This window comes from Podarcis pityusensis (assembly GCF_964106645.2).
Source record: "Podarcis pityusensis genome assembly, chromosome: 2".
NCBI classification, from domain to species: domain Eukaryota; kingdom Metazoa; phylum Chordata; class Lepidosauria; order Squamata; family Lacertidae; genus Podarcis; species Podarcis pityusensis.
The window spans coordinates 90,958,048-91,030,136 of record NC_138029.1 but is presented as its reverse complement, the minus strand read 5'-3'; the positions used below and the strand labels follow the sequence as shown (position 1 = coordinate 91,030,136).

Here is a 72,089-nt window from a genome sequence, read left to right as displayed (position 1 = left end):
GGTACCGTTGTGGAGGGAAGGTAAACAGCATTTCTGTGCGCTCTGGTTTCTGTCACGGTGTTCTGTTGCGCCAGAAGTGGTTTAGTCATGCTGGCCACATGACCCGGTAAGCTGTCTGCAGACAAACGCCGGCTCCCTCGGCCTGAAAGCGAGATGAGCGCCGCAACCCCATAGTCGCCTTTGACTGGACTTAACCATTCAGGGGTCCTTTACCTTTTACCTTTACCTTTTATTTAAGAGCGTAGTCATTTGTAATTGAAATCTCATCATGTGGCAGAGACAGAAATCTTTTCAAGTCACAGCTGGTGTGGCTGATTAGATAGGCATCCTGAATCCGATCAGATATGCAACCCACAGAAAAAAGTGCCACTGAGTTCGGCAGAGCTTCCTCCAGATTTTAAATGTGTGTCAGTTTGCAGCATTGGTAAAGGAAACTATGGGTTGGAGAATTCAGTGCAAGCAAAATTGGTTGTTCTAAAGCAAGACAAAAAAATTGATACTGATAATAGAGAAAATACAAATTCTCTGTGTTTAAGGTTATTGTTTAAATTTGAGTCTAACAAGGCAAGAGCTGAATTGGGTGGAAGGGATTGCTGCGTAATTTTGGAAATAAAGTGGAACACCTTTTTCCGAAAGGAGAATACAATCGTGCAACTCCACCACACATGGGAAAATCATATTTGGAATGTGGTTCTATCAGAACGCCTTATTCAACATAGAAGGGCAATTAAAGGCACTTCAAAGATAGACACTTTTAGCGAGACTTGGCTTCCATTCTTTTTCTTTATAAATGAGATAGAAGATACCTTTTTCCACCCACAACACAAGAACCTCTGTGGAGGGGATACCTGAATTGACAATGCATAAATAAACTTGTACTGCATATGAAGCTTAACGTGTACTGCATATGAAGCTTAATAAGAATGTACCACTAGACAAGTTACTGTAGTTATATGTTGTTCTTGCATTTACAAGAAAACAAAAATATTTGGATTAAATATATGTATATACACTGATGCTGTTTCAGCATAGATATAACAGAATAAGCATTCTCTTGCTGGGGTTTCCACAGGAGGGAAAGAAGGAGAGAAACTATCAGAATCTTTGACAATGAATAATAAAATAACAACAACAACAACAACAATAATAATAATAATAATTTTTTATTTATACCCCGCCCTCCCCAGCCAAGGCCGGGCTCAGAGCGGCTTACAAGCAATAATAAAAACAAGATGAATGATTACAACTTAAAAACAAAAATAAAATACAACATTAAAATAATGGAACATTAAAATATTAAAATGTAGCCTCATTGCAGGAGGAGAAGGAAAAGAAAAAAGAAAGAGAGGGAGGAAGGGAATCAAATTGGCTCCAAGCCAAAGGCCAGGCGGAACAACTCTGTCTTACAGGCCCTGCAGAAAGAAATCAGATCCTGCAGGGCCCTGGTCTCATGAGGCAGAGCATTCCACCAGGCAGGAGCCAGTGTTGAAAAGGCCCTGGCTCTGGTTGAAGCCAATCTACTTCCTTAGGGCCCGGGACCACTAGGGTGTTGCTGTTTATGGACCTTGAGGCTCTCCGTGGGGCATACCGGGAGAAGCAGTCCCATAGGTACGAGGGTCCTAGGCCGTGAAGGGCTTTAAAGGTCAAAAGCAGCACCTTAAATCTGACCCTGTACTCTACCGGGAGCCAGTGCAGTTTGAAAAGCACTGGGTGAATGGCAGAGACCCCGTGAGGAGCCTCGCTGTAGCATTCTGCACCCGCTGGAGTTTCTGGGACAGCTTCAAGGGCAGCCCCGCATAGAGCGAATTACAGTAGTCAAGCCTGGAGATGACCGTTGCATGGATCACCGTTGCATGGGGCAGGAAAGGTAAGGGACCAACTGCTTGATGCGGCGAAGGTGGAAAAATGTCGCCTTGGCTGTTGCTGTAACTTGCGCCTCCATGGAAAGGGAGGCGTCAAGGATTACACCCAAACTCTTAACGGAGTTAATGTAGGAGGTATCTAACTAATTCATGCATTTTACAAGCCAGCAATTGTACAAAGACACAGAAATGGTTATAAAGCACATTGAATCTCGACCGTGAATGAAACACAGAGAAAATCAGCACAACTATTTTTTAAAAAAGAATATAGAAACTCAATTATAGGTTTTGGATAGGCATGCTGATTTTTGAATTTTTTATAAAGTTTCAAGCAGGTGTCTAAAACAATATACTGTAGCGAGGATACTTGTCAATAGGCAGGGAGTTCAGGAGCATAGGTTCTGCCACAATAAAATATTGACTCTTTGCAAATACAGGAAAAAACCAACACTATCCAATTCACAACATTGGGGGGGGGTACCTCTATTTTTTATTGTATGGTAAATTTATAAGTTGAAACCACACATATTTAGAAGATGTCCCAAAGGGCCCTACTGCCTCCACAGTAGTCCATTTCTTGCTATTTAAGTTCTGATGCCAACATTTTGCAATTGTTCTGCAGGGTTTTGTAGTGGAAATCACATGCTTGGCAATCATTTCTGAACACCCCTTGTACTGTGAAATACTCAGAATATGGCCTTTCTGGTTTTTTCAATGTTTCCCAATTGCTTCCAAAGTCTGATCTGATTACAGAAGCATAATATATGATGAGTGAATGAAAACAGAACAGTCTGGACAATGTGTGAGCTTTATGTGCACAGATTCCAATTTTTTAAAGCTTTAAGATTAAAACACCATTTATAAATTGCCATGTGTGGTTAAATCGAGTCTTCAGGAAGACACCAACTTAGTAGTTCTATGGTTTCCTTAACAGAGTTACCTCCTCAATTCTTCCCACTCCCATACTGCAAATCTGGGGTTGTAAGAACATGGTCTTATTGAATGATGGCTGAAAAACTGGCCAACCTTTGTCTGTCAAATGTGTCAAACAAATCGCTCCATGGCATCCATTCAGGAGTTTTTCAGGTTTTAAAGGTAGCCTGATTTAGATAGGCTCATCTTTACAGAGGTAAGAGAAACTCAATGTATTTCCTGAGAGCCAGGGAATAAGAAAGCTCTTCATGCAAGATCACCTGTAGGTTTTGAATTACGTCAAGAACAGGGCTGGATTTAGGTTTGATGAGGCCCTAAGAAATGGGGCCCTTTATATGTCCAGCTGTCCTATATATGTCCAAATTATATGTCCAAATATGTCCAAATATGTCCTATATATGTCCTTATATGTCCAAATTGTCACTGTTTTTTGTGTTGAATATATGGTACACAACACAAAACACTTAGTTTTATTTTATTTGTTTTTTATCTTATATTTTGAAAATGTACATCCAGGTGTGTTTTTTCTTTTCTTTTTTGGGGGGCCCCCAAGTGAGTGGGGCCCTGAGCTATAGCTTGCTTAGCTTATATGTAAATCTGGCACTGGTCAAGAAAAATGGAGAGGGGGGTATTACCAATAATGTGAATTTACCAGATACATTTTTGCCTTGCTGTTTAGTGGTCATGCACGAGTCTGATACATGCCAGGAACTAGCAGGGGTCTGATGAGTGTGTGACAGAGGCAAGGGGGAGTGGAGACTGATTCAGGAGAGCAGGCCAGCCAGAGATTTATGGGGTTTGGTGCCACCCACAAGGCAAGAGCCAGGGCAGGGTGGAGAGGAAGGGTTTGAGCAGTCAAGAGATGGAAGTGGGGATACAGGATGTGTCGGACGTGGCAGAAGAGACTGTTCAGGTGAGGGGCGGACCAGTCAAATCCCTGCTATCCTCTGACCCTCTGTCTCCTAGAACCAGGAGGGGCTTGAAGAGGGGAGCACAGCAACAAGTACATAGACACTAGGAGCATGAGTATCTGGTGCACCTTAGGAGCTGTTATAAGTGTGCTTTTGTCAATAAAGAATTAACTATCCACTATTTGCCTTCCTGGGCTGTGTGTGCACTGGACACCACATTATCTCTCCCTTAGCGTGGTCTAGTGCAAATATTAACAGGAAGCACACGTGTATTTGCCATGCTTTTTATTGCAGAAAGTGTTATAAAGAAAACAATAAAATTCAGGAAGTGCGTTATATACAGGGTCGTTGCGGCAGAATATCTCCGCTGAAACTCTGCAAATAAAATGTTGCATTACCTGGATGGGCCCACGTTTTGAAAATGTGTTGCTAACAAACAAATCGCCTGCGTCTTTTGCTAGTTGTCCTCAAGGCTAAGTAATTAATTAATGAGTTGCATACAGATAGCAGTTGTATGCTATGTGCTCCAAAGCAATTTCCACAGGTGAGGAGATGCCAAACCAGGGGTTGGTAACTTGGTTCAGCACCAAACATCACTGGGGAAGCAGCAGGTGGTTACATGTCCACATCGATAGCCTTGCTTGTTTGATTGAAATAGACTTTGAGCTACGTAGCAGTCACGTTTCATGAACCCATTGCACTCCTTTTGTGACACTGTTGTTCCATAGAATTGTAGAATTGTAGAGTTGGAAGGAACCACAGGAGTCATCTAGTCCAATACAGGAATCTCAGCTAAAGCATCCATGACAGATGGCCATCCTACCTCTGCTTAAAAACCTCCAACAATAAAGAGTTCACCAGCTTCCGAGGGAGACAGTTCCACTGCTTAACAGCTCCGTGAGATTGCTTGGAGCAGTTGTGGGGAAACTTTGGCCATTCAGGTTTTTTTTGAACTATGGCTCACATCAACCCTTGCTATTGGCCATGGTGGTTAGAACTGATAAAAGTTGTAGTTCAGCGACATCTGGAGGCCCAAAGGTTCTCCACTCCTGACTTACAGCATCAAACAAACTGCTTCATAACACAACTTCAGCTGTATTCAAATAAATTTTTTAGAGTCGTTGCTCACTCAATTAATGACCTCTCTGGTCAGATGAGAGAAAGTAGGTGTTGCTCTTTCCTAGGTTCCTAGTTTTTCTCAGGAAGCACAACACACTGTATCTATTCTAGTGGATTTTTCAGTGTTAGCTACTGTTTATACATTGTTACTAAACTAAAACTAATGATGTTCCTGTTTTCTGGGAGTAAGCCAATTTGAATTCAATGGGGCTTATATCTATCATCTATCTATCTATCTATCATCTATCTATCTATCTATCTATCTATCTATCTATCTATCTATCTATCTATCATCTATCTTTGAACTTAGCCTGATTTTTATTCCCTTCCCTTCCCTTCCCCTCCCCATTTTATGAAGATTACTCGCTCTGGGATCCCACAGCTAATTCTCCTGTTCTCCTCACTGGTCCAAATAGGACTAATTTAGCCAGCTAGCCCTGGTGTTCATCTAATGTTTATTGGATGGTTCCCCCCCCCAAAAAAATTGATTTTTGAATTCTGAATTTATTGTTATTGATGTTTTATACTGTATTTTATGCTGTTTTTGTTGCATGAATTAAGTGTTTTAAATTTGTTGTTAGCCGCCCTGAGCCCAGTTTTCTGAACTGGGAAGGGCAGGGTATAAATATAAATTTATTATTTATTTATTATTATCTATTTATCTATCTATCTATCTACCAACTATCAATCTAGGATTGCACTGTCAGCCTTCTAAATCAAATTCCAAGTTACAAATATAGCTGACTGAATGATTCCCAGCAAAACCCTATGTGGGTCTACTCAGAATTAAGACCCATTAAGTTAAATAAGAGTGCAGCCTCAGGAAGTCTTCTCCCATGGGCATAGCCGGGATTTATGTTGGGAGGGGCAGGACACCCACCTGTCACCACCCTTGCTTGCTAAAATGTGTTTCGGAAAAATTGTATGTAAAATATGCGCATTAAGAGAGATGATTCCTAAATGCTAACAAATTTTCAAGACTTACCACTAATTTTATTTTGGGAAATCAAATTTTATTTTTCATTTTCCATTTTACAAAAAATAACAAAAACAAGAATAAAATTTTACAGTCCATCAAAATTCAAGTCGACCTCCCCCTGTTCTGTAGTTATTTATTCCCTTTATCACTGCACACCCACTTCTAATATATTTATTTAGTTCCCGTTTATACTCCCTTAAAAATTTGGTCACTGCTTCATTTTATGTCAGTCCTGCTAACATCATAAGATTCTTACAATGGCTCTTTAAATAGTTCACAAAATCCCCCCATTCTGTATTAAAGAGTCCCTCTTCTTGATTTCTTATTCATCTGGTAAGTTTTGCTATTTCTGTGTATTCCATTCATTTTAATTGCCAGTCTTCTTTAGTTGGAACTCCTTCTTCTTTCCATCTCTGGGCATACATCATTTTGGCCGCTGTAGTAGCATACAAAAACAGTTTTATTTGTTCTCTTGATACCTCTGAACCCAATGTTCCTAAAAGAAAAATTTCTGGTTTCTTAACAAATTATTTTCAATTTTTCCCCCCCAATTCATTATAAATCATTTCCCAAAATGCTTTTATTATCTTACATGACCACCACATATGGAAAAAGGTACCTTCCTTCTCTTTACACTTCCAACAAGTACCTGCTTCTGATTTATACATTTTTGCTAATTTACTAGGAGTCAGATACCATCTGTAAAGCATTTTCATATCGTTTTCTTTAATTGTATAACACACTGTAAATTTTAAGTCTACGTTCCACAGTTTTCCCCACGCTGACATCTCTATATTATGTCCTATATCTACTGCCCAGCCAACTTGATTTTCTTTGCAAGATAAAGAGATAATCTTTAGCCTATCAACTGAGAAATAGTTCACGCAGTCCACCAGACCATAATTTGACTCACAGGAGCTTGTCCATTTATTCCAAACAATCTAATGAATGTGTCACTAACTCAAAAAAGTTGTTGGCTGGGAAAACTTCACAGTGCAAGCTATGTATTAGCCCTGGACATCTCAGGGATTCTCCAAACCAGTCTGTGAGCTACAGCCTTACACATTAAGCTGTTCACATCAGCACATGGTTCCCTTGAGTCAAAAAAATACACAGCCAAAGACACCCCAAAACAGCATGTGAAGACAGCAGCTCCAATCAACAGCTTTTCCTCTCATTTTTCTCTCTTCCTTACCCCCCTCCAACTGGCCATTATATCAAAATTTATTTATGTGCTGGTCCCGGGGGTAAGGTACCGTGAGTGTAGCAGAGTCCACACGAAGAGGGGTGAGGTCCGATGCAGAGAGCCGGGCGGGGAACAGGAACGCTGGAACAGAAGGCCGAGCAGGGAACAGGAGTACCGGATAGTCAGGAACAGGAAGCCGAGCAGGGATCAGGAACACAGGAAGGTCCGAAGCCAACAACGACGTTGCTCCCGCAACCTGGGGCCGGGCTGACTGGGCTTTTATCCTCTTCTAAGGCCAGGGGCGGTCCCGGTCCCCAGGAGCCCCGCCTCCTCTGGCCTTAAGGCGAGCACTCCTCCTGGGGGCAACCAGTTCCCTTCGCCTCTCTGCCCTAAGCCTCTGCAGATCAGGAGAGGCCGAAGGGTTACTGGGCCCTGGAGGAGGCTCACCTGTGGCCACTGAGTCATCAAGCCCCTCTGGGGCCAGAAGGGCTTCACCTGGGGCCAGCTCCTGATGCACTGCCACAGGTGCAGGCTCTTCAGCATCTAGGCCTTGCCCCAGTTCAGCCGGCCCTGGAGGCGGGGACTCCTGTGCAGGCTGGGATTCCTCTGTTTCATCCTCCGAATCAGAATCCCAGGCCATCACACCATCCCCCCTCCCAGGCCCCCCCCCTCAACCGAGGGTCCGGACCCGGCTTGCCGGGGTACGTCGCATGGAACTCTCGGAGGCAGGCAGGTGCGTGGACATTGGCCGCTGGTTCCCAGGAACGGTCCTCCGGTCCGTACCCCTTCCAGTCAATGAGATACTGCAGCTTTCCCCTGCGGTATCGGGAGTCCAGGATGCGTTCCACCTCGTACTCAGGCTCTCCCCGAACCAACACTGGCTGCGGTCGGGGACGGTTCGGGTGGAACTCGTCGGGTGGGGCCACCGGACTCAAAAGGGACCTGTGGAAGACCGGGTGAACCTTCAGGGTTGCGGGTAACCGGAGACGGAATGCCACAGGAGAGATTTGGTCTACGATAGGGAACGGGCCGGTGAAGCGGGCGTCCAACTTCCGCGAAGGTCGAGAGGGGTGGAGGTGGCGAGTGGAGAGCCAAACCAGGTCACCGACGCGAAGTTCCGGCCCCACCTGGCGGTGGCGGTCGGCCTGGGCTTTGTACGCTTCCTTGGCCTGGTGCAGTTGCTCCACCAAAAGCTGTTGCTGGGACTGGAGCTCTTGAAGCCACTCCGTCACCGCCGGGACCGCGGATGCCGGCAGCACCTCTGGAAACAGCCGTGGATGATAACCATAACTGGCCTGGAACGGGGTCTGCTGGGTGGACGCATTCACCGCGTTGTTATAGGCGAACTCCGCCAATGCCAGGTGGTCGACCCAGTCATCCTGCTGGTAGCTGCAGTAACACCGGAGGTACTGCTCCAGCACCGCGTTCGCCCGTTCCGTCTGGCCATCGGTCTGTGGGTGGTAGGCTGACGAGAGGCAGACCTCTGTCCCGAGGGTCTGGTGTAATGCTCGCCAGAACCGGGATGTGAACTGAACGCCCCGGTCGGACACCACGCGCTCAGGTAGTCCATGCAGGCGGAAGACATGCTGAAGGTACAGCTGAGCAGTTTCCTTGGCTGTGGGTACAGATGGACAGGGAGCGCAGTGCACCATCTTGGTGAAATGGTCGGAGAAAACCAGAAGGCAGGTACAGCCACGAGACGAGGGTAAGTCCACTACAAAGTCCAACGAAACTGTGTGCCAAGGGCGCGGTGGAACTGGCAATGGCTGAAGTAGGCCGGGGGGTCGCCCGGTAGGTCCCTTGGCGCGCCGGCAGACATCACAACCAGCAACGTAGCGAGCCACGTCAGCCTTCAGGCGGGGCCACCAAAACTCACGACTGACCAGATGGGTGGTCCGATACCGTCCAAAGTGCCCCGCTGCTGGGGCATCATGGGCCATCCGGAGAACCTCCAGCCGCAGTGGCCCTGGCGGGATGTACAGACGACCGTGGTGCAGCAGGAGGCCCTGATGCAGGACCAGCCCCGGATACTGTGGGCTGGACCCTTCAGCCAGCTCCCGGAGTCGTTCCTGGGCCCAAGCGTCGACCCGCTGCTGTTCCCGCACCCGAACCTGCAGTGGCTGCGCCTCCTGGGTGGCCAGGAATGCGGCCGGAGGTAGGATCGTGGTGGGTTCTGCTTGCTGTACCGTGTCTGCGTTGTCTTCAGGTTTCCGGGACAGGGCATCCGCCTTCAGATTCTGAGAGCTAGGGATGTAGCGGATCCGAAACTGGAACCGGGAAAAGAACAACGCCCACCGGATCTGTCTTTGGTTCAGCTTGCGGGTGGTCTGGAGGTACTCCAGGTTCCGGTGGTCGGTTCTCACCTCCACCGGATGTCGTGCCCCCTCAAGATGGTGGCGCCAGACCTCAAAGGCTACCTTGATGGCCAGTAGTTCCCGCTCCCACACAGTATAGTTACGCTCCGCTGGTAGGAGCTGGCGGGAATAGAAGGCACAGGGTAAGAGTGGCGCTTCAGGACCAATCTGTTGAGACAAGACGGCACCGAGAGCCGTACTGGAGGCGTCGGTCTCCACCACAAAGGGTCGAGAGGGGTCAGGATGTTGTAAGATTGGTGCCCTCTGGAAACAGGCCTTCAACCCCTGAAACGCCTCCTCTGCCTCCTTGTCCCAGGAAAACGGCGTCTTTGGGCGCAGTAGCCGGGTCAACGGGGTGGTGCGATGAGCATAATCAGCGATGAAGGTCCGGTAGTAATTGGCGAACCCCAGGAAACGTTGTAGGTCCTTGCGGTTCCGGGGTGCCGCCCATTCTTGAACCGCTGTCACCTTCCCCGGGTCCATTTGCACCCCATCCAGAGAGAGCCGGTGACCAAGGAAGTCCACAGTCCGCTGATGGAACTCGCACTTGCTGAGCTTTGCGTACAAACGGTGCTCACGCAAGCGCTGCAGCACGGTCCGGACATGTCCCTCATGGCGAGCCGGGTCACGGGAGTAAATCAGTATGTCATCCAAATACACCACCACGTACTTGTCTAACAAGTCCTGAAACACGTGGTTGATGTAGCGTTGGAACACAGCAGGCGCGTTGCACAACCCGAAAGGCATAACCAAATATTCGAACTGCCCGTACCGGGTCCCAAACGCTGTCTTCCATTCATCCCCGGCTCGGATCCGAATCAAGTTGTAGGCCCCCCGGAGGTCCAGCTTGGTGAACACCTGTGCCCCTTGCACCCGCTCCAGCAGCTCCGAGATAAGGGGCAAGGGGTATCGGTCTGGAACGGTAATTTTGTTCAGGGCTCGGTAATCATGGCAAGGGCGGAGTTCCCCACATTTCTTCTTAACGAAAAGCACTGGTGCCGCGGTAGGCGAGGTGGAAGGCCTAATGAACCCACGCTCCAGGTTCTTGCGCAAGAAGTCCTGCAAAGCCTCGCGCTCTGGCTCTGTTAGAGAATATAAGCGACTCACTGGTAAAGGCGCTCCGGGTTGGAGGTCTATGCCGCAGTCAAAAGGCCGATGCGGCGGCAGCTGGTCTGCCCCCCGTTCCTCGAACACGTCCTGGTAGTCCTGATACACGGCTGGGAGCGTGGGTGCTGCCTCCTCTGAGGGCGCGGCCGCCAGCGTCCCGGATTGAGCATGGGAACATGGGTCTGGGAAGTGCACGGTCCGTTTGACCCAGTGAATCTGAACGTTGTGGGCTTCCAGCCAGTCCATCCCGAGCACCAGGGGGAAGCGGGGCATAGAGGCAATGTCCAAAGTTCGCAACTCCCGGTGCTGCTGGAAACACAGGACCAGGGGCTGGGTCTCCTGAGTAACGGCACCTGAACACAGAAGTCGTCCGTCAATCGCTTCCACCTGGACCGGTACTGGCTTGTTCCGAAGTGGCACCTGATGATGGGCGGCAAAAGCAGCGTCCATATAAGAGCGGGTTGCCCCTGAATCTACCAAAGCATGGGTGAGGATCCAGGGCCCACCTGGAGGGTATAAACGTACCGAAACCATAAGATGTTGCAAGTCCATTGATGCAGGCCCATTCTGCGCGGTTTGGGACCCCCGGTAGCTAGGGCCATCAGCTACTGGGGTTGGCGGTTTCCCTGCGGCTGGCGTTTCTCAGGGCAAGACCGAGCGAAGTGTCCACTTCCGCCACAGTAAAGACAGAGATTTCCCTCCCGACGCCGCGCCTTCTCTGCGGGGGAAAGGCGTGGCCGCACTGCCCCGAGCTGCATAGGCTCCTCCGTTAAATCAGTTGTGACCGTGGGGCTGCCGGAAAAAGCTGGTGCCGTGAACTGGAAGTGTCGGCGACCCCGGGCCTGACGACGATCCTCCAACCGGTCGTCTATTTGTAGACTCCGTTGAATGAGAGTGTCTAGCGTGGTGGGGCGTTCCATTGTGGCCAACTGGTCCAGTACCTCGTCCGAAAGCCCTTCGAGATACTGGTCCCGCAGTGCCGAATCATTCCAGGTCAAGTCCTGTGCCAACAGCCGAAACTCCGTGGTATATGCGGCCACCGTGGACTTGCCCTGTTTCAAACGCCGAATCGCCCGGTTGGCTTGACTCCCTTTCTGGGGGTTGCCGAACGCGGCCTCCAAACGATTGCAAAACCCCGTATAGTCTGCCAGCAAGGGGGAGTCTTGCCTGAGTAGCGGCAACGCCCACTTGGCCGCCTGGTCCTTTAACAAACTAATCAAAAAGTGCACCTTGGTGCGGTCGTCAGGAAAGTTCCGGGCTCGCCCCTGAATATACAGCTTGGCCTGGGCCAGGAACATGGGAAAGCTGGCCGGGGCTCCATCAAATTTCTCAGGCAAAGCCACTGGGTACTTGCCAGGAGCCGGGGCGTCGGCCCCAGGAGCCGGTAGGGCTTCCAAGCGTTGCTGAAGTGCCACAACCGCGTCACTGAGCTGCTGCACGGTGTGAGTCAAGGCCTGGTTCTCCTGGGCCAAAGCCACCAGTGTAGCCGCCTGGTCAGCCATGGCCTCTGGCTCTTCCCGAACGCACCCCTACGAAGGGGGAGTGCGGGTGTGGCGGGAGCAAACTGTGCTGGTCCCGGGGGTAAGGTACCGTGAGTGTAGCAGAGTCCACACGAAGAGGGGTGAGGTCCGATGCAGAGAGCCGGGCGGGGAACAGGAACGCTGGAACAGAAGGCCGAGCAGGGAACAGGAGTACCGGATAGTCAGGAACAGGAAGCCGAGCAGGGATCAGGAACACAGGAAGGTCCGAAGCCAACAACGACGTTGCTCCCGCAACCTGGGGCCGGGCTGACTGGGCTTTTATCCTCTTCTAAGGCCAGGGGCGGTCCCGGTCCCCAGGAGCCCCGCCTCCTCTGGCCTTAAGGCGAGCACTCCTCCTGGGGGCAACCAGTTCCCTTCGCCTCTCTGCCCTAAGCCTCTGCAGATCAGGAGAGGCCGAAGGGTTACTGGGCCCTGGAGGAGGCTCACCTGTGGCCACTGAGTCATCAAGCCCCTCTGGGGCCAGAAGGGCTTCACCTGGGGCCAGCTCCTGATGCACTGCCACAGGTGCAGGCTCTTCAGCATCTAGGCCTTGCCCCAGTTCAGCCGGCCCTGGAGGCGGGGACTCCTGTGCAGGCTGGGATTCCTCTGTTTCATCCTCCGAATCGGAATCCCAGGCCATCACAATTTAGCTCACCTTTGTACTTTCAGAACCATGGTAACCAAATGAACCATTGTGTTCCTCCACCCAAAGAAATCATAACCATAAATCCACTTGATTAAATTCCCATGGGGCAAGCTGAAGGCTTGTTGGAAACTATAGCTCAGCATATAAATTGTCTTCTCTCAAAAGGGTGCCAATGATTCCATTTGAAGTTGTTGCTCCCCACCTCCTCAGTGTTCAAAAACCTACTATGGTCAAGCAGGAGGGAGAACAATTGGGACAAAATAATCTTTATTTGGTGTTTAATTAGGTAGAATGCCGCTGTTGCCTGATTTCTAAAGACTGCTGTGAAATAAGTGCAGGCCTACTGATTTGGGACTTCCTTCAATTATGTTTTTCCTTTGCCTAAGTTTTCCTTTACAGGAAAGGGCTAGTGAAAACAATCAAGAAGCTTAGCTCTCCGAGTGCCTACCAGCCCTTTAGAAATCTGCTCTGATGTTTTCTGGACCTATTTATGGATTCTGCCCTTGCCTTCAAATAACCTACTTTTCCTTCAGCCTCACATTGTTTTATTTACTTCTGTCATTTCCCCACCACCCTTCATCACATAAATCTGATCCTAGGCATCTTTCCGAAGTATAAAAGGAACAACAATTACTATAGATAATGAACACTAAAAACTAATCAGAAAGCACAGCAGCCTGAGAATACTTTAAACAATGACTGGTCTCGCTAGTTTACCCACAAATGCCTGGGTTTTACTTGGCAGTGGAAACTCATCAGAGTCTCTGCTTTCTGTATTCCTTGGTGGGGGCCGGTATCCTGGAGGCTGGATGGCAGCTAACAGATTGAGGTTGAATCCTGACAAGACAGAAGTACTGTTTTTGGAAGACAGGAGGCAGGCAGGTGTGGAGGATTCCCTGGTCCTGAATGGGGTAACTGTGCCCCTGAAGGACCCGGTGCGCAGCCTGGGAGTCATTTTGGACTCATAGCTGTCCATGGAGGCACAGGTCAAATCCGTGCCCAGGGCAGCTGTTTACCAGCTCCACCTGGTACACAGGCTGAGACCCTATCTGCCTGCGGACTGCCTTTCCAGAGTGGTGCATGCTCTGGTTATCTCCCGCTTGGACTACTGCAATGCGCTCTATGTGGGGCTACCTTTGAAGGTGACCCGGAAACTACAACTAATCCAGAACGCGGCAGCCAGACTGGACACAACACCGGTTCTGAGAGATCTGCATTGGCTCCCAGTACGTTTCTGAGCACAATTCAATTCTTTGGCCCATTTCAGTTTCTCTAGGGGCAGCAGGAAAGTCTTGGTGTGGCCCAAAGCAGTGAGGTTTCCCCTCCTCTCTGCACTGAGGCTCTGCCCTTTACCAGCCACCATTGACAGGGATCAACTCTTATACAGAACCAATGAAGAGCATTGACTGTCCTCACCAAGAGGCTGGCAAGTTTCCTTTCCTTTGCCTGTGCTGGATGCACAAGGGTGCCATTGCTAATGGCACGAAGCATGGATTTCTCCTAAGACATGCATTTTTTGTATATCATTTTCCTCTGATAGACACATTTTCTTGCAAGCAATTTCCCTAAAATAATGCATTTTTGTATGTTGTTTTCACTAATACAGCAGTACCTCGGGTTAAGTACTTAATTTGTTCCGGAGGTCCGTTCTTAACCTGAGGTACCACTTTAGGTAATGGGGCCTCCTGCTGCCACCACACCGCCGGAGCACGATTTCTGTTCTCATCCTGAGGTGAAGTTCTTAACCCGAGGTAATATTTCTGGGTTAGCGGAGTCTGTAACCTGAAGCGTATGTAACCCGAGGTACCACTGTATATGCATTTCACGCACACTGCCCAGGATTAGCTGAAATCTAAAATGGCCCACTCTCATTACATGACAGCTTCAGGGCCAATCTGGGCCTGATCACTATGTGACACTGTGATTTTATTGCTCTCCACCTCCCAAGTAAGGTGATATGCACAGTATGGTTTTGGATTGCACCCTTTTAGTTAGTTGCAGACTTGCTATACAGGCTAATATGACAGATGATATTGATGAAGTTATGGTATGAAGTAGCTATCCCAAGCAAGGTTTTGCTCTGAAAAGCTCTAGAATCCCCTAAGCTATGAAATACCAGAGATTTTTAAAGCTTCATCAGTACAAAAAGCTACATCAGAGGAACAAACAAGATTTGTAAAGAGGACAATGGAGGATTTTCACCTAAAAGAAACAGACTTTGCAACTAGAGAGAGACCCCAGGAACGTAACCAAAGAAGTTATAAAGATACGTTTTCTGTGCAATCTCTGCTGCGCTGTGTGTTAATAGAACATGGCTTTTGTAGCTGTCATAGTTGATAGAAATAAATTCCACTGGAATTCAGCAAAACTCATAGTATATACCTCTAGCATAGCCTCTTTTGTCGAGATAGCTAGAAGGAGGGCTTCGAGATAGCTAGAAGGAGGGCTTCAGAATTTCTCTAAGGGCTCAGCTAGTAAAGAAAAAGCGATTTATATACGTTGTATATGTGATATAACATTGTGCCACCAGATGGCGATGTGGAGTCCCATTTTTCTCTATCTGTTTTCCCTGTTTAAATTTACGCTTTAAACTGAAGCGCTTCTTTGATGATCCAGCCTACCTCTATGTACAATTGTAAGGAGATACAAAACATATAATAAGAGAGTGGTTTGACTTCGGTATGGGAGGAGGTACAGTGAAAGGAGGCAGTATGTCACATTGATATTCTGATTGCATTGTCATCTGTTGAGTTTATTGTAATTATGCCAATAGAGTGTGAAAATTGGATCCTGAGCAAAGACCCTGGGGACAGTGATGTGCGAGAACTAAAATGTCACAGTGCTGAAGGAGCACAAAGCAAAGCATGCAAGGCAACTGATGTGGTTTTGCCATTTCAGATTTCCCCCATCTGTTCCTTGAAAGCCAGCCCTAATGGCTGCAACTTGCAAGCTCGGTCTAGACTTGAAGAATCAAATGCCCTGGGGGAAAAAAATCTATACCTGTTCTTTCCACAAACTGGAAATGACAGATAAAGTAATCGTGGAAGACAGAGGAGGGGGAAATGGATTTTGTTGCATCAACTTTCGAAGCCAATTTAGGATTGCACTCTCAGACAGCGAAAGGGAAAAAAAGAGTCCCATTGAAAGAAGCTCCTTGCAAGGACATCAGCCTGCACAATGGGGCTTTCCCCCCACTTCCCCCAAAACTGGCTTGTGGTGGGTGTCAGGGAACCCCCATAGGAGTACATGGGGGGGAGGGGATGTTCTGTCTAGCAACCTCAAATGCTTGTCCTGATGGAATGATCACCTTAGCACAATGGTGCGTTCCTCCCACTATATTTTTAAAATTTATTCTGGTTGCAAAACCTGGGAAGCTGTGAGGGGCTGGTGAGTGGGTGGGCAAGGTGTAGAGGGGAGCAGCTTGGATGCCACAGTGGAAAAAGTCAGTGAAAAATAATGGGGGGGGGGGAATGAAAAATAAGGATGATGGGGCTTGGGCAAAGGTCTACAGGCTAGGGGAAGAGAGAGGCAAAATTGTTTGCAGAACACAAAGAGTATGTCCTTGTAACAGTAAGTCACAAAAACTCCCAAACAAATACAAATACTAGTACAATAAAACACAATGTGGGAAATTAAAAAAGCAATAAAAATACCATTTAAAAATCATCTAGCCCATCACAGGACAAACAGGCAGAAAATCATGAAGACTATCAGCAATTTTCAAGTGGTCTCTGTGGGAAAACAAGAATCTATACTTTGCAATATTTAGTATCCCTTTACTGACTTCTGTGTTTGATTTATTACACCAGGAAAGGCTTCCATTCGCCCATGAGGTTCTTTATTTTCCCAGTGTTTTTCGTAAGAAACGTATCTTCGTCGTCACCAAGATTTGTGACGCACTTCAAACCCTGTTGTCCACAGTTAATTTGCTTTTCTGTTTTGTAATTGGGATATGAACTGTAATTAACACATTGTTGGCTGAGCACTAGTGTTCTTCTTTCTTCTCTTTGAAATAGGCTGTTTAACAGGGTCCCCATTACGTAAGGCCGTTCTACACCAGCTCATTGTGGAAAGCAGGAGAAGGTAATATCCTGGAAGCCTGGAGAGAATCAGCACTCAGAGATAAAAAAGGAAGTGGGTAGAGAAGTTCATGATTTGGCCGGAATGAAATCAATGGAGAGCCCCTTACCCAAATTTAAAGACTTCTAGTCCTGACAAAACTAAAACTGGAAATCCAACTCACAACAGTGTTGAACCAGACCCTTCATATTAAAGCCAAACCGAGTCCTTTTTATTAAAGAGATGGCAATCCATTTTAATTGAAATACTTTCACTTACCTGGGCTGCAATTAAGCTGTAAGTCAGTGCTCAGACCACTGACACCACAGTATTCTCCATCAAGTACCAATAAAAATCAACAGAGCTTCTCGAGTCCAGGACCATTTCCAGGTTAAGTGATTCATTTGATGGCTGTAGCCTGTGAAAAGAGCATTGATTTAATGTAGCTCATGAGAATGCTTGAAAATGGTTAACCTTGAGAAATCAAACAGCAATTATTTAAGTGGAGCAACTTTCTTGTCTTCCACAAAGTTATACCAAAAAGAGTTCGGATCCAATATATGCACATGAAGCCCTGCAATTATGAACCAACTTGCAAATAAAGGTCTGCCTACAAACTTCAAAATGCAGGTGGGGTGGGGGCAGGGATGTGGTACAGTCCTCCAAGACTGTACCTATTCAGAATACAAATAGTAGATTACGATTGTGATTATTGCTACACATTTATTTATGCCAGCCTTTTTCCCTGACAGGGACTCAAGGCAGCTTACAGATAAAATGACGGATCGCGTGATTGAATAACCTCCTGAATCTTTCGCGTGTGAAAATCTAGCATATGTGAGGAAAGCGTGCTAGGATTACCACCTTCCCAACATCTTATTTTCTGATAGTGGGGATTTCTTTTCCACGAGTGACTATTTAAACATTCAGCCCTTGCACTTCATTCTGAAGCAGCACAATCCTAGAAGGGTAGATCGGCTCTAAGGCAAATTGAACTGGGATACATCTAGGAAGCAATTAAGCCCTGCTAGAGGGAGGATAGCATGACGAATATTATCGAGGCTATTTGCCACGGCCCTTTTGCCCTCCATGTGGGTTTACTCCTGAGTTTGTGTGAACAATGAAGTGGTCACGTCATTCCTTGCTTCACAGCATCACCACTTGCCCGTTTTTCAGCATTTCACCACATGGCCATGTACTAACTTGTTACAGCCACAGGACAATGTGACTTAGATTTTAGCCTTCCAATAATCCCTGAGCAAGTCTCAGCCTATGGTTCTGACAGTGTGATTCATGTGCAACTTTTAGCAGAGTGGGTTAAGTATGCAGAATGTAGCATGTGATGCTTCTGCATGCACAAAGGGCCAAACTATCCTTGACAGTGAGGAATGATATCCCAACATCAGTGCTGAAGGGGTAACTGCCAGGCCAGCTGACTTCTGTATGTGGATCAATGTGCGTGTCTCTCTCTGTGTGTGTGCCATCTTGTCCTTTGTCTCAGGCTGGCCCTGGGCGAAACTCACCACCCCAGTTCCAATCAAATAGCTGTTATTAAACTAAAAACCAGCAGGAGAACCAGCTGAGAGATCTCTCACTATTACTTATGGTTGTGGCAAACCCACAACTGGCCTCAACCTTCCACCCTGTATACACCCAGTGCATGAGCACTTCATGTTATAGTCTATGCTCAGGTTTCTCACAAGTCCCTACACAGAATACATGATTTTGATGAGGAGATGTGAAGTGGTCCTTGGATGAAGCTAAGCTGCTTTCCTCAGTTGTGATGGAAGATGTTGTCCCACTTGTCAAGATCTCTCTGCCAATCCAGTTACATTCTGTGCATGGAACTGGGGATGATGGCTCCATCTTGTCTTTCACCTCAGGCCAAGAAAGAAGTCGTCTTGGGCTGCTCCTGAGTAGATCAGTTCTCCCAAAACTTTGCGATCTCTCTTCACCCTGTCTTTACTTCATCTTAGGTCCTCAAGGACGACTTCTCTCCGAAACCAAATGGAGTATGTCACAAGTTCCGTCTCCCTGCCTTTCATGTATAATCTCCAAATGTATCAGACCTTGCAGAAGCAGGTCTCTCTTATGATTACATTTCACCCTAATTATTTAGCTTTGAAGCTGCCTCCTAAATGCATTTGCTTCATAAAAGAAACAAAATTAATTCAGCTTCCAATGGCTTTTGTCCACAGAGATTTTGTGTTTGATCTCCTCCACCATTCCCTCCATTTTTTCTTGATGCTTTCCACCCACCTCAGTCTCACTGCACCAGGAACATCCCCCCCCAAAACTTGATGCCTTTGTGTGTCAGGTAAAGAAGTAATTGGAAGCTCTTGACTTTGCTAATGCTTTTTATTTGGCTGTAAAATATTCTACTTCATAAACTTTGCATAGGACTTCAGCGGCGGCAGATTTGCATTCATTAGGCACAGAAATGCAATGTTCTTTTTTTTTTTTTTTAAAGCAATTTATTGGGTTTTACAATAGAAATAAACATAATAAACAATATAACATTTGTCTTAACATAGTTTCACATTTTCTTTGGACTTCCTCACATCTCCCGCTCCCACTTTCATCGTTATAACATTTTGTCAGCAATTTATCATCTTATTTAGATTCTTATATCCCTTCTATGTTTCATAATCTTATAGTTCTCGAAAGGAGTTAAATTTTCACAGTCTTACTTATTTTCTTTAAAAAAAAAACTTCTAAGTTTAGTGGTGCTCAGTTATTTTGGTCTAGCATCTTATTTAGCATTCGCTCAAATTACAATATTTTTGTAAATAGTTCTTAAATTTCTTCCAATCCTCCTCAGTCCTCTCTTCTCCCAGGTCACGAATTCTGCCGGTCATCTCGGCCAGTTCCATGTAGTCTATCAGTTGCATCTGCCATTCTTCCAGTGTGGGTAGATCTTGAGTTTTCCAGTATTTTGCGAGAAGTATCCTTGCTGCTGTTGTTGCATACATAAAAAATGTCTGGTCCTTCTTTACCACCCCTTGGCCGACAATACCCAAAAGGAAAGCCTCTGGTTTCTTAGTGAAGGTATATTTAAATACCTTTTTCAATTCATTATAAATCATTTCCCAGAACGCCTTCACTTTAGGGCAAGTCCACCAGAGGTGGAAGAACGTTCCCTCACACTCTTTACATTTCCAACACTTATTATCAGGCAGGTGGTAAATTTTTGCAAGTTTGACTGGGGTCATATACCATCTATAAATCATTTTCATTACATTTTCTTTCAGAGCGTTACATGCAGTAAATTTCAATCCATTACTCCACAACCTTTCCCAGTCCTCAAACATGATATTATACCCAATGTCCTGTGCCCACCTTATCATAGCCGATTTAACCGTTTCATCTTGTGTATTCCATTTCAACAGCAAGTTATACATCCTTGAAAGTACCTTAATCTTTGGTTCTAACAATTCTGTTTCTAGTTTCGATTTCTCCACCTGGAACCCTAGTTTCTAGAAATGCAATGTTCTTTTCCCGTTCCCCATTTTCATATACAGGCACAATTTTTTTTTTAAAAAAAAATGTAAAATTACAAAAAAAAAAAAAGGAGAACAACATTAAGAAGATTAGAACAGAATATTCATGGATCACGATAAACATAAATAAAATGATTTTAATTATGTTTCTCCAACCTGAATGTGATAAAGGGGTTCAATAGTAAAGAAAATGCATTAGCCCTCATTATATTCTGCCTCATTTGTATGAATATGGTGATTCTGATAATTTGGGTGGCATACTACAGCTTATTGAGCCATTTGCTCAGAAGGAATTTCTTTCAGTTATTTTCCCCATTTACTGTGCCTCAATAATTGGAGGGTGGTAAACATATCTCCAAATAGATTAATGCTCTGTACTGAATGTATTTTAAAGCCTATTCCCAGGTTTCCATCACACCACAGTTTCACAATAAGCAATGGAATCCAGGATAGCATATGGAGATACATAAACAGGGCTAAAATATCGTTTCATGCAAGGTCCAGGGAGACCAGAATTCAAATCCCCCCTCGTCTGTGAAGGTCACTGAATGAGTTTGAGCCAGTTCCTCTCTCTCAGCCCAGCCTACCTCATGGAGTGGTGGTAATGACACATCCTCCAATATTTATCCGATGAAAATAGGGACATCCCATTATTCCATAATGATAATTTTACTATTTATAACCTACACATCTTACTGAGTTGCCCCAGCCACTCTGGGCAGCTTCCAATATATATAAAAACATAATAAAACATTAAACATTTAAAAAAAAACCCTCCCTATATACAGGATTGTCTTCAAACATCTCAGGGATCAGATCACTCCATACCCTCCAACATTTCTCCAATGAAAATACAGACATCCTAAGAAAAAGTGGGACATTCTGGAATCAAATCAGAAACCAGGACGGCTTATCTAAAATAGGGATACTTGGAGGGTCTGGGAGGATAAAGCTGGAAGTGTGTAGAGAACTTTGTATGCTACTTTGAGGTCCTTGGGGAGAAGAAGGGTTAATAAATGCAATAATAAACAAATAAATGGGCATACCAGGGGCATGAAAGTGTTCAGTGTTGTCCATAAACTCTATGGAGCAAAGTGACAAGGCCACAATATAGGAAACAGATGAGAACCTATCCTTCATCTCAGACACTGCTACCCCTAATTATGTTCCTGGCAATGATATTTCAGTGGCAGTAACTCAGTCCTTAGAAGCGCTTGCTGGGGGAGGCTTGTCTAGTCCCCTCATTGATCCTTGTCTGCCACCCCACTGGGCTGATTTGTTCTGTTCTGTTCTGGTGCTCTGGCTTTTAATCTCATTTCTGCCATTTTTATCTTCTGTTATCTGATTTTAGTGTCGTGTTTTTGACTTATTGTGGATAACAGAGCAATTCAACTCCCCCTTGTGGTGGGCATATGTCTTCCTCCACACAAGTGATGCCCAAAGCAAAATGCCTTACCTGTCAAAGGCCAGGGTACAGAGATGCATCTTCAACATAGAGCAAAAGCTGTTCAATGAACATGCAGGTAGGAGTCCTCTGTTACTGGGATGCTTACAAACACCAGCCAATGGATGGCTTTGAAATGGAGTGTTCTGGAGGTGGTGAAGGGATGGGGCTGAGTCAGTCCAGGATCCAATGTCTCGCTGCCATCTTGGCACAGCATCAGACCCAATCCAGGCCCTATCTTGCACTCCAGTAGTTGTGCATGGCAAGGCTGAGGATACTGGAGTCTCCTCACCACTCTGTAAAGACCCACCTGCAGGTGATGAATGTTTAGTTTGTGCCCTGAGAACAATTTAAATCTGGGGCGCCACCAAGAAAAAGGCCCTGTTGCTGGCAACCACCCACCACACCTCAGGTGGCACAGGAACCCAGAGAATGCCCTCTTATGCGGATCTTAGTTTCTAGGCAGGCACATGTGGAGTCAGACAATCCTTTCGGTACCCTATCTTGGGCTGTGAAGGGTTTTAAAGGCAAGGCCAGTGTTTACCTCAGGATGGGGGGGGGGATGTATTAGACAGCACCTGTAATCCAAGCATAGCAGGAGATCTTTGTACTTGAATCTGCTTTGTAGGAGCTTGATTCCAAGGTAAATAATTGGCATGCAAGGCTCCTGCTCCTTTTCTCATTCTCATCATATGAGGTGTTTGTGGAAGCAATAGATACCTGTGTGCTGCATTTTGAATAATCCAGGGTAGAAAGGTTTGGCAGTGTCCTTTTTTTAAAAAAAGAAGATTATGCTTTTCAGGTTTATACATTGCACTAATTTTACAATCATTGTAAAATTTCAAAACTTGGCTTCCTTCCCCCTGTTCCTGCAGTTCCTTAAATTTATTTTTAATATCTTCTGCATATCCAAATTAACTTAATTTGCTTATTTATTCATCTTGTTCTTCTGGTAAGTTTCACCATTTCTGCTTATTCCATATGTTTTTGTATCCATTCTTCTTTTGCTGGGACTTCTGCTTCTTTCCATTTGGGGGCGAATAACATTCTTGCCGCTGTAGTAGCATACATAAATAAGTTTCTATACAGTTTAGGTAGTTCTGTCCCTATAATTCCCAAAGGAAAAGCTTCTATGTGTTTTTTTAACAAAGGTTATTTTAAACATCCTTTTCAATTCACCATATATCATTTCCCAGTAAGCTTTAACCTTACTACAAGACCACCACATATGGTAAAAAGAACCTTCTTTCTCTATACATTTCCAACACTTATTTGATTTAGATTTATACATTTTTGCCAATTGACTCCGTGTTAGACACTATCGATATATCATTTTCATATAATTTTCTCTTAGACCATAACATGCTGTAAATTTCATATCCATATTCCACAATCGTTCCCATGCTTCCATGGGAAGGTTCAGCAGTGTTCAGAGCAGCTTAGTAACACCTCGTCCAGGCGTTGTCCACCTTTTGGGGAATTTTGAGAAAGAGTTGTGGGTGCCAATTACAAAATGGCCGAGGTTGTGACATAACACAAAATGGCGGTGGTAGGGATGTGGCATGAGGAAATGAGCGGGGAAAGTTTCTCATACATTGTGGATTTTTCAAGGAATATTGAATGAGATATTTAGTAGATGCTGTCGGAGGTACTGGCAGACACAGTGGCGCCTTCAACCCCTGCCTTAGACCATTTAGGAAGTGCATAAGTTAAGATAATGATATTTAAATTCAACATCATTCAGGCTTCTTTGAAGCTGGAGAAGGAGAAGCTTCCCAGAACCACAGATCCCCTTTTCAAGTGTCACTTCACATGTTATATTTTCCAGATGCCCCATAGACCAAAGATGTCTTAAGCAGAAATTAGAGGGGTTGCCATTCCCTACTCTTAAAGTGTGTAATCACAATGCAGGGGATAATGAAAGGAATTAGAAGACTCCTTTCATTTTCCATTGGCAGGTGTTGCGGTCTTGTGAGAGAGAAGCAGGAGGATCTGTCTCTCCATTTTTCCTCATCCAGTTTTTCAGCTCCTCTTAATTCTCCCATTCCCCCAGCTCATTATAGAAGGGTTCCATAAATGGTATGAGTATCCAGAATCCATGGGCAGCTGGTAAGGCCCCAGTACTGACACTGAACCCGGGCTCCTTACATTGGGAGGCTAGATCTGGAAGCTGTCCACTGCTAGAATTACCCGCAATGTCCTGCAGTGATGCTGTGTCAGGGGCAATGTGGGTCTGGGCTGCCTAGTGTAGACTGCAGAGCTGCCACCATCAGGTCTGGACTGTCCAGCAATTTAAGAGGGGCACTTTGCTGGCTGCCCTCCATATCCTGATGTGCTCCCTGGCCATAAAATACAGAGATGCTCTTGAAGTGAAAGCATTTGTTGGAAAGTTGCTCTTTCCTGAAAAAAGATGTCCATGGACTACATGCTGAAAATGTCTTTCTTCTCAATAGTTTTTATTATCACAAGTGCTTTATTTGGTTTCTTTTCATTTAATACAAAAATGTAACGGAAGATAATATGAGGAGTTGGATGCAAATGAAAATGCTAGCTAAGCACTACTCAAAGCTGAAGTATTTGTGGCCCATTTCCATGCAGGAGAATGCAATTTCAATTGCTCACTGTACCTTATCTCAGTATGTGCTGCTTTGTAAAAAATATGTTATGGAAAGTGGTTTTGCTCGTTTTCTGCTATGTATTTTTCTTCCCCATTATTTCCATTCAGCTTCCTAATGTTAACTGTTTAAGAACAGAGAAGCTGGCAATGCACAGGTTACAAGTAGCCAAGTGGCAGGTCCATAGGACAGGAGCTCAATGCATCTTAGGAGGATATATTTTTATGCCATTACTTGTCAATGGTAAAGTTACAACATTGGGGAAATGTTAGTATGGAATATTGCACATCTGTGGAGGCTCTGTGTGCAGTTTGAGAAGTCTGGGTTCTCAGTAAACAGCACATGGAGCTTCCACTGATACACAAGGCTCACCACAAGGCTCAAGAGGTTGGAGAATTTGTGCAAACCTGGTGGCAATTACGCTCTTCTTTTAGGGCAATAATACCTGGAAAAGGGCTTATACCTATCACAAATCAGCTCATTCTATCCCTCCATTGCTACCCTATGGGAAGCAACTTACTGTTCCGGATACCTGACCAATAATGCAGAACCCAAACTCTTTCTCAACTGACGTAGGAAGTATGCTTACCTGGTCTCTGCAGGTTTGTTAAAAACCACTCCACTCACCTTCCCCTCACCTAGGAGGAAGGCAGCACAACTGCCTTGGGAGTGAAGGTATTGAGAATGTAACTAAACACTGAATAAACCATGGTTGCGGCATGCTAAATGCTAATTAGTCAGTGATCATTCTGCTCCGACCAACTGGCAAGGAAATGCATATAACTATCTTCTTGCTAATTAACATGAATCCTGAAAAATGAGCATAAACAACATCTGGGACTCCATCCTCAGATAAGCAGGGGGTGGAGAGAACGCGCTTTGAATTTCAGAGGCCCTGTTTACTATTTGTGGGTATGCTTGATGCCGACACACATTTTTCGGGAGACACCTGGTGCTGTGGGATAAAAGTGCTGAGAGGCAACAGGGTAAGTAGATGAAAATTAAATGCAAAGTAACTTCATTGCACACACTCGGCTGTGCCCCGTAGTACTTGACCCATTTGCAAAAAGAAAGAAAGAAAGAAAATTTTCCAGTGTTAGACTATGCTTAGTCTTTCCAGAGGTGATAAACGTGGACAACACACTGGAGTTGAGGGCTCACATGACTAAATGTTTCTCTGGATACGCCCCTCTCACACACCATACACCACCAACCTCAACACACACATAAAGCTTCTTCACAGGTCCAGTCGCGGCCGACTCTGGGGTTGTGGCGCTCATCTCACTTTATTGGCCGAGGGAGCTGGCGTTTGTCCGCAGACAGCTTCCAGGTCATGTGGCCAGCATGACTAAGCCGCTTCTGGCGAACCAGAGCAGCACATGGAAACACCGTTTACCTTCCCGCTGGAGCAGTCCCTATTTATCTACTTGCCCTTTGACGTGCTTTCAAACTGCTAGGTTGGCAGGAGCTGGGACTGAGCAACGGGAGCTCACCCCATCGCGGGGATTCGAACCGCCGACCTTCTGATCGGCAAATCCTAGGCTCTGTGGTTTAACCCACAGCGCCACCTGCGTCCCTTCTTCACATCTTACATGGGCCTAAATTATGCCTGTCCATATTTTTTGTTCAGTGTGTTTCCAGTTGTGGAGTTTCCTTGATAAAGGACCTTCTTGTTTAGTTTGAAGAATTGTGTTTGTGGCATGGAAGGAGGAACAATGGGGGGTAGGGGTGGGAATCCTGTCTTCCCCTTAAGTGGTAGTAGCCATTTGGTGAGGAGACTGGTTGCTTGGAGGAAGCAAAATAGGCCGTTGGCCTGAAAATGGAGCTCATAAACCACTGTGTTTCCAGGAGAACATGTTATGAAGAACAGTTATGGTTGTGATAGCAACCTGGCATCTAAACCAAGTACCTGTTAAAACTGATGACAGTCGTAGTAGCGGTAACAGTATATATGACAGCAAGTAAAAGGTCCAGGTGTTCTGGTAGTTTACGGAGGCAAATGGACTATTCCTCTGGCTGTCAGAACTTCCCTATGTTATCTTTCCTATTCATCTCCATCTCCTTTCCTTCTCTGGCAGTGCTGGACTACACTGTCATTACTTTTCAAGCTGCCCATCTGTATCCTAACCCTCTGAGCTCTGTCCAGTAAGTAGCTTTATTGTTTTAACCTCTCTGGTGTCCATTGACTGTTATGAGGAACCATGACAGAGGATTGCACAGCAACAGCAGCATTTGTAATACTATGCCAAGAATGGGGGCCTTTAATCCTACAACCAACCCTTAGGCCACAGAGTTAGGAGTTACTACTGTCACTTGGTTCTTCTTATTTGGTCCAGCCTCAATCTCAAGTCAAACAAGCAACATTTTTCAATGTTGGTTGTAACTTGGCTTCCACGTTGATTTCCAGGCTCTGTAAAACAGAACTAAATACTTTGAGATCCTATAGTTTTAAAAACTCTAAGACAACTGAGCCAATAACTCCTGCCCCATTTGCCCGCTGCCCCATTTCTTCACTGCTTTCCCCTGCCCATACTCTCCCCCTGCCATCACCATAGTCAAAGGACTACCATTTTACCTTCTCTGCATGCAGAGGACCTGGAAATCTTAATGGGAAAATAAAAAGACCATAAGCATATGACTGTTTCAATAAATACAAAAATGAGTGCTTGTTTAATAAGGCATGGCATAATGTATGCTTGGTGCATTACGGTTTTATATTTACAGATGCTTTGCCGTTTGTTTTTTCTTGGGTTTCCATCCATTTCTTTTATTTGCCATGTTTTCAAATTAAAGAACACAACCAAATCTTCACATAAAATCATTTTTTCTTTAAAGTACTTGCATGAGTTACACAGCAATGAAGTTATAGCCACGTAATATTTATCAAATTTATCTACAATGAAATAAGTCTCGACCTTAAGTAAAGCTTTTTAGAACAATGTGTTGGATGGATCCCGAGATGGATCCCGAGAACTGCTGTCAGGAAGGAAGTCCACAGACTGTCCCTTTCCTTCCTCCCCCCCTATAGAGAGCAGTAGGAGGACCTTCCTGAACAGCATGGAATGGGGCGGAGCTCCACCCAAGGTGTCTGTGCCTGATTTTGGCCAATCCTCTTTCCTACTCCATCCCATGCCATTCAGAAAGGTTCCCCAGTTGTCAGGAGACACTTTACAGGCCAGCAGCAGAAGAGAGGAATGAATGAATGAATGAATGAATGAATGAATGAACGAACGAACGAACGAACGAACGAATGAATAGAAAAGGCCCCTTCTGCTAGCTTCTTTCTGTGGCTTGCTGCTCATGGTTCTCAGTATCCAACCCATAGCTTTAATTTTGCAAACATTTAAGCTCTTGAATTGCTTTAAGATCTCCCACTGAAATTGATGGACCAACTTCCACATTTAATAAGGATTCTCAGGATACTTTTTTTAAAAACAACAACAACAACATCAGAATGTAAGACTAGGCCTGAAAATTGTTACTGCTATTAATGGTATTCAGTGGAATTACTCCTGAATGACACCGCTGATTTTCCTGACTCGTAGTGGTATTCTCACATTGATGAAGCTCTGAAAAAGACAGGGAATTTCTTGCCAATCTATCCAATGCATTTTGTCAAGCAAATGAGCACTTATAGGCTCAGACCTTATGCAATATTCATACAGATTTCCATTCACTAAGAGAAAGGTTGAAAGGTTAAAAGAAAAATGTCTGAATCAAATCCTACTGATTTGATAACCCAAAGCTGCAGTACTTTGGAGCCAGCCAGCCAGTCAGCCAGCCAGCCAGCCAGCCAGCGTTCACATCTGTTTTGAAGCATTGCTGGGGTTCTCCTTTCAGACAAGATAATTAGGCTCGTTGCTATTAACATGATTTAATTTTAAAATGTCTATCCTACTCCCATCCTTTTGGCTCATTTACAATGCAAAAATGAAAAGCTGCTCAAATGCAGATTAAAAACAACAATTAAGATATCCTCAGATTTATCCCCAGCCACTAAAGATGCAATCCTAAAACTAGGGAGCAAGCCCCATTAAACACCGTGGGATTAAATCCGAGTAGATGGCATAGAATTGTAATGTAAAAGGCTCTTTGCCTTAAAGTGGCAGAACTAAATGGATGCAAGCAGTGGAAACATGTGATATGGATACTGCAGGACTGCAGGTGGAGAATCTCTAGAAGTGAATCCAGTTTGGATGGAAAATCCTCCTTTGCAGTTTTGAAGGATGCTCAGATATTCTTTGAATATTCTCTGAATGTTGTTTTTGGCATCCAGTTATATTTTACCTTCTCTGGGGGGAGGGACAGAGGAAGTGCAACCATGTTTGTGGCTTCTGTTGGATCTCTCAGTGGCTTTTGATACCACACTGACCATGGTATCCTCATGGACTTTCTCTGCAAGTTTGTGGTTGGAGGCACTGTTCTGTAGTGGTTTTGCTTCTACTTACAGGGCCTGTCCCAAAGAATTGCATTGGGGCACTAAGTGCCTACACCCTGGCAGTTCAGTTGTGGGGTGCTGCAAGGCACTATGTTATCCCAAAAGGCTATTTAACATTTGTAGGAAGCTGCTTGGAACAGTCATAAGGAGAACTGGGCTCAGTGCCATCAGTGTGCCAGCCAACTCTATTGTTCAATTAAATCTGAGTCGGGAGAGGCAGTGGAGCAGCTGAACCAGTGCCTGTATGCAGTGGTGGGCTGGATGAGGATGAATAAACCAAAGCTCTGTTAAGAGAGAGAGACTGCAGGTGAATAGCCCCCAGCTCCTAGAATTGAGGACTTTGACTGTTCTAGATGAGGCTGTAAAGGTAAAGGGACCCCTGACCATTAGGTCCAGTTGCGGACAACTCTGGGGTTGCGGCGCTCATCTCGCTTTATTGGCCGAGGGAGCCGGCTGTACTCAATCTGAAAGAACTGGTAAACAGTTCTTGGAGCCATAGTTGTCCATGGAATCCCAGGGGGCAAAAACCACCTACCAATCAGTGTTGGCTATCTTTTCTTGGGTTGGCAAAGATACGTTGGCTACTGTGATTCATGCATTGGTAACCTCATGTTTAGACTATTGCAATGTACACAGTGTAGGGCTTCTCTTATGGCTGGTATGGAGTCTGTGGCTACTGCAGAAGGCCACAATCCACGCAGTGAGTGGTGGCCCTTACCAGATACATATCATACCTGTACTATAGAACCTGCACTGGCTGCCTATTAGCCACCAAGCCAGGGCTATTTACTTATAAAGCCCCCAACAACTCTGGAACAGATTTACCCAGATTTTCCTTCCACTGCCTGGCAAGGGCATTAAGATATATATATATATTTTTTTTTTAAAGGGAACCTGGTTAGCCTGGTCACAGTCTGATGACCGTCAGTTTGTTGGGACTGCAGTGGTGAGCTTTTTCACTAGTAGCACTGATGTTGAAGAATTAATTTTCTGCTGAAATATAAGAGGCCCCATCTGCATTGGCATTCTAACAGCTTTTGAAGATGCATCAGTTTATGTTGATTTCTTAACCTGAGTGTCCTGTTCTTAACTGTGTATTTTAATTATGAATATTTATATCTTAACAGTTTGTATAACTTGCTTTTAAACTTTGTGAACTGCTTAGAAGCTTCCCCCCCTCCCTTTTTGGCATTAAGTGGTATATATATAAATACAAAATAAATAATATTCAATATCTTGGTAGTCGATATCTTGCAGTCTGTGATTGTCGGCATGCAATGGCGTTTAGTGATGAGACAATGCTGGCAACTGGTGAGATGCGTCTCCACTACAAATCCTGGGGCAGCCATTTTGCTTTTATTTTGCTGCAGTTATTTCTTTTTGGAAGTCTGTGAGCAATGGGGTGTTATCATGCCCCTATCACTTCCAGGAATCATTTGGTTTCAAGCTTCTCCAAGTGGCAATTACTTGTCTTTATTTTTTAAAAATAATAATAATAATAATAATAATAATAATAATAATAAAGGTAGCTCCCTTGCTCAGACCACCAAATCAAAAAAGGTCTTAATTCTGCATTGATTTTTTATTTTTTTAAAAAGATACACATTAACATTGAAATGCAATGGGGCAAACTGCTCTTTGGGGGCATGAATAAATGGCATGGAGCATTTTTAGGCCGATCAACCCATCTCTGTCTGAAAGTTCATTTTGTGGTGGGCATTTCCACATTTGATCTCACCCCCTGGCCTGAAAAGTTAATATGGGGCAGGGAGATAGTTATTCTATTGCAAGTGTAGTTTGTCTCCTAAAACGCCTCCACTTCTATCTGATCCATGCTGTAATAGTGTTCAAAGAGGAGCTGTCCTCCACTTTGTACCTGTGGGCAGATGTTGCCTTATGGCTTCAATGACTTGTGGAGTCCATTGTGTCTTTTAAAAATACAGCACTAAAACCTTGAGCTATCCGTTCTGTGAACTACTATTATGCTATAGCTGTCTTTCTGCTATCCTGCTCCTTAAATAGTGAGTACCCTGCACATCATACACACATTTTAATATATTTTATGTAATATATTATATATATGTATATATGTATTTACATCCAAACACTCCTGTATACCTCTATTTCATATTTTTAAGTATGTACACGCTAAGGCCAGTCTGCCCATCTCGTTGTGGCACAGTTCTTGGAGGACTTGGGTTTCTTCTCCTCACGCTGTGGACGGCTGAGTGAAGCTCCTCTGACTGGAGCTTTTGAGGCTCAAGACGAAGGTGGAGGAGTTGCTTTTCCTGCTAACGCTCAGGTCACATCCTTGCCGAGATTTTAAGTACCGAGAGGAGCAGCAGAGGAAGCGACGCAAGAGGTCATGGAAAAGGTGGCCTGTGAAAAGCATGTAGATCCAGGGGTTACAGCAGCTGTTCAGACTTGCCAGGAGGGTGGTGATGATGAACGCCACTTCTGTAGGGGAGAAAGGCATGACAGGTAAACAAACAGTGTGCAGTTCTATGAAGTTTTAGCTACAGCATGATTTGCTGGGGGGAAAGGGCCCATATTCTCACTATCATGCCAGGAGGGTCAGAAACAAATTGGAAGGTGTTATAAATGCCCGGCTTTGGCCCTCCTTCAGCCCAGCACGTCCTATGGTACTTCAGTGACATTACAGAATTGGAAAGCAAGAAAATATGATATGATCCTGGGTGAGTGACTAGAACATGGTAACTGTGTAGAAGAGGTAAACCATTTGGCAGCACCAGGAGATCCACCTCAGATGGCAACTTTTGACATACATACATTGAAAGAGCAATAAACTATCATTCACTAAAATCCTGCCCAAGTGCTCCGTGTTAAATCAACACACAAAGGGGAAGTGAGGCTGCACACCAACCCCTACATTATGTGCACTGAGTCACCCCCCCCCACTGCATCTCCACGTACAGGGCAAAGGTATTCAAGGAGAAGGCATCTATGCCCAAAGCTGTGAATGCAAAAGCTTTCATGAGACCTGATTGCAGGTGGTTCCAGGTCGCGTGGAAGCCTAAGTCCCCATCACTACAGATGCTGCATGATTCTAAAAATTAGAAAGTAGAAAAATCCATTGCTACTACTGAGAGAAAAATCAGCCAGTTACCATGTCATTTTTAGGCATAGATTTCTCCAACGTTTCACTCAGCAGAAAGCTCAAATCTTTTTCAGATTCTGACAGTTGGACTATAAAAGCAACTCCAAAATCTGATTTACTTTGAACTAGGGATGAAATTCGATTCAGTTTGCATTTAAGGCAAGTCAATCCAATTTGCACTTCCTGAAATGATATGTGAGCCAAAGCACAACTTTCTTTCAAAATTCGCACTTACCTGAATTTTGTGATACGGTTCTCCAACCAAATAATGTTTACAAAAATGCATATACTAGGGTAAAATGTGATTAATAAAATGTGAGTGAAAATAACCCACTGAGAGAGCATTCTGTGTAAAGTAAAATGAAGCCTCCCCATCATCGCCCTACTCTTTGCTTTCAGGAAATTGGAGGTCAGGTTTTGGCACTGCACTAATCATACTAAACTTTTACAACTGTGTTTGTACTGTCTCATAGGATTTATGGCCTATTCTTTTGTTTGTGCTGCTGTAAAAGTGTTACTGAAAAGTAGTTACAATATGATTGCTTTCAACTGTTTAATGTTCAAGGAAATAATGCCTGTAAGAATCACTCCCTTTGCATGCTAGATGGAAAAAATGGAAAAGGCTGGAGGAACTTTCCCATTCGTTAACTATGCTTCAAAATTACCAGACATTTTGGCAACTCATGAATTAGTTGCACTTTCTGTGAGGTCTGATTTGGCAGGGTCCAGTCTTACTCAAAAAGCATAACTGGGGACATTGAGATCAATGTCAACTTTCAGACTGCTGAGAGTCTGAGGGCCCTGCACCTACCTCTCTCCACCAGGCCCAGGGCAGGGCCTAGGGCTGCTGCTGCCCAACAGAGAGTACTATTTACGTTCTTTTAAACTGCTTTTTAATTGTGCTTTTAATCTTTTTTACAAAATTAAAATTCTTTTTACCTGTTTTTATGTGTTTTGGGGAGGTTGTTTGGCTGTTTCTGTTTATATTTTGATTATGTATTTTGTGTTTTTATAATGTAATTTTATCTTGTGAACCACCCTGAGACCTGTGGGTATAGGGCGGCATATAAATGTAATGAAGTAATATAATAATAATAATTAATAATTAATAATAATAATTCTATCAGTCTCAGTTTTCTTTTAGGTGTCAATATTACACAAGGCCCGTCGTGCACCACAGCCACCTGTGACAACATAACAAAGTATTTAAAAATAACAGGAAAGGTTGTTTATATAACACACTCACTGCCCCCCCCCAAAAAGACAGTATAATTTGCAACACTGAACAGCTGGATCAGTCCAATGGCCAATCTAGTCCATCATCCTGTTCTCACAGTGTCAACCAGATGCCCAGGACCAGCCAACCCGTGAGGCAAGGTGAGACAAGTCAACCCAATTTGCACTTTCTGAAACAATATGCAAACCAAGGCACAGCTTTCTTTCAAAATTTGCACTTATTTGGGAAAGAGGTGGATTTGCCCTGCCAGACCTTAAACTGTACTATGAATCAGCAGCTTTTTGCTGGTTGAAAGAATGGCTACTTCTTGAAAACACTGACATTTTGGACCTAGAAGGTTTTAATAATGTATTTGGATGGCATGCATATTTATGGTATGATAAGGTCAAAGCACATAAAGCATTTAAAAACCACATTGTCAGAAAGCGCTGTTTAATGTTTGGATAAGATATAAGGATTTGCTAGAAAATTAAACCCCAAGGTGGCTGTCACCAATGGAAGCGAAAGCCTTGAAAAAGGTCAATATGGAGGTCAAATGGCCGAAATATTGGGAAATTTTGGAACAAGACGGAGATAGACTGAAATTGCAGAGTTTTGAAAAACTAAAAAACAAAGTGCGAGACTGGCTTCATTATTATCAGATAATGGAGGTATTTAAATTGGACAGGAAAATTGGCTTCCAGGTGGAAAGATCCAAATTAGAAACAGAATTGTTAGAACCCAAGACTAAGAATTTGTCAAGAATGTATAACTTGCTGCTGAAATGGAATACTCAAGATGAAACGGTAAAATCGGCTATGATTAAATGGGCACAGGACGTTGGCCATAACATTATGTTTGCTGACTGGGAACAGTTATGGACCACAGGTATGAAATTTACAGCATGTAATGCCTTAAGAGAGAATATTATGAAAATGATATACAGGTGGTACATAACCCCAGTCAAGCTTGCAAAAATCTATCACTTGCCCGATAACAAATGTTGGAAATGTAAAGAAACTGAAGGTACATTTTTTCACCTTTGGTGGACGTGCCCAAAGATTAAGGCTTTCTGGGAAATGATATATAATGAATTTAAAAAGGTATTTAAGTATACCTTCCCTAAGAAACCAGAGGCCTTTCTCCTGGGCATAGTCGGCCAAATGGTGTTAAAAAAGGATAGAACTTTCTTTATGTATGCAACAACAGCAGCAAGAATACTCATCGCAAAGTATTGGAAGACACAAGAACTTCCCACGCTGGAGGAATGGCAGATGAAACTTATGGACTATATGGAATTGGCGGAAATGACTGGTAGAATCCGTGACCAGGGAGAAGAGTCGATGGAGGAAGACTGGAAGAAATTCAAAGACTATCTTCAGAAACATTGTAAAATTAAAGAATGTTAAAGTGATGTTGGATTGAAAATAAGTGGTTTCCAGCTGCACAGGTTAAAGTTAATGATAAAGATTAAAGATCAAGATTAAAGATGTTTAAAGAAATGGAAATTTGATATTAAAAGGGAAAATTTTAAGGTTATATGATATTAAGATCAAGGATTAGGTTTAAAAAAAAAAGTTGAAGTTATATATTTTAACATTTTATTAAATTAAAGATTGGGATTAAAAAAGTGGAAAAGAAACTGCTGGACAAATAATGTGGATTGGAATACAAAAGAGGGAGGTATGAGGAAGTCCAGAAAATAAGTAATTTAAAAATGGAAATGGAAAAGAGAGTTTGTTTTTAATTGTTATATTTTTTGTCTTATATTGTTGAGTTTTGTATTGTTTTTTCTGTGTGTTGTTTTTTTTGTTTAAAACTTTAATAAAAATTATTAAAAAAACAAAACAAAACAAAATTTGCACTTATCTGAATTTTGTGATACAGTTCTCCAACCAAATGATGTTCACTAAAATGCATATACTTGGTTAAAGTGTGGATAATAATAACTATACAGTATTTGGCAGCAGGATCCGGCCTCCAAGGACAGCGTCAGCTGCTGCCGCTGCTACTGCCATGGTGACAGCAATGGCTGCAGCGTGATCCCTGGAGGCCAGACCTGCCAATGCTGCCTCTTGGTGAATAAGAGGCACTGCTGTTCTTCTCCCACCCCCAGGGAGGAAATAGTGAGGGCTGCCTCTGGGGTCTCCTGGGGTCTGCACATGCCTGGCTGGATTCAGAGTGGGTCCCTCCCCCCCCCCCCGTGATGGCCTTTGAGTCCCACTTCAACTGTCGGGTAAGGTTGATTTGATTCCCTCCTTTTCTACCAGTGTAGATTTTCAGTCACTCACTCCTCCCGGGTTGCAGGCGACACCATTTTGCAGTTCACCTCAGGTGCCAAAATGTCTTGGGCCAGCTCTGCAGATGCCTGCGGGAAGCCTGCAAGCATTCTGCTCGCTTGTGAATCCCAGCAACTGGGTTTCCAGAGGCACAATGCCCCTGGAGTGGAGGTTGCCCATTCATTTGCCTCAACTGAATCTTTGTCAGTAGCAACACTGTGCTTTGGATTCTACAGGCTGATCTGTGAGAGGCTGCCAAGCAAATGGCCATCCTGTTTGGACAGGAGGCTAAGCCAGATGGGTTGTGTTTGCTTACCCTTCTAGTGCTGCCGTTTAATATCCTAACTGATTGCCTCAGGCATACCCTTACAACAGCTAGACATGCCAGGGCCATGGTCCTGCTTGCTTGAAAATGTTTTCGTTTTGTTTTTAAAGGTGACCCATATTCATTGTTGAATAAATCCCTTCAGATGCCCTATATCTGCCAAGAAAGAGGTATGTTGAGCTCATGTGGGGTCTTGCCTTTGAAGTGTAATAAATCACAAAGCAAACAATGGTTTTAGCTATTGCTAGCAAAATGCCTTGAGTGGTATGTGTTCGTGTGAACAGAGGGCTTGCATATTACAGGGATCTTTGGGTATCTGGGCCTGTGCAATGCATTGCACATGCATGCATGTACAGTGGTACCTCGGGTTACATACGCTTCAGGTTACAGACTCTGCTAACCCAGAAATAGTGCTTCAGGTTAAGAACTTTGCTTCAGGATGATAACAGAAATCGCGCGGCGGCAGCAGCAGGAGTTCCCATTAGCTAAAGTGGTGCTTCAGGTTAAGAACAGTTTCAGGTTAAGAACAGACCTCGGGAATGAATTAAGTACTTAACGCGAGGTACCACTGTACTTCTCTCTCTCTCTCTCTCTCTCTCTCTCTCTCTCTCTCACACACACACACACACACACACACACACAAAAACCCCTTTAAGTGAAGATTGAGTCACCTAGCAGCATGCATGAAAGGCAGGTTTTTCTTTAGGTCCTTTATCTTTGCCAATGAGTGTGAATGCAATCTTTCCTTTCACATGGGAGAAAAGAAACAGGCTTATTTCTTCTGTCCATGGCAACTCCATTCACTAAAAGTCATATATATAGTCCTGCCTCTTCTTAGTCACATGAGTCTGACATTAGAGTGCCTGGAATTAACTTAGATAGATGTATATTAATATAACAGTGACCCATAAGAGGAAAGGTTTTCATTCCCATTGTTGCTTGGTCCACTACAAATGGTCAGAGACTGCTCATGCATTTTCATTAGACTTGCAATAATATCTAATTTATTCAATATGAGTTGTGTAACTAAGAAAAATAGCACAATGTCCTGACAAACACAATGTTATGGGTCCAAGGCAAGATTCATATCCGGCAAGCTCCTTTTACAAAGGTTTACATAGGTTTTATAGTAAATGTAGTAGGTTAGGTTTCTTCATATATAAATAAAATGTAAGACTGTCATTATGCAGCCCCAATTAAAACATTTGTTGTGCTGCATCACAATCCTGGATTTGCATGAAGTCAGGGGAGGGGAGCAAAAGAGGAGGCAGCTTGCGCAACAGCAGTGGCCATGGTATTAGAGCAAAAAGGGATGAGCATTGAGAGGGGGAAAGTGGTGGTTTAAAACAACAGCTGAAGTTTGAATAAAGCAGGGGATGAAATGAACTGAGAGGGGAAATGGTGGTTTAAACAATGGCAGAGGTTTGAGTATAGTACTATGTAATATTTGAGGGTTCCACATTCTTAATCTCTCTCACATGAGGTAGCTGACAAATGGAAAACAGAAAAGTTTCAGTACAGTGAGAAGGGCAATACACTGAAAGGGAAAAAAGTGGCTGTTTTAAACAGCAGCAGAAGTTTGAGTAAAGCGGGGGTGGAGGAATACAGAGGAAAACTCTGGTTCAAGCAACAACAAAGGTTTGAATAAAGCAGGCCACACACAGTTGCGCTGTCTCTTCTATTTAGTAACTGATAAACTGTGTGTGCAATTTTTTTCTGTGTTACTGTACATTAAGTTTTCATATAGGCTAAGATACCCACAAGCTTTTTTTTTTTCATTTAAAGGTATTTCATGTGCAAATAGACTTATTGAAAGATACATGTTTTAAGTTAAATTGTTAGCTTTTAATTACATCCTTGCATGTGAACCAGTACATATGTAAATATAAATGTTTATTATGTTATAGAATCATAGAATTGTAGATTTGGAAGGGACCCGGAGGGTTCTAGTTTCATTGCTCTTTCTGTTGGGATACTACATTTTTTAATTTATTTTTTGGTAAGCTGGGGACTTCTAAAATTTGACATAGCTTGGGGTCTAACCATGTCCTAATCGTTCTCTGGATAGCAGGATGAGCTTGGCTATCCACATTGTGTCTGTGATGTATAGAGACACCCACATGTATGTGTGAGGTTGGGTCAAAGGTTATTGCAGGCTACAGCGTGGTGGTGGTGGGGAAAGCAATCTGAAATGTTTAGACAAAAAGCTATTATGTTTGAAAGAGTCCAGGGGGGAAAGGTATCAAGACTTCTGACGCACATTTGTTAATATAGGGGCACAACAACTCTGCCCAGAAAAGCTCTTTACAGCTCTACATCTGGAGGCTGGAAGATAAACATTTTGCTCATTAGGAAACTTTTCATCGTGCTGCTTTCTCAAATGGGTTTTTGTATTCCAAACGCCTGACCCAGCCATGCCTCTGTTAATCAGAGTGCTTCGCTTGGTGGATTGTTAGCTTTTGCACTTTACATACACCTTTCCAACTGAATGCATATCAGCCTCTGACAAGCGCTGTAATGAAAGTTATTGCGTGATCCTAATCTTGTTGTCTCTGTTGAAAATGTCACCGCGTGCCATGTGACTTACTGGTAAATCTGTGGGATTTAGTCCACAGTTCAGACGGCAGTCTTAGGGATCTTTCTTCTTGACCGTTTCGCCTCTCTGTGTTAATTCCTTGAATGATTCATATTCTTGTAATATGGATTTAAGTACTGGTAATTATAACGGATCAGATTGCAAACTTGCAACAGAAAGCAAAACAATAGCTATCGACTGTGTTGGGTTTCCATATGGCAGGGGTACATCAAAGGGCACTGCGTCCATGCCCCCAACCCCTTTCTTCCGGAGTACAATAGCCATAACCACTGGATTGTTCCCAGTACAATTTTTCTAGAAAAAGAGGTGCCAGAACTTCCAATGAACACCTCCCTTATTCTCGTATAATGGCAATGGTGCCCACCTGAGAGGTGCCAGAATTGATCACCTTCTCTCTACTGGGTTTTGTATTCGCTGGAATGAGTCAGGCTCATTGATGTTCCTCTCCCCTGCCCTCTCTTCAGTTATAAGGAACTCTAAAGCATCACTGTCAATAGTTGTATCTCTCCCCCAGCTGTTATTTATCTGTTCTATCAGGGAGGAGAAAGAGGCATGTCTTCTCTGGCTATAGATTTACCTCTCAGCCATTTTCCAACAGCAAGCCCTGCTAACCAGGGCCCTGGTCCAGCATCCACACTGGAGAGGAACACAGTGGGCAGTGGGGTGGTCCATGCCATCCATTCACAAAGCACATAATAAACACATTCTTATAACCATTGCCTGTTGAAATATCCTCCCCTCTTGCAAAAAAAATTAGAAACACAGCCTTTGGAATTCCAGTTAATGGCTTTGCAAGTACAGGCAAAATACAGGATCAACAACAACCTCAGCTTACTCTGCACACAATGTGGGTTATTTTGATGCACTGAAGGAACAACTCACCACCACCACATAATACATCACGTCTCTAGACAAACAGCCATAGTAGAGTAATACCTTTATTAGGACCAAGTCAAATGTCACAAAGTAGTGCGCAAGCTTTCAAGTTTTCTGGAACTCTTTTTAAGGATGGAAGACTGACAGTTAAGAAAACTGCAAGCAAGCAGAGATGGGGAGGGTGGGGAGCATGGGGAAGAAAACTGGGCATGATGTAAAAGCCGCAGACTCCGTATATAAATAAATTAACTCTGTGTATCTTAATTATATTATGTCTCGCTAGGCGCAAAACAGATTTCAAGATGCAACTACGACTACCAGGACAAAGAAACAATAGTGGTTGTTTCCCTACTTTAAATCATTTCCCATTGAAAATGCAAATGCCAGCAGTCACTTGGATCAACACTAAACAAAGCACACATGTCTTTAGTGAAGTAAAGAGCAGATAGTCCCCGAAAGCTAATTTTAGGTAGTTTCACTAGCTAAATTGTCAATAGAATTTGGTAGTATTATCTAGTGTTTGGTCCAGGGCATGGAGCCCCTGAAAGCTAAGTTCATTCTTTAGGTGATCATCTTCTTAGATACTTTTCCTGAATGAGTAAATTCTATATCCTCTAAAACACACAAAAGTTGTAGGTAGTATCAGTTGATCCTAAAAATTGTATGTAACTATTTTATATATGTTTTTGTTACATTGCTTTAGTTTTTTGGGGTTTTTTCCCCAGTGCACCAACCAAGCCATCTATGATTTTTGTGGTCCAGAAAGCACCTAAAAAATAAGCCACAAATGTGGCTTTTACTCACCATCAGTTTTCAACAGAATAGGAACTGCTAAAGAGCACTTGTCAGGAAAGTCTAATGAGCAATTAAGTTTCATGAAAGTTCCAAAGGCTCCCGAGTGCAGTATTGTTAATGTCTCTCCTTTTAGGTTATAGCTGAAATGACAGATCATAAAATGTCTGTCAACATCTGGATTCTAGTTTGCCAGGAGGTTCTCCCTGCTTCTAAGCTTCTCTAAGCAGCAAAATTCTCCATGGGTGTCTTGGCTCTCACTAAACTGTGTAATGTAGACAAGTATGGTTACCAGATTAGGAAAGATCAGGATTGAACACTAGTATCCTTCATAAAACTGTCACGGGAGCAAACTCTTGCCTTGACCTACAGCTGTGAGTCATCAGATGGTGAGTAAACAAGTTAACGCATGTGTGAACCAGCCCCAGATTTATGAACTTATCCCCTGTTTCAGTTCTAGAGGGAACTAGCTAGAACAACAGGCTGCCACTCAGGACCAAACGAAGTCTCTAGGTTGCCACTCACTCATTCCAATATATTTTGCGCAAGCACACAGTGATGCCTCGGTCCATTGTTTTGAAATAACTCTTCTGAAAGTGGCATTGGTCCTTCATGTGCCTTAAGGATGACAAAAGCAAGGAGTTCCTTGCCCTTGATTTGTTCCCTGTATAAGGCCAACCACAAGATGAAGAGACCCCATTTTCCTTGCCCTGCACCCTTGTTAACTTCTGGAATAATTGGTAAAACATTTCAAGGAAACATTTAGCTTAGGACTCTGTTAGAATTTTTGGCTAACAAAACACCTTATCAGAGATAAGGAAACTTCATGGGGGTGGGGGAAGCAACATTGCTCAAAAGGTGACATATAATACCAGGAAGTGTTTAATTCCTTTTATCACTCCTATTCCCAATTGAATTTGTTCCACACTTTTCATTTTACTGTTATCTCTGGTGAGAGATAAGTGGTTTCTCTGCACTCCTCAATTCTCACTCCTCTTTGCCACCTACTGTTTCCTCTCTAGTCCATGCTTTCTATGCTCTGTCACCTTTTGCAGATAAAGTTGTGGTTGTCAATTTCTGTTTTTGCTAGCGGAGGTGCAAAAAGTTTTCAAACAATGCTCTTGGTAAAGAATAAGACAAAGGTCCCTCTGGTTCACTTAGCAGTGTATGCACACAATGATAATCGTTTCAGACATCCTGACAAAAACCTTTCAGTCCTCCTGTGATGCTTGAAAGAAACAGACCAGATATTGGAAACATTTGTTGCTATTTACAAGAAGCATTTGGTTCCCTGAAAGTATTAACAGGTATTAGCAGGTTGTAGCAATCTGGTTCTCGTTTCCTCAGGCATACAGCTAAGGACTGGGATCTCCCCAATCATGACAAGGCATGCTGTGGGGATAGAGCTTGCTGATCTGAAGGAGCTAAGGCTATAATTGTCACAGAAGCCCCACCCAACAAACATAGTCTGTGTTATGCAAGTACTTGGGTTGAACAACTGCTCCAGGACGGCCTGTGCTTTGGCTGGCCAATGGCTTATACCAGTTGGAGAAAAGAAGTGTCTTTTGGTAGTGACTCAAGACCCTGTGAAAATATTTTACAGATTATGTTTCCACATTTTTCTTCACTGCATGTTTTGCAATGTTAAAGCCCTGCTGGGGTTCTTTCACCGAAGAGTACTTGCCCCAAAATTGGGTTTTGGCTTCCAGGATAACAACAAGCAGAAGGTGCTTGATTCCTGGATATAGTTTTAGAAGTATGTAGCAGGAAAGAAAGGCTAGAGAATATCTTGCTTCAATACCTGGTACTCAGACATAGGCACTGATATTTATTTCATTGCATTCATATCACGCTCTTCCCCTGAGTAGGCTTTGGGCAAAGAGAAAGTCTCTTGGCAAAAGTGTCCCTTTCTCAGCTTCATGGGCTAAGGGATGAATCTGGGTTTTTCACACCCAAACCTATCATTCTAGTCACCCGCAGCGCATCGGCTCTCAGTTCAAATAAGCAAGTAGCGCATGTATCGTCTCCCCCACAAGGGGGGGGGGAATCAACTGGGGAAAAGATTTGAATGGGGAAATGGTTAGAGGAGAAAGTGTTAAGCAAGACTCTACTCTGCTACTGCTCCATTTACTTGCAGTATCCTGGTGATACTTGTTGTTGAAAAGAAAAAGAAGAAAAGGGGGGGAGTTGGACTAGACACGCAAGGGATTCCTGGCTTAAGAAACCAAGTTTAGACCACAGGAGCTAGGTGTATATGATATTATGGCTGTCAACGTGACATCAATTATGAAAACTTAAAATAACAGAACTGGAAGATACCTTACAGGTCTCTTAGTACAGATAGGGACAGCTAACTAGCATCCAGTCTTACCTAGCTCTCATCATCCCCAGCAAATCTTAGTGTTAAATCATTTGTCTATATTCACTTGCAAGGAAATTATTCCCCACCCCCTGAGTTTTAACAGGTGGATATTTTTTTTAGGGGGTGTGTGTGTGCATATAATGCCTTGGAAATGTCCGACTGTGTGCTCTAGGTACGTAACTCCAAATCCCTCATTCCTAACTGACACTGATTTTGGAGCAGTTCTTGATGTCCCATTAAGGGGTTCAGGTTGGGAAGCAGAATATGCTTTTGACCCCCTGTATGATCACTCTTGAACCCAAAGGAGCCCCCCCCCCATGCCTTTACATGGGAGCATCAGGGTTTGAAGTGATGTGAGGCAAGATGTGAGTTCTGTCTGTGGGGTTTAATCATTCACACACATAAGTTGCCGCTTGATCAAACGACAAGCACACATGTGTGGTAGTTGATAGCCTTGAGTAGCTTTTCTACAGAGTGTTGTTGTTGTTTTTCTTCTTCTGTGTGCTGCTGGTGGATAAATGCTACATGGCTAAGAATTCTGAAAGGTAGCCTTAACCCATTTAGAGAGAGGTGAGTGTTTCCTATTGCAATGAGTGTCTTCCCTCATAGCTCTAATCCTGAACCAAGCCCCCGGGGTGAGGTCCACTGACCCCCTCACTAATGTGCTCATTAGCTTTTGGCAGTGGTTTTCAGAGGAACAACCTGGAACCTCCAGGCTTTGTGTACATAAAGTTCCTCCCTGACACAGAGGGAAAAATTAAGATTTGGAGAGGGAGGATCAAAGACACTCAGTAACTGACACCCTATCTATATGCTAAGAGATCACTTATGCCAACCTTTGTGGGCAGATGAGAGGCAGCTTTTACAAGCAAAAGGAAACTGGAGCAACCACTAGTTTCAGTAAAGGAACCCAATCGCTGTCATTTTGTCATTGCTCAAGAAGACGCACCTGGTCATCTCAGTTCACAGCACGGGAGACACCTCCTTGTCAGCCCTCCATTCAGCTTTTAAACTCGTCAGTCACTGACAAGCTGGCCACCCATTCACAAAATTCTTTTTATCATTTGGTCTCACTTCAGCGTGAACTCAGTCTCTTTGTGAATCCACCAGTATTTTCTTATGAATACCAGTGTTTTCTTATGATCATTTTATATTGCTTTATGGAAACCATTTACCCTTGTTTAAAAAAACACAAACTAATAAAGAAGCCCATAATATATTAGAGATCTATAAATGCATTCTTCCCCTTCCTGCTGCTCATTCTTTCTTCACATGCCTTACTATCCTGCTCCCCATTTTCAAAACATCCAAGTCCCTCATTTGGGCAGGCAAGGCAGTGAGGGAGAGAGGTACCATGTAACATACCCAAGGTCACATAAAGAATGGCCAAGGTCTCCCAGGGTTACATCTCAACCTTCTCCACCCCATCATCACCCTGCAAGTAAGCAAGCTGGTCTTCTTGCCATGCCGTCTTAACATGTCTCGATTTATTTTATTGATTTATTGTTGCTGAAATACCTCTTGCATATCTTATTTCACATTGCACTGCAGATCAGCTGGTTTGATAATGAGCTCAACTGAGATACCTCTATTTTTAAAAAAGAAATTATTGGGTGGCAATTCTCTATACTCATTGCACACAGCTTGTATAGGCAAGGAAAGGAGGAGAGAAGACTGTACCTTCTTTTGGAGCATTTTCGTCCCACGCAATCCACATCTGCACAATGAAAAAAGGAGTCCAGCACATAATGAAAGCTAAGACTATGATGAAGGTCATTTTGACAGTCCGGATCTTGGCTTTGGAAATGAGTTTGACACTGCTGACCCTGGAGAGGGTGCCTCTATGGGGATTCCTAGAGGTCAAGTTCACATTGGTCTCATGAAGGGTCTTTAGCTTCACATTCTGCCAAATCTTGAAGCTGATCAAGCCATAGCAGATGGTCAGCATGACCACAGGGATAATGTACACAGTCAAGGTTATCCAGGTGATGTAAGCTTTAGGTCCCCAGGGCTGGATGAAATTTGCCCAGCAATCGAACACCCCATTATCCACATCCTGCATGGAAAATATTTGGAGTTGTGGGATGCTAAACAGAAGGCACACCATCCAAGTGAGGAGGACAGACAACCGGTCAGACCTCCTACGTAAGGACCTCAAAGGCTGGCAGATGGCCAAGCACCGATCCAGGGACATCAGCAAGAGCATGTAAGTGGAAGCAAACATCCCCACCACCTGCAGGTATTTGATCAACTTGCAGAGGTAATCTGGCCCAATGAACCTGAAGGTGATGTCCCAGATGAGCTGAGGCAAAACCTGGAAGATGGCCACCACCAGGTCAGCGATGCTCAGGTGCTTCATGAAGAAGTACATGCGGGAGTGCTTGTGGCGGGTCGTGTGGATAGCCGCCAGCACACACAGGTTTCCAGTCAGGGCAAGGAAGAAGATGAGGCAGAGCACGGCCACCTCCACCTTGGCAACGTTCTCATTCCGCTTCACGTGAGTTCTGTTGCTTTGGGACGTCTGGTTCTCCACACTGGAATTGCTCAAGGAGCAGTTGTAGATCCACGGGTCACTTGCAAACAAGCAGAGAGTATCCATGGCTGACTGCTTCCCATCCAGTGCCTTTTGCTAGATTGATCTGAGGCTGGGAGCCTTTCTCTGTGAGCTGCAGTCCCCTTCACAGCTCTCCCTTCCTTGGGACCAGGCCTTTCAGTTCTGCTTTCCTTTTTCTGCAACGCCCCTTTGCTCCCATTTGGTCTTTTCTTTCCTAGATGTATCTCCACTTCGCTCCCTTTGGGTCATTCACTAGTGTTTGCACATGGAGAAGAGTTGTGAGTGGCTTTTCCCTCTCTGCAGGCTTAGCTGCCCTGGGGAAAGTCTGGGGCTGAAAAGGTCCAAGCAGCCAGCTCTGTCTTTCTGTTACCTTCAAAATTACTCGACCCTCTTCCTCCTGGGCTCCTAAAGCAGTCACAGAAAAAGCAAGGAAATGTGTTTTTACCAGAAATCAGAATCACCATCCCTGCTGTCCTCTCAGTGCTGGACCCTTCCCAGAATGCTGCTGTATTACTAGGGCACTCATTCAATCTCAGGACCGTTTCAGTTTGTTTCAATGGATTGCTCCAGTTTACTTTAATGCAACAATGAGCCATTGGCTCATTGGTTCACAGAGTCCCTTTGGAGCTGCGGTGTTTATTCCAACATATCACTACATGCAGATCAAGGGAGAGAATAAATAAATAAAAACTACACACTTGCACATATTATCTGTTGTTGCTAAACACGACTTTCCTATTTGCAAAGAAATCCTGTTTCTTACCTTTAACTCATTCCTTTCTTTTAGAAACTCATTGGCTGTAGAGTTCTTTTCTCCATTTAAAATGTAGTATTTCCAGCTACCCTTCTCCAGATGAGATGATCCAAGGATTTCAGGTGAGTGTTTAATCCCTGTGACACATCCAGCTGCTCCACAAGTTTGCTCTCAAATGAATCCAGGAGGACAGAGTGGAGGGAGGGGGGTGGAGGAGGAGCGGAGGCTGCAGTCAGCCCTTCAGAGTCATTCATGGGCAAAATATACTGCTACTGTCTAAACACTGCGGAGATCTGTTTTTCCATTAGGTGGCGGAATAGGCCACCGCTTCGCTCTCATTTGCAGCGAGGGACTAAAAGCTCAGGAGAGACAGGATTGAGATTCCACTCAACAAGGACCACTTTCCAAATTAGTTTTAGATGTGCACAGCTACACACAGCTGTGTCTTAAGAGGCATGGAAAAATGCAAAGCCAGAACCCAAAGAACAGCAAAATCTGATCTATGAGTCCAGATTGGGGGGGGGGGGGACAGCTACCTTTTGCTAACACCTCTCCACACAAATCCCCACTGTTCCTTTGCTGCATGCAAGACCAGCCCAAGATGTTTTGCTGCCTGAGGCAGAACAGCAATTGGGTACACCACCAACTGACATCTATAATATCCAAGACTCGCTAGGCTATTTTGGTGCTTGAGGCAGAAATAGACATAAGCACCTCTCCCTGAGAGCAAAAACAAGCAAACAAACCACAATAATAATTGACAATTTCCTGGCCTTTCATGAAGCTCATCTGCAGCTGTTGGAAGTGACTACTGTACTCTGCCTACTGGCAAAGCCAGCTCTAGGACAAATAGTGAGGTGGCATGCTGCTCACCCACCCAAAATGGAGGAGTTAAAAATTCCATTGGCCTGAGGCAAAGCTCTTGCACTTCCCTGGACCACTGTGTGAAAACAGTGAGCAAAGATCTGAGGAGAAGATAAGTGACTGCACCTTCCAGGTAAAGATCAATTTCATTACATAAACAGAAACCACACTTTACATTTCCAAAGACTGGAAGTGATTATTACTACTATTGTTCTTATTATTAATTACCTGTCCTTAACCCTAAGGTCCCAGGCAGGGCTTTTTTTCAGCCAGAACTCACTGGAACTCAGTACTGACACCTCTCAGGTAGACACCATTGCCATTATAAGAGAACATGGGAGGTGAGTGAGTTCTGGCACCTCTTTTCCTAGAAAAATAGCACTGGTCAAAGGGCAGTTTAGAGCAAATAAAACACAGTTTTAAAAGTTGTTTTTTGTGTGTTTTTTAGAACTGACACTCACAAAAAAAGGTGGAACCCACAAATATACATATAAAGTGTCAAGAGCCAGGGTAAAGAGGTGTGGCACTTCACACATTATCTCCTCAGAGGCAAGATATAATTATTTGAACAGTGAGAGGTATGAGGACAGGCCTTGCGGATGCCTGAAGGAGTCGATGTCTCTGAGTGACACTTTTCTGGCTTTGTCAGAAAGCTCACAAAATTGAGTAATCTGCCTCACAACCTTTGCTAGTCCTGGTGACAGTGTTTGCTTAAACAGCTGTCACACCAAATCCCCCAAAGATCTTTTTAAACTCCGTGGAGTTTAAGAAGCCTGCTTTTTTAGCTTTTTGCCCGGGGGGGGGAGTACAGCTGTGCTGTGAGAAGAATCTCGGGTGCATTTGGGTACATTGTGCATTCCTCTGAGTCACAACAGTCATTTCCCAATTTACCTCTCTGGCTCTTCCCAATATTCTTCTGCACTAAATGCTTCTGAGTTTTCCCTGGGTATCTCTTCTCCCACCCTTAATTATTTAATTTAGGCAGGAATCCTTCCCCCTCCAATTTAACTGAAAAGCATACAGTACATGTTTTGGTTCAGCCGCACCTCCTGTCTTTCCCCTATTTCTTTGTTAACAAGGAGATAGTTTCATCCCGGTAGCTTGAAAAGTGGGGTGGGGGGGATATGGGTGCTCTTTGAAGTGAATAGATTAGATGTTGATTTCTTGTAGTAACAATTTAGTTGTGTGGTAAAAGCTTTGGGGGAGAGCCCCATCTGTTAGGCTGGATTGGAGCTGCAGTTTAATTACTCTCCTTTTGTGTTGACAATCAGACTACATAAAAGAATGTCAGGCGCTAATGAAAAATGGCTTTGCTGTTTACAGCATTTACTGACAAGAGAGAGACAAGGGACAGGATCCAGCTCTTAGGGGTTTATATGCTGTTTAGAAGAGTCCAAATGCCTTCAAGTGTTTTGTGACAGGTGAGGGATGGGGGGAGACCGACAACTTCAAAGGAAATTTGAATTCTATATTGACTTCCCTGCAAAAATCCTAAAGTTGTAACCCCAACCCCTAATTTTTTCTTTCTGAATAAATTATGAAAGCAATTTTGCATTTGTATGCTCCTTCACTTCTTATTTTCATCTCTGGTTTTATGTGATGCAATGGGGAAGAGGCGGTAGGACATACAGATCAGTCCAGGGTGATATTCAAAGAGACTTCAGACTGGTACCCATGATAAGTGAAGCAGGAGTTCCCACCAGCCCACGGAAATTCCCCTCCAGATTCTTAGTAGTTTTGAAGTTTTTATTTGCAGACACTTATTTGTTTACTAACTTGGAAGCTGGATCAAATAGATTCAGCAGAATCCATCTAAACTTTTGGAACAACCTTAGGGGCTTTTGAAATGTATAAGAGCTCTCTAAGCATCCTCACAGCTGAGCTTCCTGTGAGCAACCAGATTCTGTTATTCAAATCCCCTATTATTTAGGGGCTTCAGATGCACCTCTACACACACACACACACACACACACACACACACTGAAAGAATGCACTGAAGGGGATATGGAGTCCTGTGAACAATCTCTATCACTTGCTGCAGATGTGTGCAGTAGCCTCAGGGAGGGAGGCTACTAGACCAAATGGCCTTGCAACTTGTTTCATGGGCTATTTTAGTTCACGAGGGGGACGGTTCATCTGATCTTCCTTATTGTGAAGGCATTTTGGTGTCACACATGCCTTTCACAAACTATTTGTATGCTGACAATGATACTTCTACATTTGGACATTTTTTCCTCAGAGAACAGAATTCCTTCACCAGAATATTAATGAAACACTGACCAACAATCAACTAGCACTCATTTTCTCGATTTAAATCAACAGTGGATGCAAGACGTCACTTCATTTATTCATTTATTATTCTGCTGTTCATTTATTTTTTGCTCCAAATGTTGTTCCTCACGCCTCGCACACATTCCATGGACTGCCTACTCCAATTAAACGTACAATAAAAGCATTTTATCCAGTGGGCCTTAAATAAGCAGTTTGAGACTGTTCTTTTCAAGGAAAGAGACTGATAGTCAAGCAAGATGTGGCTTTGGGAAGAAAGCTATGCCTCTGGTATTGTCCCCCCCCCTCCCCAAACCTGTGGTTAGCATGCGCAGCAAAGAAACATTCCCAGCTGTCAGCTAAAAACAAGGCTAGAGATTAGGCCTCCTCCCATGAAGCCTTTTGTGTTTTGGTTAAAGGTGAACCCAAATCACCACAGCCGCCATTTCTCTACTCCAGTCCTCCTCCAGTAGCTTTGCTTTTTTAAAAAATCTGTAAATTACATAACTACAGCAATGCTGCATTATCAGAATATATCATTCTAGGTGGATGAGCCAGCGTTTGTCCCAAGCGATGGCAGTGGCAGTGGCAGCTGTAACAGAGCATCCCACTATGTTTATGACTGGTTGCATTACTTTCAGGTTAATGAAATGTTTAAAAAAGACATCAAAAAAAATGGTTATGCAGAAAAAGACTCAAAGTTTCAAACAGACATAATAAACAATGATTGTAAACCTTTATCAAAAATGTATAAGATATTGTTGGAATGGTATACGAAAGATGAAGAAGTTAAATTGGTAATGATACATTGGGCCAAGGACTTTGGTTACAATATACAGTTTGATGATTGGGAAATATTATGGAAAGAAAATTTAAAATTTACTGCATGTACGGCGTTAAAGGAAAATGTCGTGAAAATGTTTTATAGATGGTACATCACACCGGTAAAATTAGCAAAAATGTTTAAGACATGTAATAAGTGTTGGAAATGTAAAGAAAAAGAAGGAACGTTTTATCATATGTGGTGGGATTGTAAGAAAGTGAAAAGTTTCTGGGAGATGATATATAATGAATTGAAAAAGATGTTAAAATACACATTTGTAAAGAAACCAGAAGCTTTTCTTTTAGGGATTACAGGAAAGGAAATAAGGAGAAAGGATTGTAATTTTCCAATACGCAGTTACAGCAGCAAGAATTTTATTGGCCCAGAAATGGAAGCAAGAGGAAATACAGGCGATAGAAGAATGGAGAATGAAACTGACAGATTATGCGGAACTGGACAAACTAACTGGGAAAATTAGATATCTGCGAGACCAAAAGTTCATCGAAGACTGGGGAAAGTTTGTAGAATATTTAAAAATGTATGTGATGTGCAAACAACGCTAGTGGGGTTTCAAGAAACACTGTGAAAACTGAGGTGTATTGCCAAAAAGAAATAGAAGGGGGCGGGAGGACAAACTGCAATACAAATAAAGGGAATGTGTAATTGAGAGGTAAATATGGATGATTACCAGAGAAGCTGAAGGAAGTCCAAAAAGAGATAATTTGTGAAAATTTGGATAAAATTGTATAATTGTGTTGAAAATTAATAAAAATTTATGTAACAGAGCATCCCATTGCCTCAGCATGGCCACCGCTGCCAGCCTCTTACCTTGAGTAGCTTGTAGTGGCTGCTGGAAAGTGGGCAAAGAGGAGAGACTGCCCCCACTGAGGCCCAGCCCTGTGTGATGTGTTGGCTCTGAGGGGCAGGCAGAGGGCAGGGCTGCCATGGGTGGGAAGAAAGGGGGAGCAGAGCAGAGAGCAAGGAGTCTTGATTTAAAACAAAAAACTTTGTGCGTCCCTGTCTACTTATGCCCCTTTCTAAAATTTACAAAGAACAAAATAAAATAAAACCAGGATTAAGGGTTATTCTCAGGACAGTGGAGGGTGTGTATTTTTGTGTTCTGTTGCTGTGGTGGTAGTGGCACACGCCTTTTCTCTGGTAGGAAATGCTTTGTGTGGAGGCTGTGGGGCACCAAAAAAGGGAGGTCAATGAGGGCCAGCTGTGGGGAGTGAGAACTCCTGCAGGGGTGACAGAAACACAAGTGCTGAAGGGGCAACATCGCCTCCAACATTCCTCAGGTGAAAATGTCCCTATTTTCATCTGAGGAATGTTGGAGAGTATGTATGTGTGTGAGTGTGTGCCCACCCGCTGTCAGGGACTGTGCAGAGGAGGAATGGTGGAGACTGCCTCCCCATCCTGACCCTTCCAGGGAGGAGGAAGAGGAAGACAGTATAGAGTTACAACGGGGGTTTGAGGGAGGTTGCGACTCAGAGGCAGTTGAGGGGGGAAGTTGGGAAATCATGGGAGAGCCAGAGCAACAGCTGGCTGACATGTTGTCACTAGAAAGCATTCCAGACCCTCCATCTCCCAGAACCCGGCAAGCCTTAGAAGTAGGAGAGCAAAGAGCTTGAAGACAGAGGGCACTTAGTGGCACCCATAGAGGAGATGATGATGATGATGAAAGAGGAAGTGGGAGAGAAGGGGGGTGGAAATGCACTCGGGACAACGCCATTATCCAAGAGGCAGTGTTCTATAGTCTCTCTTTGTAAAGTTTGAAATGAAAAAGGACTGTAAGAAACTTTTTCTTGTCTTTATACTTTCCTGGGCAACCAGCCAGAAGCTGCTGACAACACCTTGACACCACCATTATCTCCACTTTTGGGCAAGATTGTGCTGATTTTTTGGTGAGATCTTCCCCAAATGGATGCGATCTTACACCAAATCAGCACTGGTTGAGGTGGTACTTCTCCACCACTAGTGGAGGTGACAGGTCAGGCAGGGCACCTGTGGGTATGCCTCCTTGGGGGCTTCTGCCGCCTGAAGCAGAGGTTTCACCCTGCCTGATAGCAGGGCCAGCTCTGGGAACAGGATAAAGACTTTTTCCATAATAGGCTAGTTTCCTAAGAGAGCAATCCTGTACATGTTTTTTTCTCAAAAGTAAATCCTGTTAAGTTCAAATGGAGCTTAGGTATTTAAGCAGTTTAAGAGACAATGGCAAAGAATTTAAACATGTGGTCCTACAGCTGCAGTCTGAAGTGGTAGGATCTCAGTTTGAACAAGTGGTATAGTCCCCAAAGAGCCACACAACGTTTTTTATTCTGAACATGCTGTTTTATCTTTGCAAATTTTCTCTCTCTACTGAAATGCATGGATAATAATAATAATAATAATAATAATAATAATAATAATAATAATATTATAATATTTGTACCCCTCCCGTCTGGCTGGGTTTCCCCAGCCACTCTGGGCAGCTTCCAACAAAGACAAAAAATACACTAAAATGTTACACATTAAAAACTTCCCTGAACAGGGCTGCCTTCAGATGTCTTCTGAATGTCAGGTAGTTATTTATCTCTTTGACAGCTGATGGGAGGGCATTCCACACGGCGGGCACCACTACCGAGAACGCCCCTCAGGTAGTTAACTAAATTTTATGCAGAGTAGACCTACTGAACTTAATGAGCAAGCTAGGGCCATTAATCCCAATGGAATTCCAATGTATTTTTTTTTGGCAAAATCTCAAAAAAGAGAAGTTTTTGAGCTATTCTAAAGGAAATATGCCAAAATCTACACTACCAACATGGGTTGCCATATGTCTGGATTTTCCTGGGCATTTCAGAGATTTCCGCCCAGACACAGTTTCCGACAGCCAAATCCTGGCTATGTCTTGGAAATTCTGGACATATGGCAACCCTACATTAAAGTGTTTATGCTCACAGCTGCCTGCTAGATGAAGTTAATTGTGCTTCCAAACATAGTTGTGCTGGGGCTCTCTGCTTGTTCTTCATATTCAGCCCATGCTTGACATACTCCATCCAGTGCACTGGCAGTGAAACTTAGTTACTCACTTCTCTCCTCTTTCTGCCATGCTACTCCTTGGTAGAATAAAAACCCATCCATCATGCAAAAAAGAAAAGGAGAGAAACAACAGGTTCAGAACAAAGCGTGCAATTTGAGTCAGTTTCTACGAATTGGCACTGATCTGCATACAGACTGATACAAATAACCCGAACTGTACCAACATAGACATTTGCATTTCATTTGCGTATCTTACCTTTGGCATCACGTGATTCATTGCTTCCACAGGCAACCTGCAAATTACCATACAGTTCCTTGTTTCCAAAGGTAAAAGTTAGAAGCCAACCAGCTTCTCTTGACCTTGCCTGACTGCCCTCTGCTACAGATTTTGTATTATTTTCTCCACTCCCAAGGTACATTACACTGCAGCACACATTCAAAGCAGGAGGCTGGATGTGACAGCTCCAGATCACTTTAGCCCCGTGATTCTATGTTTAGCAACACTCACCTTCCTGCTTATAGCATCACATTCTGGTGTGAAGTGAACGACCTGCCTGCCTCTCTTTAGGTTGTCATTCATGGAGTTACGCTGTTCAGTCTGATGGCAAAAGGGTCTACTTTCCCCCCGCTTCGCTTTGCTGGAAACTCCCACCCCACCCCTTTTAATTTGCTTTTTACCGAAGCAAAAATTGCTCTCTTCCCCTCCCCTTTGTTAGAAGGAAAGGCTTCAGGGAGCAAAAGATGTAGCACTGCCAGCTTTATAGCTTGCCACCCGCAAGATGAAGCAGTGGAGCCTCAGTCCAGACTCAATTACGCATGCAGGGCACAGTAGTGCCGCTTTGCAGGAGACTTCTAGCGAGTGCTCTGCTTTCAAAAAAGGAAAACAGCTGCCTTTTGCTCCTGCAGGACATAGTGCTGCCTGCTGATTTCTTTAGGCGTGTATATATATATATATATATATATATATATATATATATATATATGGCTCAGTTTATAAAGAGCAGGAATTTAGACAACTAATTTAAAAAATGTGAGACTTTTAAATGGTAGGTCCTTCAAAGGCTTCTAAACTAGGATAGATAGGAAAAAGTGTGACCTTCATTTTTACTATTATGATTAATCTCTTACAAGCAGCGTCAGTGGATATGGTGCAGCCCAAAGCATCACAAGCAAAAGCAAGCAAGCAGAAATTAGGCATGCATATTAATTTTAATATTTATTTATAAGACTGCATACATCGGTTTCTCAGGTAGTTCCTCAACCAGACACTGAACAGAAGACACCAAAGCTTTAGCTCAGCACAGTGCCTCCAGGTGCATTTGATAGTTGGGAGAAGGGATTAAAACACGAAGGAAAAGGAGTGTAACACAAGGCAAATAAGAACAAATGCAACCATCAGGGTTAGCCATCAGGCTCAGGAGCCACTAGAAGAAGAAAGCCTTCTCTTCCACAAATTTGCCAAACCCTCTTTCAAAGCTATCCAAGTTAGTGGCCAACACTAGTGGGAGCAAATTCTATAAAGTCTGAAAAGTTGTGCTTAAGTTGAAGATCATGGGCTAAACTATGGGTAGGCAAACTAAGGCCCGGGGGCCGGATCCGGCCCAATTGCCTTCTAAATCCAGCCCACAGACAGTCCAGGAATCAGCGTGTTTTTGCATGAGTAGAATGTGTCCTTTTATTTAAAATGCATCTCTGGGTTATTTGTGGGGCACAGGAATTCATTCATCCCCCCCCCAAAAAAATATAGCCCAGCCCCCCACAAGGTCTGAGGGACAGTGGACTGGTCCCCTGCTGAAAAAGTTTGCTGACCCCTGGGCTAAACTAAGGTCAGTTTAAGGGTGGCTTCAGGAGGAGCTTATTCCTGATTCAGCCTATGGATCAGCAATGGGAATGGATGTTTCTGCTGTGCTCTTCCTTGATATCTTCCTCCTGGTACATGGATGCCCATGGACAATAGATAGAATGCTTACAATGTAATTATCTGAATGAATATTCTTACAATATAATTATATGAATGCATACAGGAAATGAAAGAGAGCCGGACTTCTGGTAGTTGCATATATCCTTTGATGAGAACTGGAACATCTCACCTCAGAGGGGGTGAAAGATGCCTCTACTCTAAAGATCAACAGTATGTATGTATGTGTATATATATATATATATATATATATATATATATATATATATCTCAAAACCGTTCAGAGTGTCCTATCATAGAAAGGTTTGGAGTCTGATATCCCAAATCCTACGAACACATTTAGCATTGTGATGGCCAGAATGATGATTCATAAATGTCCAGTTGTTGATGATGAAAGGAGAACAAAGAGTGCATAGGAACCCAAATAGATGTCAGGATTTGGTGTCTCCATCTGACTGTACAGCTATCCACCAATCATGATCATAGAATTATAGAATCTCAAAACTGTAGAGTTCGGAGGCACCACGAGAACCATCTAGTCCAACATCTGCAATGCAGGAATCTTTTGCCCAGTGTGGAACTTGAATCCACAACCCTGAGATCAAGAGTCTCATGCTCTACTGATTGAGCTATGCTGGAGAGCAATATGTAAGAAACACTTCCCAAGAAATTGGAACATTTTGATTATCTACAGGGTCATTTTAATAGTAATGCACGGAGTAATGCATGGAGAATATTGTATACTGAAATACGTTTTACATTATGTTGAATTTTTCTAGCACTATTAATAGTTTGTTGATTGCTCTTTTCTAATGAGACTTCCCAGAGATGGCAGAAAGGAGTTAAACATTGGAAGAATGCATGTGCCTCATGAATATTCGCTCCCTGTTCCGATAAGCATGTCACACACAAATTTGTCAAAAGTATTGTAGATTTGGCCACCAGAGTTTCTGGGATCAGAATCTGGATCAGAATATTTAACCCAAATTTCAGGATGCCTCAGATTTCAGCAATGAGTTCAGAGTCCAACTGCCAGTACACCTGTGAAAACATAAACAAATGGCTTGCTTAAGATTCATGCCAATGTTCCACTTAGGATCCACTTAACTTCACTGTAGGCACAATAAATGTTGGTTTTAATTGATGAAACTTCTCAAAGAGAGAGAGAAAGAAGAAGAAGATTTAAAAGCCATTAAACTGGACAAATGGCTGATGTTACCTGCAGATAGATGAAAGCTTACAGTGCTGCTTGCCAGGACAGTATGGCCAAGTCCTCGCAGTGCAGGCAAAATATGAAAACATGTTATATAAAATCTAAACCACAATCAGTTGACTAGCTGGAATTTGATGAAACTAAAAAACAAAACAAAAACCTGGGAAACATATAAAGAGAACCAGATGGTGAATGTCCTCAATAAATGCTTTATAAAAGATTCCGCAAAGGGTAAACGTAAATGCAAAAGTTGGGAGTGATGTGGGGGGCAGCATTTTTTGGCTGCAGCCCACAGCCTTGTATGATTCATGTAGTCTCAAGTTAAGAACATGAGAGTTGTCTTGCTGGATCAAACTCAAGTTCTAACTGGTCCAGCATTCTGCTTCCAGTTGTGGCCAGCTAGATGCCTCCGGGAAGTTTATAAGCTGGACATGAAAGCCATAGCTGATTTCTGTTGTTTGGCCCTCAGCACCTGGCATTCAGAAGAATATGGGGACTGAATATGGAGTTGCTGTTGCTAATAAAGGTAAAAGGTAAAGGAGCCCTGAATGGTTAAGTCCAGTCAAAGGCAACTATACGGTTGTGGAGCTCATCTCACTTTCAGGCCAAAGGAGCCAGTGTTTGTCCACAGACAGCTTTCTAGGTCATGTGGTCAGCATAACTAAACCACTACTGGCACACGGAAACACCATTTACCTTCCCGCTGCAGTGGTACCAATTTATCTACTTGCACTTTGATGTGCTTTCAAACTGCTAGGTTGGCAGGAGCAGGGACCGAGCAATGGGAGCTCACCCCGTCGCGGGGATTCAAACTGCCGACCTTCTGATCAGCAAGCCCAAGAGGCTCAGTGGTTTAGACCACAGCACCACCCGCTCCCTTAGTTGTTGCTAATAGCCATAGACAGACCTATCCTTCATGACATTGTCCCATCCTTGCATAAAGCCAGTCTTAGTAAGTGCTAAATGCCATTGGTCTGGATCAAGTCTAAGGCTGAATACGCAACAGGTTGTCAATGCACATGTGACTTGCACATTTGGTCACATGGGTGCTTTCAACCAGTGCTTTTTCCCTTAAAAAATGTTGAGGGGTACGCTCATTTTCCTACTCATATTTAAACACTGCCCCTCAATGAGGCCAAACTTAGATTCACAAAATGTTTAAGGATATGCGTACCCTTGCATACACCCAGAAAAAAGCACTGCTTTCAACTGAACACTTCTCTCAATTTCTGGCCTTAGTGGGCAGTGTTTGATGGGATGTATTCGCACTGTGTATTGTTGTCCTCCTCCCCTCAGTTATTACTTCCCCGCCCTATCTAAGTTCTGGAAACTACAGGTCCATTGTGGGCCCGTGTGCAGGTATTTGTTTACCTATGCGCAGGGCCAATTCATATTTTTTTTTTTATGCATATTTTTCAAAAGACCCAGTGTCCTTTCTCCAGAGTTTGCCTGAAGTTCTGTCCAGTTTCACAAAAAACGGTTCACAGATTTTGAAAGGGTTGTCTTCTCCACTCGATGCTGGGGATCATAAAGGGGGAGGGTGCTGTCGCACTCAGGTACTGCTGGCAAGCTCCCCATACGCATGTGGTTGGCCACTGTGAGAACAGGATGCTGATCTGGTTGGGCCTTTGGCCCAATCCACAAGCACAACCCATCACAAATCCTTTATCTTCATTTTGTGAAGCTAAAATCCATGTGTCATGCTTCCTGGGTCCAGATTTCTGTGCCAAGTCTTTAGCACTGCTACGAATACTGTGATTTTACTAAGATGTTCCTGTCAAGACATATTCCTGAGCATTGCCTGATTTCTTTTTATTTTCTTTCGACACAGCTTGCAAACTGAAGAGATAAGAATACCAGTATTTCTATTTGACAGGCTACTCAGTACTACAAACAATGAAATGTGGAAAGTTCTCCAGTGGCATAAGAGAGCTCTAATTCTTCCAGCAGGCCTTGTTCAAATCTGGGCCAAACACTTGGAGGACTTAAAGCCACAGTGCCCATCTCTACTGTAGATAATTTTGCAAAGCCTAGAGTGGCCGCATAAAAAGCTATTTGGAAAGAACATCCTATCAAGCCTTCACCCCGTGGGGCTTAAAGCTTTAATTGATTATTCTCTGTGATTAATTCATTAAAGCATTAATCCTGCCTTGCAGATAAGTACACACACATTAAAAAAAAAAATTAACAGCCCCCGCTCCCCCAAAAGACATGCCATTTAGTCTGCCCACGTACATGTTCCTGTGTGGCTCAGAGAGGCTTGCATGTTAGATCTGCCAAGCCTCACTTCAGCAAGACATTCATACTCACCCCAGGCATGTCAGTAACTGGGCAGTTATATTAATTTCAAGATTTCTAAAAGGTTTTCAGTTAATTAGTGACTGTGGGGAGCTGCAACGTAAGTGGTTGCAGAAGACAGCATGTTCTGCATTTCAGATACCCCAAGGAGAAAAAAATAATGTGTCTGCAGAAGCCGCCGCAGGCAGAGGCCCCTCACGGCAAAGACTCTTCCTACTCCAGAATCTGGGAAGGGCATTCCAACCCCAAGCAAAGAATAAGCTCCTGTCATTAGTATTGAAATTTGTGCAAAGAGAAATTATCAGATTTATGGAGCACTTTTTAAATGGCTTTTCCATCACCCTTGCATCAGCTCTAGAAGGTAGATCACAAACATTCCCCAGTTACAATGGCACGAGCTTTCATAGCCTACCGCCCACTTTACTGAATACTTTGTTATATTTGTTAGTCTTTAAGGTACTATAAAACTAACTGTCATTTGCCCAGGCAAGCGCATTATGTGACCCGTGAGAGCAGCAAAATAACCAGACTGTACAACAGTGTTGGGATAAAATCAGGCCAAATCTTTATTGACAGCAGCAGGCAGGGCCAGGGTTGGCATGGCATTGGGTCCTAGGGTCAGTTCATCATTCCACAAGCCCCATGTTGATGGAATGGATCCGCTGGGTTTGGATCACTCCAAACCTGTATGATGGGAGTCGGCCAGTGTTGAGCCTTGCATTGGTGAAAGCCAAGCAAGCAAGGTTTCACTGGGGTACCTGGGTGCAGATTCCAACCAGGCAAATACCGAACCCACGCTTATAAGAACAGTTGAAAAATCTCATGCAACAGAAAATGGAAAAGAAATTGTTCCCCAGTATACTGTGTATCCCAAGGGAATACTTTTTTTGCATACCTCCAACTGTACATAGATATAAATGTCATTTTCAATGCTATACATGTCATGTTCAATGCTATATAAGTCACTTATATTTATACTCATATTGTACTAATCTGGCTATGTGTTTAATAAAATATTGAATTCTTGCATTGTGAAAAACAAAGATTATGATGAAAAGTGAAAAACATGAATTGCAAAAAAAACCCTATAGCTTACAGAACAAAACTAACTTCATATATGAAATCAGCACGTCGAAATTAGGTTAGAACAACTGCAGGTGTCAACGCAGCAAAAATTGTGTTCCCCAGTGATATTCTTCCACCTAACGAAGGAAAGCCATAATTTCACTGAGGGAAAGGTGGCGGGCGTGGGGGACCCAACCAAGTGCCAATCAGGTTGAGAGAGAAACATTCCTTCCCAGCCCTTTCAACCAGCGACCCTAAATTGCTCAGTGAATGTTCTAACCTGAGCATGGGCAGGCAGGAAGCTCTCAAAGCAAAATGGCTGCGAGCTCCAGGGGAAGCAGCCTTATATAGGTTTCCTCCTCTCTTCATCAGCAAGGGCTCATGGGTCACCTTTTCCCCATGAGCCCATCACACAGAGAAGATACTGGGCAAAACCTTGCCCAGTGTTTTGCTGCAATCTATGGGACACAGTGCCGCCGGGTAAAGATGTCCAGTGCTTATTGGGCAGAGAATGGGGCTTCCCAGATACCCTGGAGAAAATCTTACTTGCTTGCACAGCTGCCAAATCCACCTGGTTAAAAATGCTTTTTAATCATCTGAAACTGACCAGCACACTATAACTCTGAGATATATTCCAGAAATGGGTATATCCTAGGCTACTCAATTAACTTTCTACAGTACAGCATACGCACCACAGATGTTGGCAATGCTATGTTTTGCTACACACCCAGATCTCCAGACCTACAAGGAACACATCCTGACCGTGGCATTGTCACCAGAGCTAGCACTGATAAAAAGGAAGCGTGCCACTTGCTTTACCACAAGGAAAATATAACATGAAAGCAGCCTTTGCATTGCTGAACACCCCACCACCGAACTCCTACCACGTGATCAGTCATTCTGATTTAATCATCAAAAGCAAGAATCCTGAAATACAGTGAGAAACATTTTCCCGCAACATATCTTAAACTCAGCAGTCGCATGTCCACGAAGACCCAAAACTTTAAAGCTCATCAGAACTTCAAAGTTTTGAAAAGTTTTGGGTTTTCTTGCTTGCTGGTTTTTTTGGGGGGGTGTTGGTTTTTTTTAAAAAAGTACTATTCCACACTTCTGAGCCTCATTCATCAGTTACTTTTAACATGAAAGAAGAAAATTCAGTTTGATTTTTTTCCCCATTCCCTGGGTACGCAGTGTTCCTGTATTAAGAACAGAGTGCAGTCATTCACACAAAAAATTATGTATGGAATATTTTATTGTAATGGCCAGCTCTGCTGCCTCTTAGCAATGAATGTAACAGAAAGGAAGAACCTAAAATCTCCTGGTATTTCTTGTTCGACAACCGTACTCTTAAAGGATATGCGTACATTTGCACAACCCATTCTATGTAAGCCAAGAGGTGTACAATAGAAAAATCAAATGATTTAAGTGTATGCGTGTGAACGAGATCGAAGCTATTTTATTTATTTATTTGTTCTTTAAAGCATTCTTACCTTGCTTTTCAGCTCAAAGGGCTCCCAGAGCGCTCATATAAGATCAGTAAAAAGAAGTCAGTCCCTTCCTACAGGCTTAAAATCTAAAAGACACAACAGAAAAGGAAAAGGGACAAGGAGGGAAGAAAACAAGTAAACTCAGGCACTGATATTCTCCTCACAACAATCCCATGAGGTAGGTTAGGCTGATAGATGATGACTGTCCCAAGATCACCCAGAGAGCTTCATGACTAAGTGGGGATTTGAACTTTGGAATCCCAGGTCCTAGTTCAACACTCTAACCATTACACTACACTAGCTTTCTTTCTTAAATGTATGCCCCTACATTTCTATTTTTAAAAATGCCCCAGCTGACTAGACATAAAAGCTGGTAACAGTAGAAATCCAGTCAGGAAAATAAGACTGGCCTAAATTGACTTGTATACAACAGAAGTATAAGCATCAGCTTGGTGTCTCTTGGGAGTGTGTTCCAAAGACAGGGGACCATCACCAAAAACATTTTGGTCCCAGTTGCCCCACTTCTAATCTTTGATGACCAGGTCACTAGGAACAGGCCCAGTGAGGAAGATCTAAGTGAATGGAAAGAAGGGGGTCCTAAGGAAAGGACAGAAATAAGGTGCCTATGATGAGATTGCACTCTTGATGATATCATTGAGGCATTGAGCCAAAAGCCTTGTAATCGGACTAAGTAATAGTCAAGCTGTTTACTGACATTTTAGGAATATAACTCCTTTATCCAAGTTCAATTTCAAGTAAAGATCATCACCCCTCCCTCAGGACAAGTACGGACATAATTCATAGACTAGATATTAGAAGAAAGCATGTTTCCTGTTGTGATGGCAAGTCTCAGTTGACTGGATGGAGCATGTACTTAACAGATTTGCACTTCACTTTAACTTCAAGGATCCATGGGGTTAACCTGTTCTGTTCTGCAGTGTGTAGGCTCTTTCCAGAAGCCAGCTCTCTCTGGCACCAGCTTCATCCAGCTTGACCAGCCAGTTGTCTAGAACAGGGCAAACACGTTTGTTGATGCTAGATAATAATGGCAGGGTGTACCTCCCTGCTCTCTTGGACTCGAGATGTTTGGGCAGCAAATTCAGGCATTGCCCTGCTGCAACAAATGTACTCGTCCTTCCTCCGGGTCTGGCAAAACGGCTTGGTGGCATGCTGAGCAAGCAGATGGGGATGCTCATCTTATATTTCTGTTGCATGAGGTTGGGTGGGAAATCCCAGCTCTGTGTTGTAAACGAGGTTGGTCTTTGTGTTAGTCAGCTTCACATTTTAACATTAAAATGGATACTAACTCTGGACTTGGTTGAAGGGGACAACAGAGGACGAGATGGTTGGAGAGTGTTCTTGAAGCTACCAGCATGAGTTTGACCAAACTGCGGGAGGCAGTGGAAGACAGGAGTGCCTGGCGTGCTCTGGTCCATGGGGTCACGAAGAGTCGGACACGACTAAATGACTAAACAACAACTCTGGACTGGAAGAGGTATGATCCTGCAGAAGTCCTCTCTGAGAATCCTAGGCAGACCAAAAAAACAAACAAACCTGTCAATGACCTCTATTGATCTGTCATTGATTTTAAAAAATCAATTTTCAGTTAGACACTTACAAGCTTTACATAATTGTATTATTCATTTAAAGTGCAATTCTGTAGACCAGGAGTAAATCAAGTTCAATAGGACTTCCTCCCAGGGGCTGCAGTCCTATGCTTGGAAGCAAGTCCCATTGAATTCATTGGGACTTATTTCCGAGTAGAGATTTAATCAATTGTACTCTTCGTATCCTCCCCCCACCCACCCACCCCACCGTCGTCTTGTAATTTATATGAGACAGGGAACATGGGTTGCTGTTGTCGGAATTATTTATTGCTCTTATTGCTGCTTTTGTTATTGTTATGTTATCATCATCATCATTATTTCAAGCACATACTCTAGACTAATATAAAGCTCTTCACATAATGTTATATTTCATTTCATTTTAAGTTAAATAACCATCTCAAACCCCAGCTTTGTAGTCCCAGTAAGGGAAGCCACTTGGCAGAGCTACTGCTTCCACTTGAGGAAAGGCTATTGACTTGCAGATCTGAATTGAAAGTCACCCTGGCCCCTTTCCTCTTACGTACAGAATCAGTAGCAGAGCTTTCAAGCCCAAATGTTTTATCTGGCCAACTCTCCGTGGGAAAGCATCCTGATAAAGTGGTAGATTCCCAGCACTTAGATCTCATCACTAACTTCCCTTGCAACAAACAGACCAACTTTTTTTAAAGTGTGGGTTTCATAGCATTAGGAAGAGCCATGCACCTGGGGAAGGCACAAGCTGCTTGTGAAGGCAGAAACCATTCATTGTTGTTAATCTGCCGCAAGGCAAGCATTTGAAGATGCACACTTTCCTCTTACCCAGCTTTGGCTACAAAAGGTGAGATTGCAGGGTTTGCTGCTGCTGCAAAGGTAGCCAAAGTAAGCCATTTTGGTGTGGTGGAATACAGCTCCCATTAGCCTTAACCATTGGCTATCCTGGTTGGAGCTGATGGCAGTTGTAATCCATAACACCTAGAGGGCACCATGTTACCTACTCCTATGCTAACAAATGCAACAGGCTACCCCAATGTGGAAACCTCTGTGAAATGTTGAACTCTCATTATCCCTGGTCATTAGTCATGTTGGCTGGGGATGGTGGGAGTTGAAGTCCAAAATATCTGCAAGGCACCATGTTGGGAAAGTCTGGAATGCAGACTCCAAGTCATATGGTTCCAGGTGATTAGCCTATTTTACTTTGATAAGACATTGCTGCTCCTACACACTCCCACAGCTGACTTATGGTCAGAGCTATGAAAAACCAGACATTGCGCCTTGTGATAAACCGATATGATGACTTGATTACCAAGGATAAATAGCTGCTATGGGCTCAAGAACATGCCTTGCCATCTCACCTTTCCTTGAATTATTTGACTAGCCAAGGAGGCCTTAAGACTCAGTGCAGTTTGTCACATACAATCTGTTCTAGAAGTCTTGCAAGATCAGACTGCAGCCTCCAAATGATGTGTGTACTCCTTCTGACACTCTTTTGACCGCACATGAACTGTGTGTTCATGAATATTCCTCCTCAGACATATAGTCCTGCAGCCTCACACTAGTTTTCATTTCTCTGGAAAAGCTCATTTGAAAGTGGGAGACATGATACTTTGCTCACAAAGCCCACACAGATATGGAAGGAGCTACAAAATTAGGGAGACTCCCTTGGTGTGTCTCTGTGAAGTGGATTTCAGTTCATGAAAGCTGGTGCCATCATAAATTTAATAATGGTTAAGCTGCTGCACAACTCAGTTGTGTGGATTCAACACCAGATATGACAAAAGATCTGTAGGTTTCAAAGATGTATTTTTATTTGAATGAGATTTGTGTGCAGGAGCTGCTCTGATAGCTCACACAGAGCAAACTCTAAGTCTAAATCTGGCCTGCCAAAACCAAATTACATTGCATGGCATTACATATTATATAACCTTATATGGAAAAATGCATATAAAGCTTTAGCAGAGCAATTGTATCAATGTCCATTCAGAAGGAAGTCCCAGTGGGGCTTATTCCCAGAAAAAGATGTATAAGGTTGCTGCCTTATATAAATATGTAAAGAGAGGTAGATTGGATGTATACAGGGGCAAGGAATAGTACTGCAGCAGCAGACTCTACCCCTGACCACAAACATTCAGCAGAGTTTTATGAGCCACCTTGAAAGGCTTTGAGGTCAAAAGGCAGAATATAAATAAACAAGAGAATCAATCAAGGAATCCTTTCGCCAAGCATTCATACTTCTGGAAATAGCCTCAGAATAAATCACACACATAACAGTAAATTGGTGCCAGTGTACACAGTGTGAATAATTTATTGTGTCGTCGGGAAATGAAGTTTTGTGGCATGTGCAAGAGGGAGTGGATCACACCCTTATTTTGCATCCCAGCCTTTGCCAACCTGCTGCCCTGCAGAAGATTTGGGCTTCAACCCCATCGTCATCCTCAGCTGCCACCACACCAGGTTGGCAAAGTCTCTTCTATCCCTATTTGAACAATGAACTGGTTTGTTTAATGAGAAAGGTGCGTCAAGGACTTCCAGTATCTTTACAAGTCTACTCTTAATGAGTACACTTTATTTTACCTGGCATACATTTTATTAATCTTTTCAAGCACCTCAGACTGAAATTATACAAAGCCAAAACTATGGCCACTACAATATGTCGGCAATGCAGGCAAAGTAAAGTAATGCAGTTTGATTATTTATTTTTCAGAACGTAAGGACAGCTCTGCTGGTTCAGACCAACGGCCTCTCTAGCCCAGTATCCTCTTTCCCACAGCGTCCAACCAGATGCCTCCAGGAAGCCCTCAAGCAGGCCATGTTGGTTGGGGTTGGTGGGAGTTCCAACAACATCTGGAGGGCACAAGTTTGGGGGAGGCTGGCCTAGACTGGCCTGCGTATTCCCTCTGTGTGTTTTCTTTCCCACAAAGCAGGCTGCTATTTAAACTCCTCGAAGTCTAAGAAGCATTTGAGATGTAGCTACAGTAAAGTGCATGTCTCAGCAGCATCTCCCATTGGTATCTGAAACCAGAGAAGTCTAAAATAACATTTTGAGATTTCTATGGGAAACTTTATGAAAGGCAGAGGAGAGTGAAAAGCAAACCAAGGGGACCTGCGTTCAGTTTTCCTGAAACTGAATAACATCTCTTCAAGTGGAGTATGAGCGTGTCCATCCACTGAGTTTTTATTAAAACCAAGATGTTTCCTTTTTTAAAAAGAATCTCAACTGATCTCTGAAAATTATTTCCACAACTAATACTATGTTTCTATCCATACACATACTGGCCTGTCATTGTAGGAATTTTCTTAACCACTGGATTAAGTGCCATGGTTTTTGTTTTGGAAAAACATACTCTTGTAACATTTATTTTGGAAAATAAGCAATTTTTTAAAAAAGAACTGCATTGGAGATCATATTGAGGGAAACGCCATAGGGCAACAGCTTATATGGAGGAAGGCAAACCTTGGGAAGTTCTTCTCACAGGACTAAACTAGGAAGCTTGTAGCCTGGTCCTCACAAAATGGAAGGTCCAGTGTTGCAAGTTTCCATGTTACTCTTGAATATCCCACTCAATATGCTAATAAAAGCCCCTGGGATTTCTCAGGATGTTTTGTAACCACAGCTACAACTGTCCAGATTTAAGGCCACGGTCCCTGAGGTCAACATAAGAACATCAACACTAGCACAATTAGACCAAAGGAACACAGAAAAATAATGGCAGTGTGCATTTGTTCTGGTAATTTTCTTTATGATATAACTTTCCCCCACTGTAATACTATTGTGCCTGAAGCTGGCAATAGAGCAGGGCCAGGAGTGAATATGGGAGAATAGACACCAAGAGTAGATAGATCAGTGTTTTTCAACCACTGTTCCGCGGCACACTAGTGTGTCGCGAGATGTTGCCTGGTGTGCCGTGGGAAAAATTGAAAAATTCGAAAGATTTTTTTAAAAAAATTCAAATTTTCGCCCACTAGGCGGGCGCCGGACTGTGTCCTGGGTATGGGGTGGGGTGGGGTTTTTGACCCCACCCTCGGCCAGCAGGGGCGCCAATTGGCGCTCCTCAGGGGGACACCCTCCACTTTTCTGATGTCCGGGCTGTGATTGGTCCAGACTCCAGCCTGGACCTATCACAGTAGGACATCATCTTCCGACTTCCTTCCCGCCCAAGCACAGTGTGCGCAGCAGCAGAGAGAAGAAGACGTCGCGACTCGAGTCACCAGGAGGACCGGAGAAGTTGTCGTTTTATTTATCTTCAGTCTCCACTGAATGCCTTGACTGGGTTAGGGACCCTTATAGCTCAGCATCAGTTGGTGGAAAGGACATGACTTTACAGGAGCAGGAGGAACTAACTGAACGAGTAAAAATCGTGGTTTCAAGCTAAGATTTGCTGATCTACCTTTGGACAGTTTTTGGTTGGATACTGCCAAGGAGTTCCCCCTTCTGGCAAACAAAGCTATTTTGACATTGCTCCCATTTTCCACTACATATCTGTGTGAGATGAGCTTTTCAAGCATGATTGCTATAAAAACTAAATACAGAGAGAGACTGAGAGCTGTTGACGAAGAGCTACGTGTGTGTCTTTCTTCGATTCCAGCCAGAATATCAGCTTTGTGTTCAGCCAAACAGGCCCAGGTTGCACACTGAATAAAGTATTTTAATAATTTTTCATATTTCTGTTTACTTACTATTTCATAATAAAGTAATTATAAAATACTTTCTTTGTGTTTATTTGATTCCTATTCAAGAGAATTACTTTATATATAGTCAATATAGGCACAGAGTTAAATTTTTTAACATTTTCTAATGGTTGTGTGCCTCGTGATTTTTTTCATGAAACAAGTGTGCCTTTGCCCAAAAAAGGTTGAAAAACACTGCATTCGATCACAATTTTGATTAAAATGAATTTTCAGATTGATATGTCAGGAGTGCAGAAGTGATTCCTCACGCCATTGCATCATATCCTCTGCCAGTGGGGCCTCCCAGTGCCTCTCAGCTGGGTTGAAAGTGAGCCATTACCCCCAGTACCCCCTGCTTGTTTCACCATGGTTCAGAAGAGCCTATCTGGTCCGGCTAGCTCAGAATTGTCTACACTGGCTGATGGCCGCTCTCTGGGGTTTCAGGCTGGGTTCTCTCCCATGCCTTTCTTGAGATGCTGGGGATTGAACCAGGAACCTTCTGCATTCAAAACAGGTGCTCTGCCGCTGAGCTAGTAGTGTGGACATACAGGATTCAGGCAATTGGTAACAGGAACAGTCTTCAGGATCTAATTCCAGATGGAGCTTTCTTGTAGATGTTTTTGGCTCATATAGCAAGCCTCTACAGAAACATCAGGAGGACAAAGGAGGGAAGACAATTGCATAATCCCTGCTAGTCGTTGTTTCCATATATTGTACCATGGCACATTTCAGCAGTATCGTTGTTGTTGTTGTTGTTTAGTCGTTTAGTCGTGTCCGACTCTTCGTGACCCCATGGACCAGAGCACGCCAGGCACTTCTGTCTTCCACTGCCTCCCGCAGTTTGGTCAAACTCATGTTAGTAGCTTCGAGAACACTCTCCAACCATCTCGTCCTCTGTCGTCCCCTTCTCCTTGTGCCCTCCATCTTTCCCAACATCAGGGTCTTTTCCAGGGAGTCTTCTCTTCTCATGAGGTGGCCAAAGTATTGGAGCCTCAGCTTCACGATCTGTCCTTCCAGTGAGCACTCAGGGCTGATTTCCTTAAGTCAGCAGTATTGACCTTCCCTCAAAGCTAGTGCAGAGGAGCTTCTAACCTGTTTGGTTGGGGCAAACATGCAACATGTGTGTGCATGTACACACACACAAATGGACAAAAAAAATTCAAAAGTGTAATCTTTTAATTTAGGAAGAAAAATGTCACTACTATAAATCTTTCATCTTGGATTGCTCATATTTTGTGGAGGCTGAAATATTTCCTTTTGAAAGGTGGTGACATTTCCATAATCTACCAATGCAACCTTTTAAATAGCATATAACATGCTCAAAATGTCTGTGGCTGCTGCTGTAATTCTGCATCAGCTGATGCTGAATCAGTATCCTCAAGGAGATGCATTTTCTAAGCACAGTATGAAGTTTCACTCACACACAGCTACTATGAATGTTGATGGGTGTCGTGCAGCACAAAATCGATTATGCACTTCACAACATGCTATGGTTTATATGGCTGACTTGATACTTGACAGAGAAGTATTTGGACACAGCATTGAGGATCTGTTTTCCTTGTTATATCAGGCACAAATATTCCAGTGATCTCAGTGTTATGGTCTTTTGGGATTTTGATAATTTAATCCAGGGATAGGCAAAATCGGCCCTCCAGATGTTTTGGGACTACAGCTCCCATCATCCCTAGCTAACAGGACCAGTGGTCAGATGATGATGGGAACTGTAGTCTCAAATCATCTGGAGGGTCGAGTTTGCCCATGTCTGATTTAATCCTTATGTTGTTTAGATGGGTAGAAATTGTGCCGTCTGAGTGGAAAAACTTTGAGAATTCTCCCCTGCACCGCCAAGAGGGACTGCAACACAGCAGAGGCCCCAGGTGTGACCTAGCTAGCAGGTGATGGATCTACCCTCAGACCTCTTAGCTATGCCAGCCTGGAGCCAGCATAGTAAAATAAAAGGAATACCTGCTCCCCACCTTCTACCTTGGCCAGCAGTAGATCCTCTGATCTGCTTCTCCACAGCTCAAAGTTAGGATTGCTCTGCTATTTTGACAAGACTTTCTGCCTTTGGTCCTCCAGATGTTGCTGAACTACAACTCCCATCTGCCCTAGCAGGCCTGGCCAATGGTCAGGGAAGATGGGAGTTGCAGTTCAGCAACATCTGGAGGGCCTAAAGCTCCCCACACCTGGTTTACTGGAAAGAAAAATGCCTGCATCACTCTTGGTCACCTTGCAAACAATAAGGCAAGTTCAAAACCTGCACCTACAGAAATTCTGAAGAAATTCTAAAGTGCCGTGAGAATGAGGCAGAAATGGAGAAACCTCTTTTGCAGGGGAAGCAAGCTTTTGAGAAATTGGAGGACACATTTTTGGCGCAGCACCAGTTAATATTATTCCAATGGGAGTTGTATGTATTTTTTTGCCTAAAGTGTGTGAAGAAATCACAGTCATCCTTTGGACGAAGGCCTTGGGCCAAATTCTAATCTCCATTTTGAACCTGGCTCACTTTGTTGCTTCTGGATTACTTTAGAATAGATTCATCATCTGGTGACCTGCACTAGGGCTGATGGATGACATCTGTACAGGTCACTTGGATCATCTGCCAGCATGGTGTTTTCGCTGCTAAAACAGATGTCATTTTTTGCATTTCCAGGAAATTTCATAGCGTCTTCTTCTCCCTCGGCAGCCACTCTGAATGGTTTAATACAGGTTTATTTTTCTTTCTTTCTTTACTATGGTAATACTGCACGATCCTTTATCCTTTTCATGAGCAACTCTACAAACCAAAATAACTATGTCACCAATTCAGATCCTGAAATTATCCCAGCAAGGGAATGTATATTTCCCATACAGCCAAGGAACAGAGGAGTAAGGCTGAGACATGTACGTTTAGTGCTCTTTGGTTAATCACAATATGAGATCCCAGTTTGTGAAGCTGGACTGTGAGGGTTCATGAAGGACAGAATTAGGGTCTATTATAAAGGACGCATAATAGGACTCCCCAGGGTGCATCTGTTGCTGGCATGAGCAGCTGCAGCCCTAAAATTTCTTGGCATTTGAAAGCAGGTCACTGATTCTTCAGCTGATAATAGACTAGACAAAATTCAGGGCTTTTCCACCTTTTGCCCCATCCTTTTCTAGGCACAGGTCCACACTTTAAAGCTCTGTGTCCTAGCTCTCTTCTCTTTTTGCCCAGGTGCTTCCCCTGTGAAAATCCACTCTTTAATGCTGAATCGTAACAAATGGCAGTTTGGATTTTCTGTGGATTGTTATTTGCTCCGATTCAGAGCTAAAGAGCTTTCATGGGGAAAAGGAAGTCTGGATGAGCCCTCATTCTATTGAACAAACCCTGGAAGAATGATGAAAGCAAAAGTAGCTTTTCTTCTCCCTGCTCCACTTTGTGGTTGTGTGTGGCTAGGCTCCCTCTTCAAACCACAGAAAAACTTCATAACATCTCATCTCGTACCGTACCATCTCATACCATCTCATACCTGTGATGGGACGATGAGCTGCTTGTGTGTAAAATCCTAGTCCCTCAGAGTTTGGTCAAGTTTGCAAACCTCTGTCTGTAACGGAGCCCCTTAAACATGGCTCCGTCAGTCGCTGGCAGATTCCGACAGTGGTTGCTTTCGGAATCGCTTCCAACATAAAAGCTCCTTAACGGAAACACGTCTTCTGGACTCTCTGCGTGACAGTTTCCGGCGAGGAGTGGGTGTCCCTACAGGAGGTCCTGAAACCTCCCCACTGTTTTCGCTGGAAGTGTCTCTGAGCCATCCCTCCAGCTCCCTTTCCCTCAGCCCAGCTCCTCTCCCCCTACTGGTTCCCTCTTCAGCTGCTGAGTCTCTCCCAACCTGTGTGAGCCCTTTCACTTCCCTTCCTTCCGATGGCAGTTCCCTGACATCCACCTCCCCTCCAGGGCCCCCTTCATCCCCTCTCGCCCCCTCCTCTACGGGCGGTGAGGAGGCAAAACCCCGGAATGAACTTCCTTCATCTTCCGATGTCCCGAACACTTCTCTCCACCTGTTGCGGTTCCTGGTCTCGAAGTACTCCTCCTCCTCAGAGTCCATCTCCCCTTCCCCTTCCGATTCCGAGAATCCTTCCAACTCCTCCTCCTCATCGGTGGTCCCAAAGTATTCCCTCCGGAACCTCTCCACAGGCTGAGGTTTCCTTGGGAACCTTTGATGGAACGTTTCTATCAATACCTCGTCATTGATATCTTCTGCCATTACCCAAGTGTTTTCTGACTCCGGTTCTCCTTCCCACGCTACCAAATACTCCACCTGATCCCCCTTCCATCTGGCGTCGAGGATTTCTGCCACATGGCTGCTGCATTCCCTTTCTTCTATGACCGGTCCCCGAGTGGCCATCCCTTCTCGTCCCCCCTCATACGGTGACAGTAACGACCTGTGAAATACTGGGTGCAGTTTCATGTGGTTGGGTAACCGGAGCCTGAAAGCCACTGGGTTGACCTGTTGAATGACCTCAAAGGGACCCAATCTCCTGGGTCTTAATTTCTTACAACCTCCTTTGAACGGCAACCCTTGGGTTGACAGCCACACCCTATCTCCCACCCTTATGGTTTCACCTTCCCTTCGGTTCTTGTCTGCCTGCCTCTTGTATTCTTCCTTCGCCCTTTCTAAGTTGAGTTGGAGCTGACGATGGATTGCTTCCATTTCTTCTACAAAATGCTCGGCTGCCGGGACACCCCATCTCTCCCCTTCTCCCCCTGGGAAAGCCCTGGGATGACACCCATAATTAGCCAAGAAGGGGCTCATCCCTGTGGACACATTCTCGGCATTGTTGTAGGCAAATTCCGCCAGCGCCAACTTTTCTACCCAGTCATTCTCTCTGTCATTGACATAACACCTCAGGTATTGCTGGAGGACCCCGTTTGCTCTTTCTGCCTGCCCGTTGGTTTCAGGGTGCCGGGCAGTCGAAAAGTTGACCTCCACCTGCAGTAAGCTCATGAGCTTCCTCCAGAACCTGGAAGTAAATTGTTTTCCTCGGTCTGAGACCACCCTCAATGGCACCCCGTGCAACCTAAAAATGTGTTCTACAAATAACTTCGCTGTCTCTTCCGCCGTGACTGCATGCGAGCAGGCTACAAAGTGGCACATCTTTGTTAGTAGGTCTACCACCACCATGATGGCTGTTTTCCCCTTGGACTTCGGCAGATCAGTCATAAAATCTATCGACACTGCCTCCCAAGGTCGTTCTGGGGTTGGTAAGGGTTCTAATAGCCCCGCCGGTGCCCGCCTCTCCCCTTTGGCTCGCTGGCATTGCTCACACCCTCTTACATACTCCCGTACATCTTCCCTCACCTTAGGCCACCAAAATTC

At 43.9% G+C, this 72,089-nt stretch overlaps 1 protein-coding gene and 1 long non-coding RNA gene across 3 annotated transcripts; both read right to left on the bottom strand.

Moving 5' to 3' along the window:
- Positions 1–26,872: 26,872 nt before the first annotated feature.
- OXTR (oxytocin receptor) lies at positions 26,873–53,121 on the bottom strand. 2 transcript variants are annotated; one of them, XM_080995852.1, is made up of 3 exons: positions 52,775–53,121; positions 43,918–45,196; positions 26,873–31,130 (listed from the first exon to the last, which is right to left on the bottom strand). In XM_080995852.1, the coding sequence occupies exons 2-3, from the start codon at positions 44,834–44,836 to the stop codon at positions 30,883–30,885; spliced, it is 1,167 nt and encodes a 388-aa protein (XP_080851978.1). In that variant the 5' UTR covers positions 44,837–45,196; positions 52,775–53,121; the 3' UTR covers positions 26,873–30,882. The 2 variants fall into 2 exon arrangements, with proteins under 2 accessions (XP_080851978.1, XP_080851977.1); XM_080995851.1 differs by lacking the exon at positions 52,775–53,121 and adding an exon at positions 45,555–45,747.
- A 2,085-nt stretch (positions 53,122–55,206) lies between these two features.
- On the bottom strand, positions 55,207–61,989 carry LOC308471721. Its single transcript, XR_013983120.1, has 3 exons — positions 61,807–61,989; positions 60,503–60,585; positions 55,207–55,477 (listed from the first exon to the last, which is right to left on the bottom strand). It is a non-coding gene; the product is annotated as an uncharacterized lncRNA (long non-coding RNA).
- Positions 61,990–72,089: the final 10,100 nt, after the last annotated feature.

What these genes read in the sequence shown, in the direction of transcription:
- OXTR (XM_080995852.1), bottom strand. Translation starts at nt 44,836, where the DNA reads ATGGATACTCTCTGCTTGTTTGCAAGTGACCCGTGGATCTACAACTGC. An exon ending in CGAAAATGCTCCAAAAGAAG is followed by an intron (nt 31,131 to 43,917) that starts GTACAGTCTTCT and finishes TCTCCCCTACAG; the next exon opens with AAGTGGCGTTCATCATCACC.